The sequence below is a fragment of the Solea solea genome, chromosome 10 (genome assembly GCF_958295425.1).
Source record: "Solea solea chromosome 10, fSolSol10.1, whole genome shotgun sequence".
Taxonomy (NCBI): domain Eukaryota; kingdom Metazoa; phylum Chordata; class Actinopteri; order Pleuronectiformes; family Soleidae; genus Solea; species Solea solea.
The window spans coordinates 13,039,191-13,111,052 of record NC_081143.1 but is presented as its reverse complement, the minus strand read 5'-3'; the positions used below and the strand labels follow the sequence as shown (position 1 = coordinate 13,111,052).

General features: G+C 38.5%; 4 protein-coding genes across 9 annotated transcripts; 1 reads left to right on the top strand and 3 right to left on the bottom strand.

Annotated features, from left to right (window-relative positions):
- Window positions 1–16,001: 16,001 nt before the first annotated feature.
- Window positions 16,002–34,993, bottom strand: suclg1 (succinate-CoA ligase GDP/ADP-forming subunit alph). Its single transcript, XM_058641628.1, has 9 exons — window positions 34,837–34,993; window positions 32,891–32,991; window positions 30,106–30,222; window positions 29,683–29,895; window positions 29,163–29,220; window positions 28,584–28,667; window positions 24,439–24,590; window positions 20,135–20,323; window positions 16,002–16,440 (listed from the first exon to the last, which is right to left on the bottom strand). Exons 1-9 carry the CDS (start codon window positions 34,868–34,870, stop codon window positions 16,414–16,416), a joined length of 975 nt encoding a protein of 324 aa, XP_058497611.1. The 5' UTR covers window positions 34,871–34,993; the 3' UTR covers window positions 16,002–16,413.
- Window positions 34,994–36,085: 1,092 nt separating this feature from the next.
- On the top strand, window positions 36,086–41,888 carry cisd2 (CDGSH iron sulfur domain 2). The gene is made up of 3 exons (XM_058641011.1): window positions 36,086–36,346; window positions 39,414–39,628; window positions 39,711–41,888. Exons 1-3 carry the CDS (start codon window positions 36,244–36,246, stop codon window positions 39,798–39,800), a joined length of 408 nt encoding a protein of 135 aa, XP_058496994.1. The 5' UTR covers window positions 36,086–36,243; the 3' UTR covers window positions 39,801–41,888.
- Window positions 41,746–51,646, bottom strand: si:dkey-162b23.4 (sodium/hydrogen exchanger 9B2). Of its 5 annotated transcripts, none has more exons than XM_058641010.1 (13): window positions 51,376–51,638; window positions 49,520–49,789; window positions 48,512–48,713; window positions 48,034–48,204; window positions 46,818–46,960; window positions 46,483–46,610; window positions 45,249–45,424; window positions 44,579–44,685; window positions 43,608–43,757; window positions 43,192–43,300; window positions 42,634–42,770; window positions 42,257–42,440; window positions 41,746–41,886 (listed from the first exon to the last, which is right to left on the bottom strand). In XM_058641010.1, exons 2-13 carry the CDS (start codon window positions 49,664–49,666, stop codon window positions 41,822–41,824), a joined length of 1,719 nt encoding a protein of 572 aa, XP_058496993.1. In that variant the 5' UTR covers window positions 49,667–49,789; window positions 51,376–51,638; the 3' UTR covers window positions 41,746–41,821. The 5 variants fall into 5 exon arrangements, with proteins under 5 accessions (XP_058496993.1, XP_058496989.1, XP_058496988.1 ...); XM_058641006.1 differs by having other exon boundaries at window positions 41,749–41,886; window positions 42,218–42,440; window positions 49,520–49,798; window positions 51,376–51,646; XM_058641005.1 differs by having other exon boundaries at window positions 41,749–41,886; window positions 42,218–42,440; window positions 51,376–51,646.
- Window positions 51,647–52,109: 463 nt separating this feature from the next.
- Window positions 52,110–58,888, bottom strand: bdh2 (3-hydroxybutyrate dehydrogenase, type 2). 2 transcript variants are annotated; one of them, XM_058639654.1, is made up of 10 exons: window positions 58,781–58,888; window positions 56,711–56,795; window positions 55,462–55,540; window positions 54,734–54,830; window positions 53,876–53,984; window positions 53,449–53,509; window positions 53,172–53,285; window positions 52,581–52,639; window positions 52,379–52,471; window positions 52,110–52,224 (listed from the first exon to the last, which is right to left on the bottom strand). In XM_058639654.1, exons 2-10 carry the CDS (start codon window positions 56,780–56,782, stop codon window positions 52,171–52,173), a joined length of 738 nt encoding a protein of 245 aa, XP_058495637.1. In that variant the 5' UTR covers window positions 56,783–56,795; window positions 58,781–58,888; the 3' UTR covers window positions 52,110–52,170. The 2 variants fall into 2 exon arrangements, with proteins under 2 accessions (XP_058495637.1, XP_058495636.1); XM_058639653.1 differs by having other exon boundaries at window positions 58,777–58,885.
- Between the last annotated feature and the right edge of the window lie 12,974 nt (window positions 58,889–71,862).

The window sequence follows — 71,862 nt, the reverse complement described above, 5'->3', positions numbered from 1 at the left end:
CAGACCTCTCCGATCATCTGGTGGGGGTGAATCTCCGTTGTTCCTGGAATGAAATCAGAGTCTGGTAAAGCTGCTTTTAGTCACTCTGCGCTGCAACCGTGGAAACAGCCTGCCAGCTGACCTGAGATGTGCCCCTAATCTTATCATCTTAAAGAGGAGGCTCAAAACATTCCTCCTCTGCCAGGCCTTTTATTAGTTTTTATCCCAAGCCTTGTGGATGTGGTGTATAAGCGTGTGTGTGTGTGTGTTCCAGGTATTACTCATGTTGTGGGGACCTAAATGTGTTTATTTACACAGTCACATTATGGGGACTTGTCTTCCTGGTGGGGCCAGAAAGTACGTCCCCATAATGTGAATGATTACATTTTAAGGTGAAGACATGCTGAATGGTTTGAATGCAGTTAGGGTGAGATTAGGTTAGGTTTAGTGAAATTTTAGGTTATAAATCTAACCTAAACTGGTAGAATGGTGGTTTAATCCAGTGTCATGCATCGCAGGCTCAATGTTTTTGGCATCAGCAGTTGTATGAAGGAGAAGGCAACACACCAGGGAGATGATGCACACAACACTTTAGTTACCATATACACGGGAATCTTAAATAAAGTATATAAACTTTTGGTTTCTTCAGATCAGCAACATTGTCCAGCAGATCTCTAGAAACAAAAGCATTCATTTAGATACATTTTTTTCTCTCTAAATGATAAATCTAAAATCATTTTAGCTCAAATTGGAAGTAACCAAGGAAGTTTTCAGGGCTGAGCAGGAAATAAATATTTATTTATTTATTTAAATACTTTATTTATATGCAAAAACCCAAAATGTAATTCCATATGCCCAGTTCATTTATTCCTTTAGTTTTTTTTTTTAAATATAGGTTATTTATTTAACACATTATATGACGCATGTAACCAAAGACAATGAATGACCCCCCTCATTATTCATGTTCTTAGACCATGCGGGAAAGTTGTCAGATGATAAGGCTGCAGGTACAAAACCAGGCCAAAAATGTTTTATAAATAAATAGATCATCCCCTTCATCCATATCTGATTGATTTAAACAAAACTGTCAAACACATCCCTCTGGCCGGTTCTAATTCAAAACAGATGGCATCACCCTTTTTGGCAGGCACCTGGGGCAAGCCGAGCTCTTAAACAAGTCAAAGTATGTATACATTATGATGCTCTCCTGAGAATCCTTTTGTCCTTTCAAGGACTCATTGATTTCTTGTCAAATAACAGCAGAGGATATACTGTATATTAGCTATATAAAGGTCATCTAATGGGATGGAGCTTGCAGGTGAAGCGCTGATGTCTCCTGGAAATGTTAAATACAGCAAGAAACGATGACTGCACACTTGTTTACGATTCTTAATTCATAAATGGCATCGGACAAAAGCTACTAAATCATCTTTATACTTGGACAAATTGGCAGGTGCTTCAGGAAACACAACAAGCTCCCGATGACGAAGATAAAAGGGATGCAGAAACACTCACATGCAAAGTGGTTTCACAGAACCCGAGTTTTCAGTCACACCAAACCAAATAGAAGAGTTAGAGAGTTAGTCCAAGTTTCTCTGGCGTAATTATCACTAATTAAGTCATGGGGGGGGGGGGGGGGATCACTTTGAACATTATCTCTTTTTTAACATAAAAGTCTATGCAAGCACTACACCATCAGGAAATGCACAGATAAAGGCTCTTGAGCAGTCTTACAGAGTCTGCCAGTATCTCCCTCTGGGTGCAGGCTATCTTGTAGTGCTGCAGCCAAAGCGGTGTGATTGAGAAGGGCAGCTCAATGCATGCAGATATATTTACTCAGGAGTGTTGCTCTGGGAAACATCAATCCAGCAGACCTCGCTCCTCCAAAAGTTGGAAGATCATTGATCCACAAAACGCGCTAAATGATATCAAAAGTAAGCATTTCTCCCCTTTCCCACTTATGCAGCGGCCAAAGGGCAACAGTTTTTATCCAGTGATGTACCGTAAAAGAGACATGGAGTAGAACCCAAGACGTTTAATGGCAAACTTTTACCTTAAATCACCCTGCTGTGATCGTCTGCAATCACATTGTAGGTTAGGAATAATGTGACAAGATTTGCAACTTGAGGCTTAACTACCTCGGCCAATCTTGTGTGACCTTTTCTAGATGGTATTAGTGTGAGCTCAACATAATGTTAATTCATCTTTTCTCATGAAACGGAGTCATGCAGAGACTGTTTTTGCCTAAGAGATTATCAAATCCAACATTTGTTACTGCATGGACATGCAGTACTTAACCCTTTATCGCCTAACCCTCAAAATGTCCGTTTGCGCTTTTGCATATTTGAACCATAAAAGGGACTGAAAATTTTCCCGTAACTTTCCAGATTAACTTCCAATATCTGGCAGTTATTTACAATTTACTGCATGTCAAAATAGTGTATTAACAATTTAAAATGAGAAAGAAACACTGCAGATTTTGCAGTATAAATGTCTCAATGTGTAAAAACAGGCCCAAAAATTCAAACTGTCCACAGGCGGTTTTTCCAACTCTCTCCTCTCTGATGACCAAAACGCTAATTATCTGGCTTCTGGATGTGAAATTACCTTAATAAGAGTTTGAATTGTCCTGCTAACACAAACTGTCAATGCAAAGTTCACTTTGCACACGTGTCGTCAGAGATGCGCTGCGGTGTTTCAGGGTTTAAATGCAATATCCACCAGTATATCAACAAATACTGCAGACTGCACACAGAGTAAGCCCTGAAAATAATGCTTAACCCACAAAAAAAGGGTCGTTCTATGAGTCTTACAAATGTAGGGTGATGAGTTATTTGTCATGAAAATAACTACTCAGCTTGTGACAACACCTGTATAATATCTTCTGTGGTTTTGGAGGAACTTTTTTAATGAAAACATTTGCTTAAGCTGTGTCATCAGCCTGTCCTTGTCTTGGACAGCAAGATTAAACAGATTCATAACAGTGTAAGGTACAGGCAATTTATAATAAAAAAAAATGGATCTAATAGCTGCATGTCACATTTTCTGATGGAGCACGTGGCATTCAGTGTATTTCAAATCCAAACAAATGCCTTTATTGTCATTGCACAAAAAAAAACAACATAAAAATCAGCAAGAGTCAAATAAATTAAATAAATGAGCAGCAGTAGTAAAAAAAAAAAAGAACAGTGTATTGCACGACCCCAATATGCATTATTAGTCCAGCTTGGAGCGTTGCCCATACTGGAGAAGATAAATCAGGAGATCCCATTTTCTCATATGTTGACCATTCCTTTTTTTTTATTATTTAAATCTGTCTCTTATGACTTTCCCCACTGGGTCACTGAATAATACCTGAGAGAACACTGAGTTCTTACTCCTCATTAAAACAACTCAAGAGAGTGTTTTCCAGGTCCCTTCCTGGCTGAACTGCCGTGAACCTAAATTTAGCATGAGGAACATAGCCCCATTACCGCAGTGAAATATTGTAAACGCCAGCTCTTCAGACATCTCTCTGATATTGGTGTGTTTTGCGTATACTGTCAAGAGACGCCTTGGAAAAGGCACTGAAGACACTACAGAGGGCAGGACACTGTCAGTAAACCCCACCCATGATGAGTTACAGTGTATTGTCTTTTTTCTTCTTTTTTTTCCTGAAACCAGTGCAGTGTGATTATGCCAAAGGAATGATTTCATTTGAAGAATACAAAACGAAGACGTCGCTTCGCAGCTCGGCTTTATGTTTCACCCGTGCAGAGTAATGGAAAGCAGAAACAATAGCTCTTTTTTTAATGGCTAATTAGCAAGATGATGAAGTCTGTATGAAGTGACACTTAAGCATTGCAGTCAGCTGTTCCCCAGGATTTGTTCTCGTTTTCCCAAGATGCAGCTGAGCACAGGTAATCTGCTCAATCAGTTGAGTTAATTAGCCTCATAAAGTGAAAAAACAAAAAAAAAAGATAATAAAATGAGAGATTGTTTCTTATGTTCCAGTAAGAGGATGGTACTCCTGACAACATTGAATCATTTAGGAATAAGCGCAACGTGTAAACCATAATTATGCCGAGGACCTCTCATCCTTTAATCTGAACAAGACGACAAGATGTCTTGAAGACACCCAGTGCATTCTGCTCAGTTCCAGCAAGCCAGATTTCTCCCTCGGCAAACTTGTTATACAAGTGTTCAGCTTAGACACTTGCTTATTCACAATTCATGCTTATTGCTTGTACACCCACACACCAAAACCTCTCTGCCACGTCCCTTTTTTCCCTCTCCCCCGCGCTACCAAACTGTAATTTTAGAGTACGACAACACAAAATATGTCTTCATCATCCCATTTTGCACTCTGCTAATGGCTTGTGCCTCCTGATGTGTGTCAGGCTCCATGTCACTTCCTGGGAAGGCAGTGATTTATTCAGGAAGAGAGATTTTCTGTGCTCTTTGCATCATTCCCCATCTTGTCTTTTTTCTCCTCTGCTTGATGGGAAATAAGACAACATTAGGAACGCTGCTGTTCTAGTCGACTGCAAGTCAATATGTTATCGTCGACCGAATGGAGCAAATATTGGCAGAGTGATGTGTGTTGCAGTCCTTCATAGAGTGGAAGTGAGAGTTTGCTATTTATTGTCTGATCGCCTTCAGTCTCCAGCAGACTGTTGTGCAGAACACAGTGGATAGAGTTCTGATGCTATTACGGGATGCCTGTGCCCATGGTAACAAAAGTGATATCCTTATTAATGTGCCGATCTGATGTCAGCAGTTTAGCCTGTTCCCACACATTGACAGTCACCACACTGTGAAGTGAAACAGAACCTCCACGCTGTGGGAAGCAAATTAGAATGCAGCGTGCCCGGCACGGCCGTCCAAATGAGCCCATTTTGTCTAAGACGCCCAGAAACAATGCTTACATTATCTGCTGTGATTGTCCAGATGAGAAAGCACACAGAAAATAGTGCTCAGAGACCTGAGAGACATGTGCCGCAAGGATTTGAGTCATCTTTTGATGTTGGCGTGAAAAAAAAGGTGCAGAGATAATAATCCACTCAGGGACTTGAAAGTAGCTAAACATTTTTCTAAGACACCATTATGATAGTGTAGATGCCAGATGATGATGGGCAGAGTGGAGGCTGAAACATGAACATGTTGTTTCAGGTTCCTTTATACTTTATACTACAGAAAAGATGGAAATGTATTAATAAATAAATAAATACATAAATACAATCTGAAAACTTTGTATCAAAATGACTGTGAAAGCCACATCCTTCCTGATAACTGTATGCATATATATGTATAGGTCTAGGCATTTCACCATATACAGCAGATAGACTTATCTTTTATCTATTTGACTGATGTCTGATGGATTTACTCTCCTTTCCAAATGTGTAAAAATGCCCTTTAAATAATAAATATCACTTGCATATGTTAACATATCCAAAGCTGGATCTACTCCTAGTCTTTCAGTAATTCCCCAAAAGTTTATTTTCTGTGAGTAAAATTAAGCAATGTTTTGTATGTATTTTTGACGGTGTATGTGTGGCGATATTTATGATTATGATTAATGCACTGCTATTGTATGCTTTCTTGGGTCTTGTCCATATGTCTGTACATATATCATTGTTGACATGTTATGGTCCCATGAGCCATGTGCTTAATGTACAGGTTGCAGGAAAGTCACAGATGCAGAACATGCATATTTTACAGTTTATCCTGTATAACCCCCATCTATCTATCTATCTATCTATCTATCTATCTATCTATAGTTATCTCGAGTATCTCAATTTCATATATTTCTCATTAAAGGAGCAGTGAGTGGGATTTAGTGGTATCTATTTTCTGAGAAAGCGGTAGAAGTCTCGAAGATTGTGTTTACAAAAAGCTTTACCACCACATGTGGACAGAATCTCACTACGCCCCAAAGCGAACTACAGCCAAATTAAAACACTGATCATAAAACCTGCAGGGTTACAGGAGCAGAACTTTAATCCTTCTGTTCAACATGACCAGGAGTATCGTAACGGCCGGTCGTAGAGCTGCACGACAGCGCCCACACAAGCTCAGAGCACTTCCGTTATTGAATATGCTGGTGTTTTCTTTTTCTTGTCGTTTGTGTGTGTTTTCAGTTTTGCACCGTTGCCGCGTGTTTCGGTTGTTGCATGTGTTTTGGCTTTCTGCAGATCACTTTTATTTTGCAGCGCGTTACTCGCGTTGCATTTCTTTTCCTTTGGGCTTTTGAATCGGCGTCGTTTCTAAATGTGCAGCTCGTTTCTCATTGCCCCTGTCGGCCACCGTAGAAAACACAACTTCTTTTTCTTCTTATATTCCAGGTGTCATTCACAAAGAATTTACAAAAACATAATTAGGAAAACATTGTATTTAACGACTAATACTTTAGTAGTAGTACTTTAAGGGTGGATTTATCACCAATCCCCATTGCTCATTGTTAATTGGACACACACACACACACAGTGTACTCCTTGTGTCATGTCCAATAAGGAAGGGAACCCGGTGTAAAAATCTGTGCCAAATCAAATATGCAGAGTATAACATAAAGGAGTGATTATTTATTCCTGACAGTGTATAAACCCTTTAACACACACATTAAAGGCACCCCGTTGTTTCACACTACTCAGCTCCATTCTTCCATTTTCATTTGATTTGTTCAGAGTTGTCCCAAAGCAGCTATGGCTATATTGACTGATCCCCAGGCTGCAACCTTTAAGTCAGACCTGCAGCAGCACTAATTAATCTTAGCACAGTGATACATTCAGAGGTTTAACCAACCGACGACATCTCAGATGGATTCATTTCACCCCTGGTGGAAGCACAGAGGACCTGTGTGTACATATTCCTATACAGCAAATGTATCGAAAGCAATATTCCCTGAGCTAATGCTTTAAGGGGGAGGCTGAGCTGATAATAAAGATTCAAATAAATGTCGAGGAGAACCTGCGCTTTATCTCGGGGATATAATATCTTTGGGAACAGTGGGCATAGAGAATCATATGACAAATATTTGCAGCGAAAGATAAAAGTAAAGAGCCAAGGATTCAAGTCCCACACCTCGCTGAGCACTGCAGGTTTGCTATTTATTTCCCAGCTGGATGAAAGCAGAATTTTGTGGACACATGGATTATTCATCTTTGACTCCAGCACAACCACTTACAGCCTTATATCTCAACAACAGCCCGGAATGTAAAACTGACTACAACTAGCTCACTGATTGATGCTGAGCATAAGATATTTCAGAGGCAACGTGCTGTCCTAAAATGTGACGGCACATCTACGTCAAGCATGTATGCATTCCCTTCATCTGCTACTGATAAACACTGACTGGGTTTGAAGACAAAGCAGCGCCACTACTCCTCTCAGATAGAAAGGAGTCATATCTTATTTGGATGAATTACTTTTGACAACACAACTTGATTTCCCCCCCCCGCCCCTCGTTTTATTTATAGAGCAGAGTTAGGCAGGAAAAATTGCTTTCACCTTATCCCAGTGGGTGAGACTCATCAATGATGCACTAACAGTGTCCCTATTCAGTTGTGTTTGAGGGTGCAGAGTCGATCTCTAACATTAGATTTGCTCATAAAATATATTTAATGTGATTGCAGCATTCCTATCTAGGTCAAAATGTTTTGAAAACCGCATTACTTCAACTCTCAATCTCCCAAAATGTATATTACTTTTGAGGTATAATGTGTAGGATTTAGCAACATCTATTAATTGTTCATTTACAGTTGAATATTTCAAAGCATGTAGGACACAAATCTCAAGTGGGAGGCTGGTCAAGTAAAAAAAAGTCCACACTTATGAGGAAAAGACATCAAAATAATAATATGTATGATGATATTTCACATATTTCAAAATAAATGTGTTTTTATAAGGATTAATAAATGTATTTATGAAAAATGAGTCTATTCATTATTTAAAAAAAGATACAGAAACAACTCATTGTATTAAGTGGTTAGGAGAACCTATGACAGCCTTCAGGGTTAGGGTTAGAAAAAGGGCTTTAGTGTAGTGTCCATTGTGGGCTAGTGTAAAAACACAGTGGTGCCAGGCGGCTTCCGTGGAGAGGTCCTACTCCAGAAGTAAATATAAGTGGCCATTCTGTGGAAATGGAAACCAATAATTCCACCTAAATCTCAAACAGTGGTGAAAGAAAGCAGGTAGCCTGGGTGTTTAAATTGCCATTGAAAGCTGTACTTTTCAAAACAGATTCGAGATCAAGTTAGAGGGCAATAAAACCAGTGACCTCACAGTGAGAGGAGTATAGACTGAGAATGAGGGCATGGGAAGTCAATGTCTGCTGCCCACTGAGTCCAGTAGGTGACATCACCTTGGTTATGGGCAAACAGTCAGAGTGTTTTTGAGCTGCTTTATCTACTTGTTTAAAGTTTAGTGGCGACAAACTCCGATTGAACACACACACTACAGGATTCCAGTGTACAGTACTCGCCAGTAGGCTGCGGTGCTGTAAGTCTCTCTACAGGATCTAAGATGAATGAAACTGCTGATTTTCTTCCTGTGCAGGCTTAAAATCGGTGACCTTTAAGTAACAGGAGATTCCTCCTCAGCCTCCCCCCCCCCCCGTCAGCGTGTTACCCGGGAGCTTTTTCCTCTTTTGATTTTTTCTCCCACCTATCAACCTTCCCATGGAGCCAGTAAACTTTACCAACACATTGCCCCCGAATTTAGTAAAGCCACAACATAGAGAAAAGCTTAAACTGTGTTAAGTCTAACATAACTGGACGTGTCGTGTTTATTTTGGGTATGATTGGACAGGCAGCGGTGAGGAGATACTTTACAGCAGCGTGCCATCAGGTTCAGAAGGAGCTGCAGGAGGAGATCACTGTCTTTGTGATGAGACTCTGAGCAGTTATAGGAAGCCATTATGCGGCAAAAATACAACGTTGTACAATCTTCCTCTTATCAAAAGCACAAGTAAACTCACCCCTCTGCTGAGAGGAACTCCACATATGCGATCAATACATCAATCAGAAGATGTTTTCAGCTCGAGGCAGCTCTTGCCAGTAATCATCCACTTCACTCACTCTCATGGTGAAATAGGAGTTCCAATATCTCCATCATCAGTGGGACAGTGTTTATGAAGCCGACATGGGCTGTGAGGAGGACGGCTGCAGAATAAATGTTCACAAAATGGCAACAAGGGGATCGATAAAACCACGCCACAGTCAAAAAATCAGTTCAATGGAAGTCCTACAGATAATTCTCTGGGTACGGTTCTTCTTCTTCTTGTTTATGTCTTTAAAGTTGATGGATTATTGCACAATGAATCATGTCTCGTCTTTTATGGCACCTCAAATCCTCGGGCATCGCCTGGAGCTGCTAATCATGCTGTATAAAAAAAGTAAATCAGATTTAATGAAACACTACAAGTCAGGGGAACTCATAGAGTAAGTCCTCCTGCATCCTGTAGCTTTCAGAAACTCGGGGAATATCATGAATGAATGCTCAGGTGAAAGAACATCGTTGATAGACATTGTGATGGTTCTGTCAAAGCTCCACACTGCTTTGTATTTTGTCAGCTTTGTTTTCCTGTTCCTATTTTTTTGCAGACACCACCACAACAGGTTCATACCATGAAATAGAACCTGTGCATTTCAAACCCATCTCTCTCTGGGATTAGCCCACACCTCTGCAAGTCCCACTGAGGGGAATCTTGATGAGAAGCTGCTGCAATGACTGGTTGGGGAATGACAACTCACATTTCCGAGCAGTATATATATCCACCAGCGATGATACATATAAAGTATTTGCCTCTTTTTCACAAATCCACACCTTTCCTCTGGTGCAAGGCCAAAATACCATGACACTGTTACAAAAGTGTGTTTGTAACGGTGGAAAGTTGGATTTTGTGCTTTTTACATTATTGTTTAAGTATTTCGGCAACAAGGGAATTCAATAAAATATATACATATTATAAACTATGTTGAAATTACAGTATTAGCCCATTTTGTACACACAAAAATACAAACAAAAAAAGTATGAACATAATTCTCAAAACTTGAAGTTCAAGTATTGACAACATTACTCTATAATGATGAGAAGATGAGATGAGAAGAGAAGAACGTTGTTTTCAGTGACGTGTTTCATTTTGCATGTGGTGTTTCGACAAACTCGTTCTAGTTTGTGTTTAGATTTTTGCAAAGTTGAGTATTATAAGCATCAGCTTAAGTTTAGAGCAGCGTAATAGCATCATTACAGGCAGTGCATTGAAACACACATGTCATTTCTGTCCCTCAATCAAAACACTAACAAAAGACCTAGTTTGATGAGTGGTTTGACAGGGGAGCAACATGGGATCATGAGCTTCGGCTCACTCCCTGATGAAGTGACTGATCCTCTCTTATTATCCTGAAGTTGCTTTGTATTCCAGCGGTTTAGAAGTTGCATACGCCCCAAAACAATCAGCTTTTTTAAAAAGTGTGACACCAACCGACTCCCCCTCGCACTATTTCAAAGTAAAAGCACACTTTTATTGTGAAATAATAAAAGGGCCAACAGATGGGTGGCTTCACACTGAAGAGGCCTGGGATTTTACTAAGTACAGAGCAGCATTTAGAGGGTTTATATTGATGGTGATTGTCAAAGGCAATCCCTATGTAAGACGTAGTAGCAGCTCCAAAATGCAGATGGCATCATTAAAAGGAGACTGAATTGAATTAAATGGTCCATTGACTTCAATATAAATATGGATTTATGTGTATTTAAAGATTGTTTGACTCATTTTTGCGACTTGCATCTTTTTTTAACGTCATTTCTTTTCAATATTTTAACGCAGAAGTGATACGTATTATCTTTAAATGTTTTCTCTGCTGTTGAACAAGGCTGTTGCCTGAAGCTGGTGGCAGTCAGGGTCACTTGTTATAAGCCCCGAGCACAATCACCAGACAAGAGGTTATGATATGACCTGTGAGTGAACAGCACTGCTCCTTCAGGGCACATTTCAGGGTTCTAACATATATATTAAGTTGGTATTAAATGAAGTTCGGTCTCAGTGCAGGGCAGAGTTTTTCCAGATGTTAAAGCAGCATCCTGCTGACGATACCCTTTAAAAACACACTTGTGTCAAACTATTATACATTTCCTTTTTTTTCTGCTCGTCTCACTGGTTTGAGGTGGACGGGGCTTGGCTGAGAAAATGTGATGTAATGTATAAACATTGCAAACATGAATCTGTTGAAAGACGGTGACGTGTTCGGTCACTATCCGTCAATTCTGCTTGATGTCCCCTGACCCAGGACGACTGCAGCATGAGAGTCGACCTGGGCAGGAATCTTCTGTTCCCCTCTGAGATCACCAGCACAGGCCTGCGTCCAGATATCATGATGAGGTCGATTGCCGTGGTTTCGTGGGGACATCAGCTGTCCACCTCCTACGAGATCTGGGTGTGTCTGGGGGCGAGGCTTTCGGAAACGCCATCAAAGATCTGGCCGGCAGGAAGGAAGAGCAGCTTTTTGGCTTTGGCTTTGAGGAGGGATGCTGGAGGGGGTGACAGGGAGACGTCCCTGTTGCTGCCCCGCCACCAGGAGATGTTCGGGGTTCAAAGGGGCGAAACATCAACGAGGGGTGGTACCCAGCTGAACAAAATGTGTGTAGTAATAAACAAGTTTCCAGTCACTGTGCTAACTAAACCCTCAGTGTGTTTTTAATCCTCAACAAGTTTCGGCTATGACTTATGACAGATTTATAAAACAACGAGGTGCAGATTCAGTAACCATTCAAACTTTGGGCTGACTATTTTGAAACAATAAAAAGTAATTGCAATTCTGAATATTCTTCCATTAATTGTGTTAATTAAAAAAAACAAAAAAAACAAGACCACTCTATTTGGCCCCCATTGAATAGATGCTGACAATATGAATGAACTCATCTGAAACAACAGTAATGAAAAGGCAACAGCATACTCTTTGTATGCAACATTGTTTTGTGTCTTTCTATCATCGTATAAGGCCAATCCACAGCTGACTTGAAAAAGGAACGGGGCTTTCCTTTTCCCAATGCCTCCGCTCCTTTGTCCTCCTCATTCTTTCCCCTTTAATTCCCAAAGCAATCTCAAGTGAGTGGTTCTATTAAAACAATACTGCCTCATGCAAATGGCTACTGTCAAGCCCCTTGGTTTCCTTTCTAGTCGTCGTTGCTGTTTCTCAATGGGAACTGTGCCAGTCTGGCTTTTTGACATCCGATAGGATCAATGGCATCAATAAAACAATCTGACAATGATCGCTAACACTTTCAGGCTAAAGAGCACAATATGTGACATTGACTGGATGAGTGGTTTATTGAGAGCGGCTGCCAACAAACCAGGTAATTACAAACAAGGGGAACAAATCGAACTTGTGCCCCGTGCAGCTTTCCAGTTTGAACTTTTTTTTTTTTTGAGAGGGGAAACAGAAGCATAATTATTCTAAATGGCTGGTAGCAGCCTGTGTTTTGTTTTTTTACATTTTAGCAGCATTGTTAATGACCTGACACGTGCACCTCTGCTCGGGCCTGATCACAGGATGGAAATTACAAGAGAAAAAAGGCTGCTCACCTGTTAACACAAGATATAGCTTGTCTGTTGATTTAGCAACTTAATTAAATGACTAATTGACACGCTGGGCACTGTTCGTCTGCTTACATACATTAGTCATAAGGTGTTGCTGCGTGTGCAAGGGCACGTGCAGGGAACCCCGCTGAGTTCATTACGACCGCCGTCTGCTGCGGGAAATATTCCTGTTTCTTCGAATCAGGCGACTGACTCGGCTGTGGTTTACACTCAGGCCTGTGCTGTAGGTCTGTGGGCAGGTTCCAGGCAAGCTATTCATGGCTTTAGTTATAAAGTGAACTGTCTGTTCTGAGAGAATACATTGTGAGTTTAAAAGGCTGAAGCCAAGAGAACAACATCTAAATTCAACATGTCTGACATCAGCGCCGCATTGTTAGTTGAAGGTTACGGGAGCTTGTTCAAAAGTCAAAGAAAAATGTTGGATAAAAACCAACTGAAAGATCTGGATCCACTTGACAAAAGCACAAATTCCACTTTTTATTATTATTATTTTCTTTTTTATTTTGAGTTTGTTACATATGATAATTGTGCGGCCACATTTTTTAAAGCAGTTATGTTTTTATTTATTTATTTATTATGTATGCTTATATCCATCCATTTGTCATTGAAGGTAATTCAGTCCAAATGAAATTAAATTTAGAATGTCTGAAAATGTCCGCGGCTACATTTAGTGGACAGTAACAATAAATGAATATGGGCATTCGTTGAATGTAGTTTTTGTAGTTTACAAATCAATTAACTTTGACATTTTGTACTTAGACAATGGGGTCAACTGTCAGTTAAGTCAGTTTATTGCATAATGACTATTGTCATTTCCCCAAAAACTGTTCGGGCAGGGTGGTGCTGGACCCAAGAGCAGGTAGGCGAGGGCAGTAGGCAGTTTAGCAGTTTATTGAAGAATGGTTTAACAGATGAGATGAGCAAAGAATAGAATATATACTTTATATACGAGACTATATACTTATAAACAAAGCAGGAACTGGAGGTGAAGGCAGAGATCTGATCCAGACGGCAGACAAGGTAAGCGTCAATGTGAGAAGAAGCGAGCCGTGACGTTTGCCACACAGAGGTCTGTAACAATCTGCCGACGAGAGCCTGGAGGACCAGGAAATAAGTAGAGGCTTGATGATAAGAGTGGGCACAGGTGGATGCAGGAGAGAAAGGAGGAGACGCAGGCGGAGCGTGACAAAACCCCCCAATTTGATTGAATGCTAAGCAAATATGTGGAAATAATGTCAAAAATTGGAATAAAAGTACTTTTCTAAATTGTCAAGCTTTTCACTGAGCGGCGTCAAATTGTAAAAAATAACTTTAATCTTGAATCCTGTCAAATGTTGAAAGGGCATTTTGAATCAAAAAAATAAATATATATATATAAATAAATAAATAAAATAAAAGTAGACAAACTTTGGCCTCTTCGTGTCTGTCTTCAGACCAACCAAAGCAAAATGTGTGTTGGCAACTTTAATACAAGAGGGAACATCTGAGCCTTTAAACAAATAACCTCTCTGTTCCACTGACAGCGATTATGTTAATTCACTAATGCAGATTAAAAAGTAATTGCTAATAAAGTGTACACAGAATAATCTGCCTCGGCTGACTGCTGTGGAGCAGATAAGAATAGGCAAGTACAGATGTCCTGCGTATATGCTTCACTACACTCGTTTTGGTCCCACTGAGCTCATTTAAAAACACGATTCTGTGGCAGCAGAAGCAACTGTAACGTTATCTCCCCCGCCTTTATTTGCGTGCACTCTGGTTTCACTTAGTGTACAGTAATGAGCTGTCAATTTAAACTTAATCATAGAATTTGCATTCAATACATTTCAATCATCTGCCAATTATCATTTAATAGATTTCAATTGCTATGTGTTTCTGGATTGGCTGATTAGTGTGTAAAATAGTTCAAAAGGTCTCATCAAAGTTTAATTCACCCATTCTCATCAATCATTTGCAACAAGTTAATATTCAGTAATATTAAAAGGCTTTGTCAGTGTTTTTGAGTTCTTCCTTTGTCTAACCGTGTTTTTCCACGTACTAGAGATGTTGAATGGTTGTTTGTCTCTTAATATCCAGCTCCTCAGTGACCTGGGTGGATGGATCAATGAACTCCATTCAGAGTAACTTTTAGAACTTGTTAAGTTTCTGCACAATATTTTAAACAAAGAAAATATCTTGATGTTTTGTTGTTCTCACTGATTGTGTGACATCAGTTTACCAGATCCCCATGAGCCACTTGAGGCCTCTTTTATATTTATACTTTGCTCTCTTGACATGACTGAAATGACAAAAGGTGTAAAAGCAAGGCGTGTTGCCTTTTTGAACGTCAGTGTTTCTAGGTAAACAGAGTGCACTCTTTCGGATACATCATATTTGGAAGTGTCGTTAAAATTGATTGATTATGCCCATTTATCAAGTTCTCAATCTTGAACAAAACTTTATGTTCTGGGAGGACAGTGAATATTAGTTTTACTTCCACTCGCTGCCAGATCATCTCAGTGTCTCCTGCACGCTTTGGCTAAAAAAAGTGCACAGCACTCAATACATTTAGAGGTACACACCTCAAGGGATTATATATACCGAGGGAGAATAACACTCAATTCCCAACACCAGTGTAGCTGTCAAGTTAACCACTGACAGACGACCAAGCTGGGAATAATTGCTCTCTTCCCATCTTCCCAGGTTTTCTTGTCTACACATTGTGTTCTCAGGATTCCACATGATTTTATTCCATAACTAGAAGAACTGTCCCTTGGCTGTGCCAATCAAAGTTGCAATCTAACTCCATGTGTGTCGTCACTCGTAACCCTCGTGAAAAGCGCGGGTGTAAATAATTTAATGTCTGATGGCTGAATTCCATACAGGTTTGTGTATAAGGTCGTAAAAGTTTGAATTAAAATGCATCCTGCAACAGAGTTAACACGCTATGCCAATTCTTCTTGATGGGATTCAATGCATGTTGTGTTTGAGATCTTGATTCAGCTTGTGTAAAACACTGTATTTCTTTAATGTGATTTAATATGTACGTGTTAACAAATTTAGTAGCTTTTGGATTTTCGACTTGCATTTTAAGCCTGTTTAGCACTCAAGTCAAGTTTCCCAGGGTCAATACACTTGCCTATCTCGCAGAAGTCAACAATTGTTTTGATGTATAAAAGTCCAGAAAACCGGCACTTTCATTTTTGAGTTATACCGCTTGGACAAAGTCTGACAAACGTGGTCACAAACATTACCTCCTTGGTGGAGTAATATAGGTCGACTTGACAATAGCTTTCAACATCTCATATTTAGACTTTCCTGGTTTACTTTTATATCACTAGTGATAAGATGGCTATATATAAATCCTTCTGATTGACCAATCAAAATAATTTAACATAGAGGCATGTGTAGTGATTTTACACATCTTTCAATGTGAGAAACAAATGATGGACACCAGCAGCAAAGAAAATGGTATGAGAAATATCTCTTATTCAGGTGGACAGCCAGTCAAACAAGTAACGGAACATGTCTTACAGTCATAAAACAGAACTGAACAGGTCACAGAGTATACCATAGTAACTTTCCTTCAGCTGTCAACAATGTGGAGGGAGGATGGGGGAAAAAAAACACCGATAAAGTTTTTGAAACTGCCTACAATGAGTTCTTTAGGATATCACCATTAAGACGCTAAATTTTATTTTGTCATTATGTGCAAGTACATGGCAGAAATTACAATATAAACACTGTGTGTGTGTGCGCATTGTGTCTGCGGTAATCAGGGTATGAAGACACTGTAGGACACATCCACCTCCAGAATCAGGCTGTTCCTCTCAATTTTGGAGCAGGGAGTGAAAGGTTGGGTGCCTGCCTTCCTGCAGAAATTACAGCATCTTCCTCTTCTCAAACTCCTACAGAGAAGGACAAGAGAGAGGAGGGAACGACGTGAAATGAAGTGAATTTATTCACGCAGAATCATCCCGTGTGTGAGATCAGCTGCTGAAGGGAGGGGGGGGGCTGGGTGCGGGCAAGGGTAAAAGAGGCGACTGGAGTTTGGAGAGCTTGCTCCTGTTAAGTACAAATCAAGTCTTTCAGTTCAAGTTGTCAACATTAAGACAGCTCACTTTGTGTGACTGATACGGGCTATGTGACGTTATAACTGTTTTGTTTATCAGCACAGTCCAACCATGTGACTTTAAACGAGAAAGTATTATGTTTGCCATTATATATTCAATTTTGGAAATATAACAAAACCCTAAGGATGATAGAGTATGTTGCTCCTGAGAACTTCCAATTCCACAGGGGGGAGAGCAACTTAATGCAAATATCATTTATCATGTTTACAGAACACACAAGTGCTCATTAAATGCACATGTTGACTCATCTTTTGCTGCCTTGTGAATACCTGAGGGTCTGCTGCCCCCTTGAGGAGATTTTTTTTTTGTTTTCTTTCTGGAATCTGAAATGCTGGGGAGGCAACCTCGGCCTCTGTTTGCTTGATATTCTGTGAAGGACAAGATGAACGGGGAGGAATGCGGAGAGGTGGGTAGATCAGAGCACTGCGACCTAGTTCACTAGATTGGTAAGATAAAAGAGGGCTGCAGAGGAAATGTGGGAACAAAGAAGGGGTATAAATATAAAGGAGGAGGGTGGTGGTGTCATTAGAAGACCAATGCTTTGTTGGTTCATGGCAACAGAAAGCAACTCAAGAATACAAGACAGGAAAGGTAAGAGTAGAGCTGTTAGTGCCAGAGGGGGGGAAAAAAAAAACACTTTTGGTGTGAGACAGACTCCCGACACTTGACAAGACTAGGCAAGAGGAAGAGGGAGAGTGAAATGAGAAATGTAGAGGTTGCCACTCAAACAGGATGTGTGAAAATACATGTGGATTCCACTTGAGGAGAGCAGAGGAGAACATGACACGAATCGGCAACAAGACGTTTACGAGGCCGCAATGACAACAGCTTTGACACAGCTTTGAGGCCAAATGTGTGGAGTCAGTGCACGCATCAGTCACAGACTGCGAGTCAGGAAATCCTGCACACATCTGCATGCTGTTTGTGTGCATGCATGAATATTAAGCAGGACAGGATAATGCTATCTGCTGCTGTGATTATGTGTTCCAGATATTTTGTAAACACGAAAAAGGTCATAATTACTCTACCTTGAATATAAATGAGGTGCTTCTCAGAAAAAAGGCACACATTTTCCAATATCTTGTCCATGCACCAGTGGAACTGAAAATGACTTTGGATGCAACTGCATATTTAATTCTGTTTCAACATTCAGAATACACTTCTTTCTTTTAACTATTTAAGGCCCACAGCTGTTATTTTCTCAAAAGTGATCTCCTTTTTTCTATTATCTTCCTTTTCTGACCCTTTCAAACAGGACAGGGCAAATAACTTTGAATTAATGTATTATTATTATTAGTAGTAGCAATAGTAGTAATGCTTTTAGTATTACAACAATATTTTCATGTTAGATATCTCACATTACTTATAATTTGATTGTACGCCCTCTATCTGTAATTAAACGCCACTGTTGAAAAGCACATTTCAAAATTAATTTCAAATTAATTGTACCGACAATGGGAATTTTTTGTATCTGGCTACCAAATGTCCATTAGTGGGTTTAGGGGGGGAAAAAGAAACAAAAGCCGAAACAAACATCATTCCTCCCGACATATTTTGACTTTCACCAAACTGCCAAACAGCAAGAACTGAAAATGTTATATTTCTCGATGAGACAGTGGTAAAAAAAAAATATTGGCATGCGACATCCTGATTACACTACAACTGATTTGGCATTGTGTATGTGCAATTATTATGATGATGAATAGCGTGCTTATGTAACTCTGAGGACAAAAGCATCTTCAGCACTGTGTTTCATTAGAAAGGATGGAGCAATATTTCTGCCATCTGACATTTCATTTAAATGAAAACATTTTTAAAATGACCGCTTGCACATTTCGAAATTCACACATTTTGTGCACAACCTCGCCGTTGACAGAACGCACAGTCTAGACAACAAGGTCATATTGTATAGCTTATGTTTTTTGGCATAAAAACATCTGCTGCAGCAGTATATACATAATTCATCAACTTATAATTAAACATGATGATGCGTGCATTCGGTTTTGTGAATCCTTTTTTTTTTTTTTTTTCTTCCCAACACTCGTGTTGAGGCTCGTGCAGGTCAGTGGCGGCAGAGATGCTCTGCACCAACATGAACAGCTGCGACTGAGGTCGACATTATTTCCCACACCCGCAGCATTATGTCTCTTACATGTTATTGCTTTGATTACAGGGGTCAATGAGATTAACAAAGATGTATGAACACAATGAGCGGCGAAATGAGCGGCCGCTTAACAAGTTTTTCATCATTACACACAATGATTATGAATTAAACTTTGGAAGAAAAAAACCAACAACAACGTGTTAATCTATATTCGTGTGTAGTAGGGCCAGTGGTGGTAATGAAAGTATAACATGATGAATGGGTGTAATACCCACTTTCACTTTTTATACATCTTGTTAACAGTGCCTCCCTAGATAAATTCAAAATAAGAGGCACTGACGTCAACACGGCCAACGTCAGGTCATGTTTATCAATGTTTTGCTTTTCTCTTCTGCATTTCTTTACATTATACTAAAACTTCAAATCACAAAAAGAACATTTGTTATTGAAACTGTTATTGAAGTGTTATTGCAATGGGATTATATTTTACCCTTATGATCAGCGGTTATTAGTTTGCTTATTCTGTATAACTAAAACTTGACTTTGTTTGAGATTTTTTTTTTCAAAGCTAAAATAAACGCATTCAGTAATTTGACTCTCTCAAAGAAATATACGTTTGGAAAAGTGTTTGTTTCACAGCTCCGTTTCTTATTATCTCAAGCAACTTTTGTTATAGTAGCGTTTGGCAGAGGTGTCACTGAAAAGACTTGAAGCCATAAGTCATAAAAAAGTGACACACAGACATAGAGATGGATGAATATGTAGTAAAAACCACCATGGTGGGCGGGGCGGGGGGCTTCTGGATCCATCTGGGGTTATGTTTTTATAATGAGTTCAAATATTACTTTGAGAAAGTTAGCCAGTGCACGTCTCTAATGGTGACAATGTTAAATACACTGAATAATTCAGGTGTGACGCATGAATAATTCCAGTCTCTTAAAATCCTTTACAGACCGGGAAACTTTGCTGTCTTCATCTGCCTGTCAAAGTTATTTCATTCAGAGGTAAGAGTACCTTACATAAATGTAAGTTTTATAAAGACGTCACACAATTATTATGGAGACAGGACCTTTTACAGTACATTCATTTGGACTCTTATTCAGACTTGAAACCAATGTATAAATCTGAAAAGGGTGAGTGGGAAAATGTTATTTTTTTTTTGTGGAAATGCAATAGAGAAAACTCTTATAATTAATGTTTTGGTAAGTGTTTTACAAGGCTATATAGAATAACTACAGTAAGCCATAAACTTTAATATGTGGCGCTGTCCTTTTCCACAGCCCATTTAACACTACAATTATCACATTACCATAATTCCAATTACTGCTCTTGTCCGTGATATAATCTGGTTGGAAAAGGACTCACCTTAAACATAGTGCTGCCCAGCTGGGCAGGAGACATGCTGACCACGACTCCAGCAGACTGAAGGGCTGCAATCTTCTCTTTGGCTCCACCTTTCCCACCAGCGATGATGGCACCAGCATGGCCCATCCTACGGCCAGGAGGAGCAGTTAGCCCCGCGATGAAGGACACCACAGGCTTCGAATTAGCGCCCTGGATGCAAAAAGAGGAAGAAAAGCACAAGTGTAACGTGAGGTGAAATTGGATGAGGAAAAAGGAGAAGAGGCTTAAGGGAAAGTAAGGACCTGAGCACAGTTAGCAAAGCAACAACAAAGATGAAGAGGGGGAAGGACGGAATCAAGCAGAACGAGGGAGGTGGGTGTACAAAAACAGTGGGAATTTTCTGCAACAGCATTTCATTCATTCATTAGAAATTAAACATCCCACATCCATTCATTTCACAGCCCCCCGTGATAACAGGCTTGTCTAACAGCCATCTTTGCCTCGGTCTGCATTATTAAAACAAAGGGTCAATCAAGCCATTTAATTGCATGGGTTGGTGTAAGACCAGATAGGGACTCCTGCCATTTCATATCATCTCATTTCTGAGATGGTAATTAGTCATGCAGGCACTGATTAGCTCAGCCTGTCTATGCTGCTTGCTCATTGATGGATGCTATGTTCAACAGTTAAGATCATTTCCATGGTGAAGAGAGCTAATGTTTCACCGTCAGCAATAACATTATTACCAGCAAGAGGGATGGTGCGTGTCTGTGTGTGCATGTACAGCGGCTAATAATTCATAGTTAGGTAACGGACTGAACGCAGCATCCTCAACAGCCGACGCAAAACCATGAGGTCCTTCAAAGACACCCACGTCCCACACCGTTTTAGCTCTAAATTCAAATCTGACACTGACAGGAAAAAATACATCAGCCGAGGATATCGAGTGGAGATGACTTTTGATAATTAAAAAGTAGAAGGGCGTGTATCAACCAGGGAAATGTTGAGGACCTTGGCGAGAAATGAACCACTAATGAGATATTAACACTTTCACAGTTAACAAGAAAAAGGAGCGTGCGCGCGAGAGAGAAGTAATATCAGTTTTTAGTGCTTTAAATAATGTTACAAGCATCTGTTATTTGTCCTTAAAAATTGTGAGCACATAACAAATTAGCAACAAAACCAGACTTGGAAGTCCACTCACGTCCTGAATAATCAGACCACCCTCATGTGTATCAATTCTTAAATCTACCACAAAAAAAAGGGCTTTAATTACTCTTACAACCAGCCTCCCTGGATACCGAGGGGAGTCTTGACTACCATTCATTTCAAGTCAGACAATTATACCACTGGTACAAAACAGGCACCTGTGGATACACGTGGAGCCTCCTGACACTTTTCTAGTCTCAGCATTCTTCTCGACTACAACCCATTTTAGTTTTTAGTGTTGTTTTCACAGAATTACAAAGGACTTAGCTGAGCTCAATGGAGACAGGAATGCTAAAAGTCAAGAGGCTGAAACAAAAAAAAATACTTCATGGTAGCTTAGGTGCCAAAGACTCTGACCTACTTCATATGCATGAGGCAAATTATATGGTCTTTCATTGTAAAAACCAATTTCTGATTTGGGAAAGCCTGTGAAGCTCTGGTAATGACAGGCAAACCTTTGATTCAGGTGAGTTCTTAAGACCATATGATGTTGGCAAGCGGTGCAGACACTGATGAAGACTGAATTCTGAAATATGTCCTGCGTCATAAACTTTGACAGCAGAGCCTGGTAGGAAATATAAGCTTGTTTTCTTGAATTTTACAAAATTAAGGTGTCGGCATAATAAACAGTCTGCAGTAAATCAGCTGCAACACTGATGGATACTGAAATCAATACCTTCTCACCTTTCTACTATAATGTGTCTTTTTCTCAAACAGGAGTTCAATATATTTTATGTCGCATGACACAAATCAATCACGACACCAGACCTTTAATTTCACTGAGCATTCAATACATAATGTGCCTAGTGTGGCAGAATTTGTCAAGTTAATGTGAAGCACCAAGCAAGCATAAAAAAAAAATCTCAATTAACTTCATACAATGAGCGATGTGGTCCAACATTTTACTGCCAAGGTTAACATGGTTTTTTCTCTCCTTTCACACAAGATATTAATGTCTTTACCGACATTTCTGTGTTTTTAAGAGACAGTTCGATTATGGTGACGTGTTGAGTTGGCAGTTTATTAGAAATAGCTAGCTTAGACTCATGAAAGTCAAAGACAACGCATCTGCACTCAGTTTGGTTCTTTCGTTAGTTAGCTCAGGTTTTGTTGGAACCATTATAGAAAGGTTTTGATTTAACTGTGCGATTATTTTGGAGAATGTAATTCTAGGTGCTGTTTTGCATTACGAGGGAGGCCTATTGATATAAATGAAATAATAGAATTGCCCCTCATTATAGCAATATTTGAATCAATAGTTTTTGACAGTTGTTTGTCTCACAATCATAAAGTTATTTTGTTTCACTTAATTCAATTGGCCTAACTTTGAGTCTCTGTCTCATTGCTTAAGCAATGTTTCCATTCCACCAAGCACAGCTGACGTCTACTTATTGATTTTAGACATTTTAAATAGGCTGGTTTTCACTGTTATTTCTTGAGTCAGTTCACAGCAAACTTTCCAACTGCTGTAGCCTCACATTTGTGAGGACATTACTCATGGACGTTGCCACGTAGGCAGATACAGTAGTTATGCTATAGCATTTGTTTTATTTTTCAATATATTAGAAACAAAAACTAACCCCAGAAGAAACGACAAAAAGAACGATAGTGCTTTAGTTTACGTAGCTTGCCTTTTTTAACCCATCTTAAACAACCCCCTGCTCACTGTATGCACCTTTTTTTTTTTTTATCACTTGAGTTATGAACGAGATGGAGATGGGAAGGGGGTGTATGCTGCAAAGTAGAATGGTAATTATTGTGGCACGGACCTGAAACATAGTGCCACTGCAGGCGATGCAGACCTGCTCAAGCTTTGACGGGGGTGCCATTCAGCCTCATGTAAGATGATACAAGATCAAAATATTCTTGGAGACATCATTTGAAGGTTGAAATCCTACATTGTGTTCAGTTTCTTTCTGAATATCTGGTTTGTGGGCAAAACTAACATTTGAGAACATTAGTTTGAGGTTTGGGAAACAGACTGTTTTTCTTTTTTAACCATTTTATTGCATTTATTTGAGAAAACTACTTCTTGATTAATTGAGAAGATCCACAGGTAAATCAATAGTAAATATAATCAATAGATACAGCCCTACTGTTTTGTAATTTGTATTTATGTTGCGAGATACGTTGTAGGTTGACTGCTGCTCCCTTCCAGCAACACTGCTTCACATTAATACAATACTCACATATGGGAGCTGCCCTGGGTTAGTGTATTGCTGACTTGACTTCAAATTTCAAATATATCCCAATTAAGAAAAGTTAAGTTTTCTCCAAAGTAAAACAACGTCTCCAGACTTCTATTAAGCTTTCTCTATTTAGAATACCATCCAAGTACATTATGTTATGTATGATGTTCTACACACTTTCAACAGAAGATCTGCAGCTTAACCTCATGCACTGCTGGACTTTTTCTTACATAGGTTTCATTTGCGCTGTCCCTCACAGTAACCACCTGGGTGATTGGGTGGGTCGTGCGGTGGTGGTGTTTGTACTTTATTTTTGTCAAGTGAGATAAGTTATTCTCCTAAGACGCTAGCAGGAGATTTGCATGCATTAAAGCAGCCGAGGCAAATCAAATCCATTTCTCAGCACAAGAGCAATACAGGAATGTGCACGTACAGAGAAGCAAACACACAGATACACACTAAAAAAAAAAATAGCAGATTAAAAGTCATCTGCATGGAGTAAAATGCCATGTACTGGCCAACTGAAATCCATGGTTTTAAGTTCTCAGCCACTCCTTGGGTTTTCTTTATCACATGCTGGCAACAGTGAAGGTTCACTGCAGATTTCTGACAAAAAGCCCTGTGAATCATATGTACAGTCTATCTATTACTCCTCACCACACTAATCACACAGACACTGGAAACTAAGAGCGGAGAGCTGAGGCTGTGATCAAAAAGAAAGGGCACCTTCATATTTCTACTTTGTTCTCAATGGACGATGGTTTCACTACCACTGATAGATTTTAAAAGGAATGAATAAGAGCTAACTCAGTCAAGAATAAATGTTTTATACGAACAGATACATCTGCTGAGGTGAGGTGCTGTAGAAGAGATTAGTACAAAGAGAGTGAAGTGAAATAATGGGTGTCCCGTGTGTTATTTCCTTACAGAGTTGTGCTGTTTGAGGTATTCTGCTGCATTCTCCTCTGCATTGCCTCCGATTTCTCCAATAAGGATGATTCCCTCCGTCTTGGGATCCTGCAGGAACACCTCCAGACAGTCTATGAAGTCTGTGCCATTGAATGGATCCCCACCAATACCTAACAGGAGGACAAAGCAAACACTTGTTATATTCAAAAATCTCTAAGGATAATTCCGGTGAATATTTGATCATTGCTTGGTTGTTGAGCCTGAGGAATAAACAGCAACTTTATGCTGATGTGGTCGGATAATCAGCACTGAGATTGTTCACGGCTGTTCATCAGGGTCATGAATTATTTCATTAGAACACATAACTTTAATATATTCTATATCCCCACTCTCTTCTCTTATACAGATGGAAATAAGGACTTTCTTTACAACAGGCATGGAGTAAATGTGTTGTTTTTAATACAGCTTTTTTAAAACAAACATCTGATAGTGACTATTGGCTAATATGTGCATAATGAATTTTAAATAAACACTTCTTTGTCGAGTTTTTGATCAACTGGGAGCAGCAGAAAACTTTCAACAAGCAATTAAGTAACTATAAAATTATATAATTAACTAACAGAAGATATATACGGTAACATTCATTTTAAATAATGCTTATTTTTCGATTAATTGACTACTTGTTTGCTCCATAAAATGTTGAAAAATGTTGATCAGACCTTGAAATTATGACATTCTCAAAGACCTCTTAATTAGTCCACAAACCAAAATGAATTGGTTTTAATGATTTCTTTGTCATATGGAGCAAATAAACCAGAATATATTCACATTTAAGAAGCTGAAAAATCAGAAAGCTTGTTTTAATTATTTAAAAAAAAAAAAAAAAAACATTATTAAAATAGTTGAAAATTAATTAGTCATCAATTATTCAAATAATCCTAATTCAGGGTGGTGAGGCTTCTGGAGCCAGCCCCAACAACACAGGTCACCTTAAACAGGTCGCCAGTCCAGTGCAGGGCAAACACAGGCACCTACATTCAATTGCTCATGTTCAATTAAACCTCTGAAAGTACCTGAAGCCTCACACACAGGTGGAGAACATACAAACTCCCTACAGAAAGGACCTTGGTCAGACCAGGTTGAGAACAGTGGGTCTTTTAACAGTAAGGCAAGAGTGCTAGGCACTATGTCGCTGTGTGGCCAGGGCAACATTAGGGTTCATATTAATGTATGTTCCTAGTCGACTAATTACTACTTTTGCCTTCTCCACCTCCTGAGGGGAATATCTGGCTCCTTCGCCACTAAACGCTCCGCTCTGTTCACCAGCTAGTCTCCAGCTGCGAGTGTTTGCAGTTTTGTGCTGAGCAGGGAGAGCACAATTGTTTTTGTTGTTCTTTTTTTACTGTGTCAAAGCTGCACTGAAAAAAGGACAATGGGAGTGGTTGCTGCTTTAGATTTCATCTATAACACAACAAGAGAGATTGATGGACTTAACTAATGTCATTTTCCAAAGTCACCCTAGATGAACAGCATTTGTTAAATATATTAAAGTAACACTAGACTGAGGTTAAAGACACACCATCAGTCACTTTTACTTCAAAGTCACTTCAAAAGTTTGTTTAATGCTATAACTGTCCCAAACCACATTTATCTTTGCATGGTGGTTTAATGACACTGCTCCTTTCATACCCAGGGAAAATGACTTCCCCAGCCTATCCAAATCACAAGAGCCCAATAATTATTTTTTATTATAAATAATTTCCAAAGAAACTTATACAATGGTCTATAAAAGCATGGGCAAACATCCACAAAAGAAAACATCAAAGACAAAATGTCACCTAAATTGATATTCACACCATTAAAAAACCAAGAAAAAAAAATACATCAATAACAACCAAAGAGAGAACCATATTACCAGCATCAAAGTTGAGAGTGATATTAAATATTGTACTAACTTAATTCGCTGTAGACTTATACTAAGACGGTCTATTTAAAGTTAGACTTAAAACCTTTATTTTTGATGAAGGTTATATTATGTTTTGCCATAGAATTAGACTGCTGGGGGTCATTAACCTTGTTTTTTTCTATGGTACTGCATGGATAAATTATAAACATGTCATAACTGATTCAGAACTGTCCTGTCTAAACCTATGACTTCATACAACTGTTATATATCTGCTTCTGGTCTCTCTTCTGTCTCTTTACTTTCACCCCAACCAGTCGAGACAGATGGCTGCACATCTTTGAGTCTGGTTCAGTCAGTCTTGCTGTTAAAATGCAGTTTTTTTTTCTCTCCATTGATGCCTAGTGCTTGCTTATTGTGTGAACTCTTCTGCCTTACTATGCACAATGCCTTGAGAGAATCTATGTTGTGATTTGGCAATATACAAAGAAAATTGAATTAGAGCTGAAACAATTACTCGATGAATCGATTATTAATCGATTACTAAATTATTTAACAACTATTTTGATAATCGATTAATCGGTTTGAAGTTTTTTTCATGTTTAAAACAAGATTTCTGATTGTTTAAGCTTCTTAAATGTGAGTATTTTCTTCATTTCTTTGCTCTGGATAACAAAGAAATCATTAAAAGTTCATAATTTTGGTTTGTGGACAAAACAAGCCTGATTTGAGAACGTCATCATTTCCAGGTCCGACGAACACCGACCAACATTTTTTCTGATATTTTATGGACCAAACGATTAATCGATTAATCGAGAAAATAATCGACAGATTAATTGATCATGAAAATAATCTTTAGTTGCAGCTTTAAATTGAATCGAGTTGAATTGAATTACCAGAATCACAAATAAACCCTTTTAATGAACTCTACAATAGTTAATAATGTTGCAGGCCTGGCTGTGTGAAGTCTGGCTAAAAGGACATAATTAACATGTCGAAACAATTATGCCAAAGCCAAGCTGTTTGGTGTTTAATTCAAGTGGCCAACCAGCCCTTTAATATCGATTTTCTGGTGGCAAATAAGTTTTTCTTTGAGCAAAACAGTTAAGTCTTTCACAGTTTATATACTGTGTTGCCAAGAAATAAGGGAGTCAGGTAAATTGGTAAGGAAACAGTAGTCTATATGTTCTGAATATGCAATAAAACAAGTGAGGTTGATCCGTATAGAAACATAGATAAAACACTTGTGACTGGCAGATCGTTTCACTGAGAATAAAAATACAAGGCAGCACAAGTAAATGTAAATGTAAATAGTTTCTAATCTAAATCCAATATAGTTTGAATCATCAAAGAGTGTTTCATATAAATTCCCAGCCACATGATGTGCTGTGTACACGCGTTGCTAAACAACAGAAAAAATAAGTAAATGACCGAAAACAGGGCTGCGAGTGTGAGAACACCAGAGACATTTCTTATCATTATGCTTTGAGTCGTCCCCGGGACTATGATAAGTTGATTGTTACACTGCTATTGTCAATCTCACGAGTCATATAAAACATCTTTGTCTTTTTCTGCAGGCTCAGTTTTTATGTTGTTGCATATTTTAACTGCTTTTAGTGTTGACTGTCTGTCCAGGGACTCCAGATACAATTAAATTTGTCTTTCTAGACTAAATCATTCATAAAAGATTATTAGTATGCGCGCTGCATGACAAATATAGGAAAGTAAAATATGAAATTGTGAAACAGGAAGAAAAGATACAGATATTCATAAAAGATAATTGAATTAAGAATCCTATAGTTTTCAGTTTATTTTTACTTGCCTGATGTAAGCAGGAAAAAAATGCATGGTCAAGGATCAAGAGATGAGACTTGTTTTTCTGTCTTTTTTTTCTTGCATGTGTGCCATGCCTGAATATCAGATAGTCTTCAAAGAGAGCAGCAACTCCAGTGTTTAAGTCTGACATAACATTTATCAGAAAACAAGCCAAGTGCACTAACACAGTACATCACTTTCCTATTATCAATAAGTCCTTCTTTTTTTTTTTTTACATAAATTTGTGTCTCCAGAGAAATTATGTAAAATATTATGGAACTATTTTGATCTCACATTATGTTATTGATTATTCTAGTCTTTTTTCCTGTTTAATGCTTTTGTCGTCAAATGTTTTATTCATTCATTCATAATCTCTATTTTTAAAACTAAAAGCTAGGTGTACTTAATTTAAATTCAATATAACACTGGGTCATTGCAAGCTTACCAATGCAAAGAGACTGCCCCAAGCCGACTTGTGTAGATTGGTGTACAGCTTCATATGTCAGGGTCCCTGATCGAGACACAATGCCTGGAACACAAACAATAAAAAATATTTGTGATGTTATAATTATTTTGGTAATGACACTGCAAAAACACTGAAGGGTGATAAAGTGAGATGAAATGAGTTCAGCTGTGTAAAACTTGAACTGACAGAAATGTGGGGGGGAAAAAGACCATCATCATCACAGTTCCATAATAGCTGTTCAGTGTTTTGGGAACAATGGCAATCAATTTACTATAAAAACAGACTTCATGTTTTGTTTCACAAAGAAGCAGCAGCACACACAGCTTATCAAGCTGTTCCCAACAGAGTCAAGGATTTAAGTATAGAAGTAAAAAAAAAAACATTTGGAAGGAAAGTTCTTTTCCATTTTCTTTTGTAATAACACTTTTGTGGAAGACCCTCAATCGTCTTAGTAAAGACTGAAATAACCTTTATTTCAAGTATAAATGATTTAAATTGCATTAAGATATAAAACAAGATAATAAAATGTGTATTTTCAAGACAAATTATTAAACTTACCAATTCTTCCTTTCTTATGGATATGACCAGGCATGATCCCAATTTTGCATTCTCCAGGCTGCAAATAAAAAAAAGTAAAAGACAATTAACTGTCATTCAATTGTGTTTCTAACTTCCCTACGGCACTTATTCACCCCCAACTCTAACTTTTAGTTGAACAACTCATTCCTCAGCTATTTATTTCTTTGTTAACTTCTTTAATTGTTCTTTGACCAAAATGCAAATATGTGTTAATTTTTGATATCTAGAAATTGTGTTATTCAAACCAAACATCTGATACTATTAATGCTGCAGCCAAAGGAGAAACAAGCAAACATAAACATCGGTATAAACATCATGCTCCTTATGGGTTTCATTTGGACTGTGCAGAATATTAATGCAGTAAATCTGAATTACTGCTGGACCCTTGAGAGGGAGCTTAGGCTTCCAGCCCACTGAACAACAACAATAACACCAACAAAAATTAAAGAAAGAAAAAAGAAAAGGAAAGACGAATGTGTGTCAGTGTAAGTGAGCTTACATTGATGACTCCTGGACAGTTGGGGCCAATGAGGCGGGTAGTGCTCTGGCGGAGGAGCCTATGTTTGACTCTAACCATGTCTTGCTGGGGGATGCCCTCAGTGATGCAGACAGCCAGGGGTATCTCTGCATCAATGGCTTCAATGATGGCTGCTGCCGCAAATGGCGGAGGTACATATATCACAGTAGCATCTGCCCCTGTGCCTGCCTTTGCCTGAAGTAGGAAAGAAAAGTTATTTGTGGAGTATTACAAACAGAAATTCTAAAATTAGGAAACAGTGCCACCTAATGTTTCTTGAAGAAAGCATCAGTAACGCTTTAGACCGCATGACAAGGCATGAGCTGCATTTACACCATCACTATGCCAAATATTTTCATGTTAAAAGCCAAGCCCAAAGACGAATGAGGAACCATGCATTCATACCTCCTTGACTGAGTTGAAGACCGGCAGGCCGAGGTGTGTTTTACCGCCTTTACCAGGGGAAACACCTCCAACTAACTGGGAGCCATAGTCAAGAGCCTGCTGACTGTGAAACGTTCCCTAGAGGCAGAGAGAGGGAAAGAGGAGTCAGTGTGGGTGAATGTGCAGTGAAGTGGGGGACAGTCACTTCTGCGGCATCAACCTTGAAATATCATTACAGATGGAGTGGAGGGTGGAAATATGCTGCCACCCAGGATTAATCACCTATGCATGCAACTTAAGGGATGCATACAGGAGTGATGCTGGGTTCTCTTAGGGTTGCAACTGCCGGTAAATATATTTTCAGGGTTTCATCTATCCAGTGAGCATTTGAAGAACAAATCAAAAGTGACTTTATTCTCCAGTGATGGATTTTTGCAGCTAAGGCCAATAAATGACAATCTATCTGAAAGCCAACTGTATATATATATATATATATATATATATATATATATATATATATATATATATATATATATATATATATATATATATATATTTTCTTTTTTTTTTTTCAATATTCATTTACAATAATTAATAATTTTGACTAAGTACTAAGCAAAATTAATGTTCTCTGGACAGACAATGAAATGGCAACACGTTTTTATAAACTATATCTCATCTCATCTTATATCCTGACTTTTTTGTGGCAATTTCTTGTTGAACATCAAATACACATACATACTGTTATAGTTACATGCATTAACTGGGTTGTATTGCTAACAAACATATAATACATCTGTGAAGTTGGACAAATACTGTTGTAGTTCTGTCTGCTTTAGAAACATGACAGTGCAAGATGGCCCCTGCCCAAAGCACATGATAAAAAAATATTTATGTTATTTCAAAAAGGTATAGTGTGTACAATTTTACAACATTTATTGGTGCAGTTACATGTTGCAGCTGAATATCCCTCGCCTTAACTTTCACTTTCAAATGTGGTGTTGAACTTTTATAGCCTTCAGTTAGCATCAAAACTCGGCAGATATTTAGTTGTGCAAAAATGTGGTGGTCCACAATGGCTTTCCTTATAAATATAAAAGGCTCATTCTAGGGTATTTAGAAACTACAATTCATACAATTAGAGGATGGTACACGAACAAAAAAGTTAAATTAGTTATAGCGTAGCATAGATAATGTCTGTCAATAACGCCTTTTTAAAAAAAGTACACACTTGAATACATTTTGGGAGGTAAAAAAATGTTTGTTTGTTTTTTTTTCCTTGAGTAAATGTGTGAATAAAGGCTGTGCACACTGATCCTCAGCTGCACTGATCCTATCCCCCTGCAGTCAGTTCATTATTGTGGAATAGATGCTGAAACAATGTCAATAAAGTAGCCGAGGGTCATAAGTACGAGTGCAAATAAATGACCTTAATGTAAAAATTATAACTAGCCCATTAAGGGGAATTAGAAGCAATGCATCAGCATTTTCCCCAAGTGTATTATGCTCCTTCCCTGTGCTAACTTTGCTGTTTTCTCCAGTCATTATTATCGAAAATGTTGGGACAATAAATTTGAAAAATGGCTTGCTTATCAAGCCAGAAGGAAACGACAATGTGCACTCAACAGCACTTACTTCATTTCTCATCCTTTTCTAATTACCCAGAGTGTTCACTGGAACTGTATTTAACAACCTTTTATTATGTTGAAGAGAAAGTGGAAGATGAGAAATTGAAAGTGCACAAGGACAGAGGAAGAGATATAAATCTGTAAAGTCCATGTTTCTGGCTTGTTAAACACTTGCCGGGATTTATTTTCTCCAATTCTCCTTGACTGGACGCTGTTCAAAGTGAATCTGAGCTTTATTGTGCTCTTGAACAACAACTGTAAGGCTCTACAATCACACACAGGTTATTCATGTGTGAAACAATGATTTATGGATGTCAATGGGGAAAGTTTAATTAGGAAAAAAATGAAAAGTTACTTTCCACAACAAATGAAAAAAACAAAACAACAAGCTAGATCAATGAACCAATAATATCTTTTTTTTTACTGATCCAATGGCAGGTTTTAGAATTTAAACAGACCATATATATCACTCAAAATACAATAAACTGAGTATAAAGAAAGGAAGATTAAGTCATTTCTTTAACTCTTGACTTTACTTAAAACAATTTTACCCTTTGATTGAAACACTAAATTAGTCAGAGCAGTCCGAGTGCAAACCTCTTCCAAGGCCAGTGTTTCCCAATGTTAAAACCCTACCCTATCTCACAAGTTTAACTTTAAAGTTTAAACTTTTGACTTTATTTTATCTTAATTCCGTTTTCTCTATTGCAATTGAAACTTATGCATGTAAAGTATGACATTCATTACATGTTTTACAGCCTTCATTGACAGGAGTGACAAGGGAAATAAAGTCCCTCTGGATCTATTTCAGTCACGGAGGAATCCTGTTGGAATTGAGCAGGTGTTGTGCAGGAAAATGAAATGTCCTGTGGGACATATTTGTTGCTCTTCCTAAGGCAACAGAACATTTCTGAACTGAGGCTAAAAAAAAAGAGAGAATCATATTTTTCTCACAATTTAAAATGCTGTAAGACATAATGTCACTTGAATCGACATGATTACTGAGGTTGAGCGAACGAGCAAATGCAAAATTATTAAAGGTTGAAATAAATTGACCTCCTTTTGTGATTTTAAGTCATATAGAAAGAAAGAATGAGACTACAAACAAAATACAGAGGAAATGTGTTCATCTGTTTAAAGAACAGTGTGTTTGACGGTAAAAAGTTTTAATTACAAACCTGCTTCCCCGTGAATCCTTGGCAGATGACCTTTGTATTTTTGTTGATGTAGAGATTCTTTCTGGATCCTGTATAACAGTGCCTGACTCCACTCTGCTGCACTGATTGATAGACGAAGAAAGATCAAGATTAATCATCAAAACGTTTCTTTAAATCTTATCATTTCACAAACTATCAAATTGACAAAGGATAAGCAGACTGTGCTGTTACACATGTCTGTCACATCAATTAAGGTGGGAAAACACATTAAGACATGCTGTCATTATAAAATGGTTTATTGACAAATCAAAAAAATGATTTATTCAACAGTATTATTTTCATAATCCATATTATATGATTAAAATAACAGCAGACAATTAATCTTTCCAACAAAATTATCCCTTGTATTTTATACTTAGTGTTTTGGGAACACTCCCTTTGCTTCTGCAACTGTTATTTATTATTACTGAGCAACCATTTTGATTTTCAATCAGACTTTGCAGATAATGTTTACTGCATTTGGGACCAAAATGACAGGCATATTTGTTTTAATTAGACCAGAGTATCTCATGCTGACATTTGACATAGTATGTGAAAGGCAAACTGTGGAGAATAACCGGACACAATTCTCTGGACATTGTCCAGAGTTCAACCAAATCACAACACATGATTGTTGGTCAAAGTGCAACTGAAGAGGCTCCAGTATAAAGTTGTATGTCTACTCTTAAACAACTAATAAGACAAAGACTAACTGTTATACACATTATGTATAATAACATGCTGCATAACACTGCGGTCCATAATTAGACATAATGTTTCAGCTGTGCCTTTATTGTGGTATTATCGTTCATGTAGGTTTGTTTTGAGTGGTTTCGTTGTGAAGTGATTCTTTCACACCATCAGTTAAATTTTGTGTGTTGTGCTGTGTGTACGTATGCATTTGTTGCATTTATATAGTATAAAGCATCATGGCATAAATAAATACAATTGCAAATTGGGGATTAAAATTGTTTTAAAGTTAATGGATCAACAGCAGACAGACAATCAACCAAATGACCAATAAGGTATACTTTATTTAGAAAGTTCATCAATTTTTATACAGGGCCCTATGACATTTCTTAAATTGTCTCAACTCAGTCAAACAAAATTATTAGCTGCAAGTTTAGGTCCATGAAGCAAAGAGGAAAATAACCATTATGTTAATTAATATGACAAAATTACATACATATGCCCTTTAGTAAATGAGCGTGGGTGAGTTTGTTTTGAATGACCAACAGTATCTCCCCCTAAATGATTGAACCTTGATCTTCTTCCAGTGCCTGTAGGACAATTTACCAATCTCACTGAACAAAGTTCATCCCACTAAGCTCGGTGTCCCATCAGATCTACAGGTCCACTCCATAGATTGATTTAAAAGCCAGTGATGGGTGCTAAATAATTGTATTAAGTGTTTTCATTACACCAACTGTGTTCTTGTCAACCAACCATATCGAACAAACTCCTAAGTCAAAGCTGTTAGCAGAAAGGTTGCAGACAACTATCACTGGTCCATACATAGCAGTCGCAGCAGTTACTGAACACATTTAGTCCAGAGAACAAGGTTACATTACATTACATGTCATTTAGCAGACGCTAAAGATCAGGTTAAAGATCAAAACACACCCCAGGTTGACTGCCGACTGTCGGGAGGATATAAATAGTTCTCAACTGAACAACCTAGTTAGTTAGCTTGCTTGCTAACTGGTATAATCGGCTGGCAGGCTTACGTAGCTATTTAATGATGTAGGCTAACTGACAACCAGTCAACACTCAACCTAGGGGAACTTTGCTAGCCAACGCCAGACTAAATGAGTCTGCAACGCTGAGTTAATGTACACCACAACGTTAACGAATACATGTGTGTGATATAAACGACACCATCGAACATTCTAGGCGATTAAAATAGTAATTTGTTACAAAATACTTACAAAGCAGCCTGGCAAACAACCTGCAGTGAGACATCTTCGGTCATTCACCAATGACACCGGAGGTTGAGGGCCTGACGTTACCAATGTTAGTGGACCACAAACATCCCTGTGAAATTTTACAAATTAGCTTTAAATCCCGTTTGTCTCCTTATAAACTCCTGAATTTTCGTACTCCTGAGTGATACTTTTTTTTTTTTTTAGAAGGTGTGAATTGTGTCCAAAAGACAAACATAAGGTCAGAAGTTATTCCAGGCAATAAAATGTGCCGTATATAAATAAAATCAGGGACTTCTGGGTAATGTAGTTTTCTAGCGACTACTTGAAAGAAACATGTGTCAGCACCAGAGGGCGCATCTGAAGAAGGGATATGATATTTTATGAATGTGTAACTACATAGCACTATTATTGTTATTAGTAATAAGTATATACATATGTTTATATATATATATATATATATATATGTATATTTATATATATGTATATACATGTATATATATATATATATATGTCAATATGACTTGGCTTATTAATTTTTATTATTGTTAATAAGATAAGATAAGATAGTCCTTTATTTGTTATTATTAGTAGTAGTAGTATTACTATTATTAATCATTTTTCAAAGCCCTTATCTACATTTGTCCATGATGGATAGAATAAAGGAATATTTGCTTTATTGCATTTGTTAAATTTAACGACAATTTATTGATGATATTAAAGTCTGACTAGTCAAAGTGTCCTAATGGTAATTTTGCCAGAAACTGTCCCAATCCCCTTCTACATTTCGAAAATTATGTAAAATTATTGCTCAGGAAAGAAAAAAAAATGTTTATCTGAACATCAGAATCAGCTTTATTCGCCAAGTACAAAGGAACACACAAAGCATTCTTTGCCAGCAGGTGTTGTCTCTCTGGTGAACAAAACTTTTATATGTCTGTAATAAAAGGTTATTGATAGGGACAAAAAGGAAATTTCATGGCAAAATATACAATAATGAGTGCAAAATAATCCAAGGGATTATCTAATTTATACTCAAATGTTATCTGCAATTAATGCTCTTCCATCACAAACTAACTTTGTCAAAAGATAGTGTGGGTTTTTAATCGCTGATAGAGAAATTGAAATTTACGAGGAGCACCTGAAGTACGCATACACTACTTCCGCCACGCTGATTCAAGTTGTCCAATCAGAAGCCACCAACTCCTCCGGCGCTAATAGGTTGCATTCGCAGCCGTCATAGATTTGTGTTACGTGCATTCACGAAACTTTCTCCGCATTTTTACGGCCATTTCCCAGTTTTACGGGAGACGTGTACGTACCGGTGGGGCTCTACGCTCTGGAATCAACGCAATGACATAAACGAACCGCAGGAACTAAACAAGTCAAACCTGCCCATTTGAGCAACTCAAGATGGTTTTAGAAAGTATTTCTAAGATAATAAAAGTGCAGCTTCCAGCCTATCTGAAGAGGCTCCCACTGCCTGAGACCATCGGTGGATTTGCAAGGTTAACAGGTGAATTGGCCGCAACTGTGTTGTACTTCTGTCTGTCCTGAAAGATGATTTGAGAACTAATCGGGGACACTTTTCACCACAGGGCTCTTTACCCTTGCTAGCCTGTGAGCTAAATATTGTACTGCAAGTGTGTATGTACGTCTTGCTAACTTATGCTGTATGTGTCCAAACTGCTGCTTAGCCAATGATTAGCTCGTTTATTTTTTAGTTCTGTTTAGCAACATCAGTTCATTAATGGTGTGCTCAAGACAATACCTATTTACAAGTAAAGTTTAAATGTCGATACAGTAATGACTTTAACCATTCAGAGTGTGCCTCGCAGACGTTCACTGTGTCCTGTGATGCAAATGTGACACATGCAAACAAATGGAAAATAGAGTCCCTGAGTGGCTTCAGTATAATCAATGCAATGACCTCAATCTGTTGTATCTTAAAGTGAACTGAACAGGTGACACAGCACATCGTGTATTGATATGCAACTTGTAATTTTCTTTCTCAAAGATTAATACATGATAAATATGAAATGCTAACATTTCAAATGTCTAAATTAAATTGTCACAATAAGTAAGACATTTAAAGATCAGGCTGTAAGAAAGTACTATATTGTCCTGTTTTACAGAAATAAGTAATTAGATTAATGCATTGACACATTTTAGGAACAATGAACGATTATTTCAGATTATTAGATCAAAGTTTAATCTGATGCCATGGATCGATATTGTGAGCACTTTACAAAAAGGCTATTTTAATTTGACATGTTGCAGTGTGAAAAAAACACAATGGCCTCCTTAGTTTCAGGTTCCATGCTGGCTCACTGTCATATTGACCTGATTTACTCTAAATGTACATACTCTGTATTAATGTGATCACTAGCACCTGTGGTTTTCTTGTTGAAACGTGTCAAAATGTCTGCTGTGAAGAAGACCCTATAAATACTGTTAAAGTAGTAAAATCCAGTTACATTAGTTCAATGTATAGCTCACTGACCTTTTAGTGGCACAGCAGTCATTATGTTGCACTCAAATAATTCAGATGAGCTCTTTGCAGTGAGATCTATGTACTTACAGGCCTTTTTCACAGAATTAAAAACACAGGTGTCAATACTTGCAAGTGCATTAGAATTATAATTTCTCATATTTGCACAGACATTAGTCAGTGAATTCAACATTTGCATTTAACCCATCCTTATTACACACAAACCAGGGAGCTGCTCAGGAGCACCTCAGCCCCTGACCGGTCCTGGGATTTGAACCAGCTACCCTTCAGTTACAAGCCCAAGTCCCTTCCTTTTGGCATGCATGTTGACTGAGCCCATGCATCAGAATTGTCAGAATTTGGGTCAGTCAGTGCATCTCTAAACATTTTAGAAATCTTCTGAATTTATGGATTATTAATCAATTACTGAATTAATCTACTATTTTGATAATCGTTGAAGTGGTTTGACTGTTTTTTTTTCAATCATTAAAATATCTTTGTGATTTCTCAGCTTCAAAACAAGGCATTAGGGAACATCATCACTTCCCAGGTCTGGTCAACACAGATCAAAGGTTTCTGACATTTTACAGTCCAACCAAGTATTTAATTAATTGAGAAAAGGATAGACAGATTAAATGATGCAGCCCTAATCATGTCATATGCAATCTGCAACTATAAACACAAAATATGGCCTGCAAAAAAATTGAAAAGAATAACATAAAGTATAACCTATTATTTTTGGGACATCTGGTATGTGCTTCTCTGAGAAGTACATCAAACTGCAAAAACACAGAAATAAGAGATTTTAGTGACTGCAGCTATAACCAAAGTGCTCCAAGTGATTAAGATTTGTTGGCTCTCAACATGATGGGTTTGACTTTAACTGTCAATGATTTCAGATGCAGCCTGATGTTAAAACTCATTTCTGTCACAAATTGGCAAGTAAGTCAGTTCATGATAGCTGCTGAAAGATTTATGAAATGCCTCTACATGTGTAATAAACTTAATATCATTTATTAGGTTGGGGATTAGCAATGCCTCATTTGGCATCAAAATCCTTTTATTGAAAGTATTTTAATTGCAATAAGAGTATTATCAGAAGCTCCAGGAGCTGGGATTTAATTTGTAGCTAACTGTGGTTAATCCTCAATTGTCTTGTCTTCTCCATGTCTGGGGAAGTGTACGATGGGTTACTGTAAAGCCTGTGCACAACTGGACATTTCCCCTGGTTGGTGTCGGATGACACTTGGCATAAACAGAGTTGAAATACAGATAAGAGGTGAAATAGTTTCTCCGTAGCTATTCTAACTGGGATGGAGAGATAAGTGGAGTAGAGTATAGACTCCCTTATATGCTGTGCCTCCTCAGTGATTTCTCACCACTGGTGCTGTTGTCAGTGTCCATGAAGAAACCATGATTGCACGGCCCATATTCCCTCTAGTCAGAGGAGTTTTAAATTAAACAACCTAATTATCATTGTAGATTATTCATTTTTGGTATGTTGTTTCTTACTTTTCAGCTTTTGGTGCTCACTCCTGCATGTTTTGAGAGATAATCTTGATGGCAGTGTGATAAGTAGGGATGCACAATATTATCCACACAATATCTGTATAGGCAGACAATTGTCTTTAAAATGTATTATCTTATCGACAAACAAGGCCAAGATCAGTTGGGAATGACGATAATCGCAGGCTGAAAAAGCTGCTACCTCCTTGACCTCTATGCTAGCGCCCCCTACAGCTATTATTTTGCACAATAAAGAAAATAACTTTCGCAGTTGGGCAAAAGGAAATACGTATATATCGGTATTGGTGATCGGCCCAAGCACTCTGGTGGTGCAACGGAAGCACAAAATTCATATTATTATATTCAATAATCTCTTTACCACTGTCACCAGGAGTTAAGTTAGCACTTGCAAAGGGTTTGTATGCAATCACAGACACTCACACACAGTACTTTGTGTGTTGTTGATAATGTGTATGTTATGTGTGTGTGTGTGTGTGTGTGTGTGTGTGTGTGTGTGTGTGTGTGTGTGTGTGTGTGTGTGTGTGTGTGTGTGTGTGTGTGTGTGTGTGTGTGTGTGTGTGTGTAGTGTCTGAGTGGCTCCGGTTGCTGCCTCTCCTGGGTATCCTGGCCTTGCTGGGCTACTTGACCATTCGCCCATTCCTGCCCAAGAAGAAGAAGCAGAAGGACAGTCTGATCAACCTGAAGATCCAGAAAGAAAACCCCAAAGTGGTCAATGAGATAGACATCGAGGACCTGAACAGTGCAAACGTGTGTTACTGTCGCTGCTGGCGCTCCAAAACTGTAAGTCTACGTGTTGTTTTCTAAGCCGTTAATATTTCAGTGTCTCACTGATCAGCTCATTTTAATTTGTTTCCTCTTTCAGTTTCCTGTTTGTGACAAGTCACATTTAAAGCACAATGAGCTCACTGGAGACAACGTCGGACCACTGATACTCAAAAAGAAGATACTATAATCAACGGCTAACAGGACTTTTCCTCTCACCTCCCCAGCCTGTACTTTTCATTTCTTAACAGTCTGTCTAAAGGTTTTCTTCATCTCTGCTCGGTTTATGTCGGTGAGTCTTTATCTGAAGTGGTCCTAACACATACAAATGCGTACTTCTTTATGGCCACTGTTTACTATTGTTGGTTCACAAAACATCCTTTCTATGTGACTGTAACTTCAGTCTGTCAAAAAAACAATGGGACCACTGTGAGGTGGAAAACTTGAAACATCATTTCAGCCATGTTGTAATTAACTGCAGTCATTAGAACTCATCAGAGGAGATGTGTCTTTCTAGTTAAACTAGGTAAATGGCTATTTAAATGAAATGCTTACTAGTCCAACCTTTAACCAGCATTTTGCACAGAAAGTTTTCATATTCAATTCTCGTGTATTATTTAACAGACAGGCTTTTTTTTTGTTGTATGATTTCTTTCTTTTGCTGCAGATATTCTGTGTGCCAAATGTTAACTTAGCGTCAGGATGTGAAATACTCTCTTATAAGTTATTGTGTGTGTGGGAGGCTACTTATTAATCAAATATTTTGTGTCCATAGCCCTTAAGCATTCGAGTTTTCCATTTTGAAGTCAGCTGTTGCCTTAGAAACATTTCAAACCACTGCACTGTTGAGTAAAATCCAGTTAAACCAGTTTAAAACCTTCCTAACATAGTGAGGTTTTCAAGGTTCTTTTTTTTTAGTTATGATTTAAGTTGAAATCATGCTGGAGCCTTTTCCTTTGTAATTCATCAGTAATGTTTCATACGTGAAGGGTTTGTATTGTGAGATTGGTCTTTTCATCATGACGATGTTGTGTTGACTGTTGACTGTTAACTAATCTTTGTAATTTTTGGATTTATTCTGCATTTGAGGTGTAACTTGTGCAAAGGAATAGTCAAGATGTTTAACTTAACCGTTTTGGCACATACAACTGCAGCTTCAGTGTCTTACTATTACGACGAGATAACACTGCATGTAACCTGGAGTTGAATTAAGTATAAATGATTGGCAAGGAGTCAGATTGCACCTCCTTTTAAATGCATCCGTTTCCATCAAGATCGACCTCGACTTTTATCTTGTGTAATTTAAAGTGATATTTTACTCATGTTCATTGGAATAGATATTGAATAGTAGTAGAGTAGTATCACAGTCAAACACTCAATTAAGTGATTCAGCTGTCTAAATGACAGCCGAGATGATTTGATGATGTTATTACTCGACAAACTCAGTACAGTATGTTTCAAATTTACTATCATTTATTGTTTAAATAACATTTGGTAAAAAACAACAACACGACTTTAAAGTGATCCAATATTGCTATCATCCATAATATAATAAACAATACTTTAGATGTCAATCCAAATTTAAAAAAAAAAAACTTAAAAAGAATCAATATAACAAACATGAAAAACTACTTTGCTTCATGATGCTTCATGTTTACATAATTGTGAACATTACATTTAGAGTATTCATGACATTTACATCAGACAGTGTCATTTATAAGCTGCAGTGTTTTAACTACATAGGAAAGTATTTTCAGAATATTTCATTCTCTTCCTGAGTCATTGTAAACTACACAAACAAGACAATCAGCTAGTACACATTTCAATTAAAAAAAAACAGCAACACAAAATGTACCATGTACAAGACTAAAAACACCCTACAACTGGGTGTGGTCTAATTAAAAATGTAAATTCAAGCAAAAATATGGCTATGGTCAGTACATTCTGTGAAGTAGTAGAAACTGCTTAAATTCAAATACAGCTTAACAGTGCAGACACTTGCATGTAGGTCATTTGTTTGGAGCCTTAGGCCTGGAAACCACCAGTGGCTATAAATACAGGGTGATGCATGTCTTCCTTCAGTGAGCACCAGGAGCTGACGAGCAGATTTAGACAAAAAAAAAAAAAAAGGAAAGCTCAAATATCCTAGGCATGAAAGCACACCGGAAATGTTCTTGAATGTCCTTGCTTGCTGGGTGAAGACATGTCGTGTCAGAGTGTACTTTCGTAGGTGACGGGAGTTTCATTGTCGTCTTCTCCTGCTGCTGCTTCAGTCCCTGCAGGATGGAAGAGTTTGGAAAGTTTAACGAGAAAATCTGAGTAGAACTTGCTTCAGAAAGGTCAACGTTCATGAGTCGCACTTGCGCTCTTTAGCTATTCACAATGACATTGTTGAGAAGATGTAAAACATGTGAAATCAATGACTGCCAGGGTAAACAGCCAGCCGACAGCTATGCAAAATCCGGGTGGACACATCTATCACCAAGGAGAAGTAGGGAAATGATTTGCAGGGAAAGGATAGATTCACTACTCGAACACAACTACGAAGCTTGGCAGGATGGGGTTTGCTGAGCTGAGTTGAAGAGTTGAATGTAGACTTTTACCCACCTAAGAAAAAAGCTGATAAATTGTGTTTGACTCGCTCACCACAGGCTGAGTTCTTCGGTCTCTGTAATAGGTGAGGCCCAGAAAGTCCTATAATAATAGCTCCAACAGGAGCTGTGAGGAGGATGGACAGCACAGCCACTGTCAACACATCCAGGCCATACTTCTGCAGCTGTGTGTCATCCTTTTTTCTGGCCATGTCTAAGGCTGTGGAGCCTATGGCTGCCTAATGAGAAAGAAAGAAAAAAAGACAGCAACAATGTTTCCTCTCTGCTCATTTAAATGAAGACAATAACAATCAGTATTAAGGAAACTGTACAGTGGATGTTTTACTTCAGATGTTAAAGAAATAAGAATAATGCTGATGTGTTATAAAGTGGAAAAGAGACAGAAAGACCAATATCTCAGCAGTGACATACCTGCACTGTGGCTTTGGGCATCCATGCAAGGGCTATGAACACCCTTTCCTTCATGTTAAAGCCCGCACACAACACGCACGCGTAGGTGAACAGGATTCGTACCGTGAGGGCAATGAGTAGAGAGGCGATGCCCAGACCTAGACAGACCATAAGATGTCACACTGGATTTTTTTTTTCCCCCAGACAGATTTTTACATGAGCAACAGAGAAAGTTCAGGCATTGATCCAATGCACATTGGACATCATTCCCAAATAGAATTGATTAGAGTTAAAAAGTACAATACACCAGCATTACAAATATGTTCCAAGGTAAGATTACCTTACATTTATTTTTCTAGAAGGAATCTAAAAACTAAAAACTCTCATACTGGAACTACTGTAAAAGTACAGTTTATGAATGTTATGCTAACACAGGACTCATTATCGACTGAGGGAAGAAAAACTCTGCCTTGGATATTTTTTGAATATGCAAACATGTTTACAGTCACATTTGAATCCCTGACAGTGATAAGAGCCATCACATTGTGTGTTATTTTGAAGTGTGTGTATGTGTCTCACCAACTGTGTGTCCCTCCAGCTGAGACACTTGGATCTCTGCTCCTATGAGTCCAAAGAGCAGTGGCTCAAACACGTCCCACGCCCACCCCACCACTTCCTCCACACATGCCTTTAAACAAATGGAAAAGAAATGTTGTTATAGTGAAAGACATGTATTATAGCTCTACATTCTGACAGTTTCCACTGATCTTGGGAGATGTGTTTCTAGTATCCTACAACACTACAGTTGTAATAAACTCACTAAACACAATGACTGGAGTAACACGAGGAGGGGTATGTTAACAGGAGCAATAGATGTTTGGCAAAAACTGACATCACTAACAGCAGCTTTAAAAATGTATTGTTGTAGCTTGATGAATGTGAATAAAAGTCACAAAAACACACTGTGCGCAACAGTTGCTGTATGCAAATGTTACCTTTTCTGCGCCCCAGCCGATACCAGCCAGAAAGGCCAACACCAGAGTGCAGAGGCCGCCGGAGCCAGGAAAGCCTGCAACGTTGCTGCCAAACACGGCAAAGACGGACAGACCCAGCACCAAGAAGGAACGCTTCATCACTAAATGTTTCTAGCAGAAAGAAAAGGTTTGATTAAATTAGATAAATAGTATTTCACTTTAAGAAAATACAAAATATACCCTGACTAATAGTGATGACAGATAACATGCGTTATATAGTGAATAACTTCCTGTTATGAAAGAAAACCCTAAGCTAAACTGTAACACAACATAATACATTAACATAAAGTGCACTTATGACTTTTTTTTTCACAAGCACAAAAACACAGCATGTGTTACTAACTGCTGCCTACACACCATATCTGTAAACACAATTTTCATTTTTATCTATTTGATCTATTTTTTACACGGCACAAACTCGTACTGAGTCAAGTGCCAGAGACTTATCTGAAAGTGAAGGGATGAGTTTTTAAGAGAGACTTAAAAACAGGAAAGCGATGAGGCCTGCCTAATGGGAAGTGGCAAACCATTCCACAATTTGGGAGCTGCTGGGGGCGACCAAGAGCAACTGATCAGCTGATCTTAGGGACCGCGAAGGAGTGTAAAGCTGATGTAGGTCAGCGGAGTAAGGTGGAGCAAGTCTATTAAGACACTTACAATTACACAAACAATAGTAACTTAAAATTGATCCTGTGGTGTACTGGGAGCCAGTGGAGCGAAGCCAAAAGTTGGAGAGATATGCTCGTGTCTGAGTTCCTGTCAAAAGGTGTACAGCAGCATTCTGAACAAGTTGAAGGTGGGCAATGGTAGTCTGGCTAACCCCAACATCAAGAGCGTCACAATAATCCAGTCGAGTAGATGATGTCGTGTAAGAATGAATGAAACAGGCGTAACTGGTTGACATTCTGGTCATGCCGAGAGACCATGCTTACCTGGTCAACACTAGGAAAGTACTGGATGAGAAAGCCAAGGAGAATCCCAGCAACCATCCCACCAGCTACCTCCAGTACACCTCTCAGGAGGTTGTACCATGTAGAGCCTGAAAGGATCAGTAGAGAAAATATACAACAGACACATTTCATTCAAATCTTCATAAACACGACATGTGCATGTGCTGTGCAAAACAAACACACTGTGTGACAATAGCTCACTTACACCCCCTGCTGAGCTCCTATATGAAAGTGACTTACTGGGACGCAAGCACTGAGTGGAATAGACTTTGATTATGCAATGTAAACGGTATTGCCATAGTGGTGTGGTGAATTTCAAAGTTTCACAATTAAAAAAGGAAGTTCAGAGAACTCAAATACACATTGTCCAATCGACGCAGAACTTTACATATCCTAGTCTAAGGACACCAACAAGGTTGTGCCATACAGTACAGTAATTAGAGCACCACATACAGGACACAGGAAGTATATAATAAAAGCTTCATAACAAGTGACATTCAGAACTCTAGGCAATTCAGAGCCATGTCTGCGCCTGGTTTGTGGTTCTACCTGACATGCAAAGGGGGGGTGCAAAGCCCATCTAATGCTGCTTGCACAGGATTCAGTATTTGTCTTTTTATACAATCGAAACATACAGGTAGCCACAGGTTACCTGTAGCGAAGGCCATGCCCAAGCATGTGGTGAATCCAGTGATGGCAAGAATGTCGTCGAAGCTGCCCGCGGCCATCAGCAAAGTGGGGATGCCCTGCTCCACGCCATAACCATCCTTCTGCAGCAACAGCATGGAGGGAACCACCACTGCTGGAGACACAGCACCCAATACAAATCTACAGTGGGGAGGAAATTGAATGTTCATCAAATTACCAACACTTTTTAAATAGTTTTTGGTGAGATACAAAAGGGAGATGTTCAAGCAGAGTTGCAGATCTGAAATCAGGTGTAGGTTTTAAATTTGACCGCTTATGGTTCTTGAATGAAGCCTTGATCATGTGCTGCAAGTACAACTCTACGGTTCATTTTAACAGAATTAACAGAAAAAGGACTTCCCCATTTTATTATGACAGCAATATTCTTTCATGCTCAAAGGCTGAAAGCTGGCCTCAAAACTAAGTTTGAGTTGGGCAGTTGAACAATTATTAGTGTTGGCTCCAATCCACCCTCAAACCCCTGATAAGCAAAGCATTCAGAGGAAGAACAGCCTCCATATGGCAAGTTACTTAGGAAGAGGAAAGCAAATGTTGATAAGAAAGAAGTACAGAAACTTTCATTTGGTTTCATTATTGCACTGACAGCAAAAGTCCAGTGAACATAGACAAACAGGCAAATCTTTTTGTTGTGTCATGAATACTGAACAACATCCCTCAGCATTGAGCTGCATGCAAATATGAGGATGTAATGTGATGTGATGCCACAAAGGGAGCAGTGCATTTTACAGTATAAAAACATGTTTCATGTCTAATTACCAAAGCTCCACATGCTCCAAATGTTTCATGTCTAATTACCAAAGCTCCACATGCTCTATAGACTATCTGCACCCCAGAGAGCTGAACAGTCTGCTCACACAACTGATAAATGACGTATGGAACAAATACAAAGAAAGTTAATTAAAACAAAATACAAAAAAAATTGCCCCGTATAAGCCTGTAGAACATCTTTCTTCTGTGATTAGTTTTTTGGTTGTTTTTCATTTTTAGGCGCTCTTGGACATTTCCTGGAGCTACTGCATGCACGAAGGAAACTGGAAAAAGTCATATTAAAATTGAAAATGTAAATATGTTACATTCCTACAAAAAATAAACAGAATATGTGTGTGTGTGTGTCTCTCACACAATTATGAACAATGGTGCTGGGGACAGAACAGAAAATGCAGTAGTGTTATATTTACCCGAGGATGAAGCCCCACACCCAGGGCAAGCCCAAGAGGAAGTGAGAAACAAGAGCTACGGTGCATGCCTCGATTATGCAGGGTCCCACTGCCACACGTATACACACTGACTTAAGTTTCACCAGAGCCTGACAGCAGAGATACACAGAGATTCCTTTGTTAGGGTTAGGGTTAGGGCTTTGCCTACATACACTACTTCAAATAATAAGTAAACGTTGACTGTAACTTTAATTTGTTTAATACAACGTCAAGTGAGTTCAACAAATGTAATTCATACAACAAAAATTGTACCTGTACGTATATACTAAGCTACAGTTGTGGGGTGTGAGGCATACCGTGGAATCCAACCCAAGACCAGCTCTGGCAAGAATGACAGCCAGAGCAATGTTCCTCAGTGATGATGACCATCTGACGTTAATGTTCACTCCTGTTGTTATCACTGGGGTGTTCCTCAGCATGAAGCCCATAAGCAGCATACCTACAGCAGAGCAAAGAGTGTGAGAAGAAAATGATCCTTTGCAAAACTGTGTATTCTTCAGGACAGTTGCTTAGGGTACCTATGTAACAAGAGTTTCCTCCCTGTTGCTTTATGTACTTACAGTACTTCAACTGGACACCTGAGACAATGAAGCTCAGCATGGACTGAAAATACTAATATAAACAGTGACCATTCAAGTTTTAACAATATCCAAACCACCTTGTTCTGATTAAAAAGTAAAACTACAGGATACTGTATGGAGCAGACTCCCTACAGGCCAAGGCCCTCTGCACTGATAATGAAATAAGGCATAATTAACCATATCTATGTTTGTAGATGTACAGCATTTATCAAACTGTGGTGATTCTATTGTTCTCCAACAACAGAAAGAAAATATTTAAAACTGGTCACGGACAGATCAAATTACACACCACATACTGTATATATATATTTTATATGACTCTCTATGTCTTATCAAAAAACAATCTTGGTTTTGTAAACAAACATACTAAAACCGTCTTGAGAAATATTTTTCCTTTTAAAACAACTGTATAAAGATGAGGGTCACTGATATACATTTTCAAATGAATTAGACCATATTCATGAACTATGATTTGTACAATCTATAATACACTAAAGCCTAACGCAAAATAAAAAAAAGACAGCAATCCTTTGCATCACCACCTATGTGGTGCTGAAATAAAATGAACCAAATCACTCTGAAGAACTGATTTGCCTGTTTATGTGATTCTGGAGTCTACTGAGGCAGCAAATTCTAGCCGTGGGTGTACATATGTGATTTAAGAGAATATTATGTGGTTCATGTCATGACAGTGCAGTGCATCCATCTGCCTATTGCTGAGATACTATATGACTAATGAGCGCACTTTTAAACATAATTTTACACCGTTTATTTAAATACAGTGGTACATAATGACTACATTTGAAAGTTTTGATCTATCTCGTTGCTCTAATCAAAAACATACAGGTATTATCGTGAGGTATTATGTAAGTAAACATCCCACTCTGTTACTTTATATAAAACTGAATAGCAGTGAATTCTTTGTTTTTACCCAGGAGTGGTGGGAATGGTGGGAGTTTGGGAAGACGGATGAGAGCCACCAATTTGCCTCCGATGAGTGCACAGAGGAAGAGCACTGTTATGCCAAACAGGTTTCCCCCTGGAAGACATTCGTCCTCTGTGATTGACCAAACCACTCCAAAGAGTACAGCTGCCAAAAGGACTGTGGAGGACAGAGATGAATGACATTAAAGTCACATCACAGCATGTCAATAGCAATAATTATTGTTCATTTATATACATTACAAGAAGACAGTTGTTGACAAACTGGGTGAGGGACAAATTATAATAATAATAATGATGATGATGTTTTATGGGAAATTGAAGTAACTGCTTTGATTTACAGCTTGTACAGAACATTAAACAAAGTCATGTCTTTTGCCGTTTTATCTAGACCTTGGTGAAAGAAGGGATAGCTATGCAACAAATGTGCTGATAAGGCCACCACAAGACCGTCACTGCTTTGTTACCTTTGGTAATAAGAGAGGCCCAGAGGCCTCTTGGTGGACATGGACAAAATCTGCGGAGCAAGGGGCAGCAGACCACTGGTGGGTCTGTGTTTGTGCCAGTATCCACCACTGGGTTTCGAGGAAGAAAATAAGTTGTCTCCTCTGTCACATTTGGACTGGAGCAGCGCCGTACCACCACCTGGATCTGGTTCACATTTAGGTGCTGGAGAAGAAGAATCAGGACACGGATAGAGATAACATGTGTTACTAACTGCTGCCTACACACCATATCTGTAAACACAATTTTCATTTTTATCTATTTGATCTATTTTTTAGTATCCAGCTCCAATTATTGAATAGCCTACAGCTCTTATCATTTTCTGAAAGAATAAGTAGATAATAAAAAAAGAAACTAGACCATCAAGCTTGTCTAAATTAGGCATCCTACACAGAACATAATGCAGTGTTTTAGGGGGAAATGAGAACTCTAGTCCATGTCCATGTGAAACATTAATTCCAAAAATCCTTGGATTTTGCACTATCAATACTGTTGACACAAAGGAAATTCATATCAGCAGATTACCCACAGCTGTTTCTTGGCAAATAAAAGAGTGGAGATATGAATTTGCCCAGGAAACTGATATGCATTCATAAATCCCAGAACTCCCCATGTCATATTACTCAGGTGATTGCAGTGGCTAAAGGTTTTGACTTTGGCTCTGACTGCATCCAATCAATTTAATGAGGTAATATAACAGCATAATAAAACATGGTGATATTAAAACAACGAAATAACGTGCGAGACAAAGAAGTCGAGCCAGATTACAACCACTACATAATTTATCTGTGGCGTAAAATGTCTTCTTTACTGAGGACTAAAAAAAACACAAAAGGTATTGTTCAGGAAGTATAATATATAACCAACTATAACCACATTTTTTACCTATGATAACCACAGTTATGACTGAACTGAATTAGGATACACTTGAGCAAATAGTGTACAAGAATGTTATTAGTAAAATACTTTACCTCCACATGATTTCCTGCAGGTAAAGCAATTCTGTCCAGAAGTGGGCTGGGTACTGGACTGGGTGTCGGACTAGGAGCAGGACTGTGTGCAGGACTGGGCGCTGGACTGGGCTCAGTTGTAGCAATTGTGGGCTGAGTATCTTCCATGGTAGTATGCTTCAGTATTTCTGTGGTCCACTCACTTCTCTCTGTCACAGAGCATCCAGCTGAGGGGTTGGGTGAGCCATTTGAGGGGCAGTTCCTTCACTTGTGCTTTGTGATGTCAGGCTCCTATTCATACTGCAACATTTTTTAGTAGAAAAGCAAATGATTGTTAATGCGATGTGGATACAGGAGTGGAATTTAGCATATCATGACAGATAAAATCTCACACACTGGTCTGTCTCCTCACACAGAAAAAAGAATTTAGAGTAAAGATGTCCAAAATATTGGACACTTGCCACTTCATAAGGTACACCTGTTTAATTGCCTATAACGCAAATATGATATATATATATATATATATATATATATATATATATATATATATATATATATATACATCCTAAAGACAACTTGTGAAGGTTCAAATCAAGTATTAGAATGGGGAAGAAAGGTGACGTTGACATTACTTGTGATGGCATGGTCGTTAGTGAAAGACTAGACAGGGAGGACTGATTTTTTTTTAGAGAAACTATCCATCAACTGGAATTTTCATGCATAACCAACCTTTAGGGTTTACAAAGAATGGTCAGAGAAAGAGAAAATATACAATGAGGAACAGTTATCAAGGCACAAATGCCTTCTTGATGCCAGAGGAGAGGAATAACCACTTAGTACAACTAGGTTATGCAAAGAATATACTCTGAATGCACACCACTTGCTTGGAACCTTAAAGCACATGAGCTACAGCAGCAAAGACCACACTGGACCACAAGTTATGTGTACCTTAAGAAGTGGCCAATGGGTGATGAGCAAATAACCCTCAATTCAAGCCACATGACTAAAGTCTGAATGGGGATCTGTGTGGGAGACAGTATTGACCCTAATGATAATGATAGTTGTGTTTACATTCAATGTCAGCTAACCACAGCAAAGTTAACATTGATGAGAGTTAACTTCTTACTTTGGACAAATCAATTATCTGACTGACCTGTGGTCAAGCTATCCATATAAATATTAGTGTTCTCTAATCTGAGGTTACTACGATGTTTTGACAGTTGCTTGAGGTCACAGACGCTGGTTAATCCAATTTGGAACAGAACACACTAATCAATGTTTTCAGGTGCACCATATGGCGCATCGAGCTAGCGTTAGTTCAAGCAGGTTAGAATTAACTTACAACAGCAAACCTTGGGAAGCCATCAAGCTAGCAGGCAACTAGGTGTCTGAAGACGGACTGGGTTGAGTGGAGATGTATTTATAGTTAAGTTATATTTGTGGGACTGTGTACGGTACACGTGCCTGTGGGAACAGCCACAACTGAAGTCATTGCTCAGGTTATGTTATAACTAGCCGGTGAAGAAGCAGCCCCATCTCGTTTACCTAGCAGTAGATCTATTATCGGACAATGTCCTTTTAACTCACCGCCGTGAGCTGATGTTTTACATTAAATTCGATATGTATCCGAAATAGACAAAAACAGCAACGCTCAATTTGACTGTAGGCACAGCCACGTTAAGCAGTTATTGATATTCGAGTTACGCGAGGCAAAGCGGTGCCCAAAATCTAATGTACCGCCAGTAGCTGCCCATGCGCTTCCTGGTGCTCTCTCCACTCCCACTTGAAACACACAGCAACAGCTACTGCCTCCCGATGACGAGAATCCCAGAGACACGGGGCGTTGTGTGTAATTTAAAAAAAAAAAGGCAATTCACCTCACATCGTAGGCGCCGTCGTCTCCTGTGAACGAGAAGCGGCAACGTTTCTGGCTCCCCTCTCGATGCAGATTTACCGGCTGGGGAATCGGAATGAGGCGGATTAGTGGTGCCCAAGCGAGTATGAACTACCGATCACAGGCGCGCTTGTTGGGGGTGGTGAAGGGCGGGGAGGTGTTCATTAGCTGCCACTCTGAGATTCATAGAAAATGCTTTGTAAAGTCGGTGAACTTCGCAGTACAGTTACAATAAGGTAATAGTATAACGTGTGAAGGTTCTCAGTCACCCAGGTCATATCATCTTTCACCTGTATGTACTTGGGCTCAAGCAAGTCCAGTTGCTAGCTAGCTAACTAACTACTGAAGATGCTATTTGCATGTTGTTACTGTACTATAATGTAAAGTTGCATTTTAAACTCTTGCAATGGATGTTACAGGTTGTTATACTTTAATATACAGTTTATCACAAAGGCTTGCCATCATTTCTTAGTAATATAAGTCATTTGTCCACTAAGGTTCTCAGTCATAGATTGTATCCTAGTGTACATGAAGGAATCTGGAACTAGTCAGGCAACTTATCAGTTTTAAATGTAGGTCAGTATTTCTGATTCACTGGGTCTATTTTTTCATCAACGTCCATACATCTTTTGAGCTATGCTGCTCACTGAAAACAGACAAAAACACAACCAAAAACATATGCCTGCTTGCAGATTCAAAAATGATCACATTGTGCACTTGTGTTTCAAGATTTATTTCATGAAGCAAACAAGTGTTTCCACCAATATCATGATGTTTCTCACAGTCTCCATCCTCCATCGATGATTTGCTCCGTCCCTGTCACATAGGCTGACTGTGGAGGATCCAACACATTAATCAGGTTAATTCTCTCACTAATGACAAATTAGCAGCAACTTCTTTGAAACATTTAGGTTTTAAATGGGTTTTAAGTTTACATACTGTTCAGACTACTGGTTATGACATACACAAACTCTGCGAGCACTCACCTCATCTGAAGCCAGGTATACACACAGGTACGCCACCTCTTCAGCTGTGCACATCCTGCCAGTTTTCTGCCTTGCCATGAAATCCTTATAAGCCTGTAGAGAGGCAGTACAGGTGAAGATGTACCTTTAACATGACTCAGCAGGCATTACAGTTCAGATTAACAATGGAGGACCTATTATATCACATCAGATCCTACATTACCTGTTCTGGGTCAGGTTGGGCCTGGATCCTGCCTCTCAGTGATGGAGTATCAACCGTCCCTTCAGAAATACAAAAGAGTAACCTAAACTCTCTTTAAAACTGTCAGTAAAGAACTTTATTGGATATAGATATGTTGACTAATTAGGGGATTGCAAGGTTGACAATTGATTTAACAATAACAAAAAATCCATCCTCTAAATTATACTGGGAAATTATACAGACTCAAGGCTTTCATAACATGACAACCCTTTCAGTTTTTCTCTTTAACATTAATTTAATCTACACTTGATTTTGGCATTTGGATTGGAATGACGTGAATGAATATTTGTCATATTAGCAAGCTGTCAATGAGTTTAACTCATAAAATGTGTGAATGTAATGCTCAAGCATGTCGTGTATAAAACTGCTGTAATAGACCTTTTTCACAGCTGACATTTGTCAACATCAAATAGGAAAAACACATGTTTTTACCAGTGACATTAATTAGGGCTCCACTCCAGGTTTATGAGAGCCAGGGTCGTGCTATTGTTCAAACGTAAAACAACAAATCTAATGGTGGCTCAAGACTTTTGCACAACACTTTATACTTACCAGGACAAACACAATTACAGCGAATGCCTTGATCAATGAAATCAGCCGCGATAGATTTGGTGAGCCCGATTACTGCAGCCTTAGAGGTACTGTAGACACACCGGTTAACAACACCTGTGTCAAGGAAACACATGTCACACACACACACACACGCTAAGCAATAATCTAAGATAAGAGGATTACACTGATCTTGGTCATACTTAAGTGTTCCTCAAATTGGGCATAATATTTGTTCTCCATTCATCTACACTGAAAAGATGTGTGGAATATCTTTTACCTTTTATGCTTGATGCAACAGAGGCCATGTTGATAATGTTTCCTGATTTCTTTGCCAACATCTACAATGACAAGACAAATCATAAAGTGGGCATACAGATTATTAATTGATTTTTAACTATGAATTGAAAAAAACTAGGATAATAATTAAAAATAATTCAAATTAAACAAACTTTAGTCGATATTTTTATGTAACAAAGTTAAATCATCCATAGTGCCAGTTTGGTGAGTTTGTAGCTAAAGCTGGATTAGTGATTGGGCAGTCACTGCCCAATCATGTCATAGGCTCAGAGTAATGCAGGTAATCCCAGCGAACAAAGGATGAGAAAAAAATATATGAACATATGTCACTCAATTTCCAACCTATTTCAGTTGCTCAACTACAGGATCAACTGTGTTAAGCATGCGATGAAGTGGGCAAAGGTCACCTTGGGCAGGAAAGCCTTGCACATAAGATACATGCTCCTAACATTCACGTCCATCGTGAAGTCCCAGTCGGCCTCTTCACAGTCCAAGATGGAGCCATGGTGCACAAACCTGTGTGCAGTGCATGACAGAGGAGAAAGCAAACTGGTCTATAAATCATCGAAGGAGTAAGGCAAAATAAGCTAAGATAATGGACCTAATTTAACTTATCTCAAGACCTTATGATGACTGACATTAGGTTAAGTGAAGGTTAAACAGTAAAGTGTGGGGAACTCTCAGCTTTATAGTTTCAGTTTCTACAAAACGGGCCCTTTGCATTTTAGTTGGAAAAACACTGATCAAATTAACGATGGCTGTGTTCAGTACAGTTAGGACAATGTGACAGTTGAGCCAGCCTGAAACCATTACTTTATTAAAGAGTTCACTAGTTTTGGGTCTGCTTCAATGGAACATGGTCATTTTTGTAAAAAATGTTCCCATTTAGAAGGAAACAGATGATAAAGCACGGCACATATGAGTGTACACTAGTGTCATGCCGGTGTGACCCCTCTGAACTTTCAACATGGTCACAGTCTGATCACAAAGAAGTCAGATTCTTATGGGGGTCTTCATGAGAGGCTGCCACTTGCCAGAAACGGAGTAAGTAAAATTGAACTCAGCAATTTGAATTTTATTGTTTACACCTGTGACTGAATGTAACCTGTTAAAATGACTGCTGTGCAAAACTGCCCATTCCTCTTTGTTTGCACAATCTTCCATTTCATGTACATGGAGATATATTTACCTTTTTTTGTGAAGCACTATGTTTATACTGCTTTAGTAATTTGGGGGGGGGGGGGGGGGAAGAATGGATAAAGTACCCAGCTATATTGAACAGCACATCTACATGGTTATGCTCCTTGGCCAGGGCTTCCACTTGGTCCCTCTTGGTCACATCCACCACCTTGGTCTTGATCCCTGTTAATGACCAGGAAAAGAGATTATCATGACATGAATTATAGTATTATTATTAGATTAATTTAGACTTGGCAGATAACATTTATTGAATTTCCAGCTGCTTTCCTATTTTCAGTAGCCTCAAGTCAATTATCTGTTGGTCAGAACTGAGTAACTGCTACAACCTCTGTGTTTTTCTACTGGCCACTTATCAGCTCTACAAGAGCAGTTGGAAGTGACATGACTTTCCGCTGACTTGCCTGAAAGGAGGTGTTGAGAGGAAAGAGTGTTGACTTTGAATTTATTCAAACCTGTTCCAGCAGAGACTGGAAGATATTGTTTTGCTCTTTTTTTTTCTCCCATACATAAACATCCTCCAAATTACTGATCACTGTTTACATATATTGTCTACCAGGATATTTGTATATGAGTGTATTATGTCCTAATAATTAAATATGTATAGAACCTCAATTAAACAGTCTATTAGTTTTGAAATGAATCGTCACTTGGCTTAGATTTCTTTTCCATTTCTCTTATAGCAAAAGGTTATAGGGTTTTTGTAAAGCTATTTACAGATATTTCTTGCTCAGTCACTTTGGCAGCATAACACTGGTTAACCAGCAGATGGCAGCTGCAGACCAAGAGAAATTACCTGGAATACCATCCAGTTCCTTCAGCTTCTCTCCATTGATGTCTGTGGCTGTGACGTGAGCTCCCTCCTTTGCAAACGCCTACAGATGAAAAGTATGAGTCAAAGAAGTGCTTGATGATAGAAAATGATTAGGAGTGTTATTTTTCCGACCCATCAAATGTGAATTACTAGCCTGAACACACACGGCCCCTTCTTGTGATTTGAGGTGATAATTCAGGTTTCTACTTCTATTGCCATGTATCCATAGATACAACTCTCACTGTCAATCCATTTCTCCCGGTCAGTTGACAGCAGATGGAGTGGCTGCATCATTAACCACAGAGCAGGGCACATCGACGCAACATCAATTTTAAGGTTGAAATGGAAAATGCTCAAAAGACTTATCGCCATATGCAACCGGTAATGCTATGTCATTTGAAAGTAATGGACTGAGACAGAGTAAACAGACAGCACATCTCTATAGTTGAATTCCACCACATGACATGAAGCCGTGTTATATACGAACCACAGCATTACAGTTAAAGACATCACTTGAAGGGAATGGAAGTGATGATGACCCCATCGTTACAAGCATGGTTGTTAGATTTTCAAGTGTTTTGTTTGCCATCTCGCTGGAAAGAGGATTGTGTATGAGGAGTGTCCTGACAATGGTTTTGAGTCAACTCAAGAAATCACTATTACTGCAGTTATTTACAGCATATCTATAGCGAGTGACAGTATATCGTTAAAAAAATAGAAATACTTTATTCAAAACGAAAACCAAATGTATAAAACAATGACTTTTATAATAACAGTTTTCTCTATTTCTGTGTTGATTTTAGTGTTGTGCCTTGCCTTATTATAAAGATGGGGTGTCTTTGAAACAATAATTTGAAAGAAAAATGCATGAAAACCCTCAGGTTGCTTGCACATATTCAACCACTGTCTACCACTTTATCTTCCACATGAGGGTTTGTGGGAAGCTGGAGCCAATCCCAGCTGACATACAGTGAAAGGTGGGGTACAACCTGGACAGTTGGACAGTTTATGGTCCAATTATCCTCGGCGTGTTTTTGGACATGTGAGAAGAAACTGAAGAAATGCACACACACAGGGAGAACATGTATGGCCCTGCGTGCAGATGCATTGTTTAAAATACTCAATTAATTCAAAAATATACATTCATTTCAGTGTGAATACCACAATCAAATGGACAAACATGATATCATTGGAATATTATCTGTGAGAAGTACTTATTGAAGCTCATTACTATTGCAGAGGCACGTCCAATTCCCTGCGCTGCGGCTGACAGCACAATAACTTTCCCGTCCAGGCGTCCCATAGTGATCCTTTCTCTGCAATCAAAACATGAAAAATAACAAGTTTCATTTTGTTTAAAGAAATGTTTCCTACTGCAAACTCAGAGGGTATGTTTTGTTTAAGCAGGTTTATTTTAGCGGAAAGTAATAAGAAATAATCCCAAACAATTAATTAATTCAAAACACAAAAGAATACATGACATGCAATCATGTGATAAATATGTTAAATAAGACAGCAAAGCTAAGGCAAAACGAAATGAGATATCAGGGCCATGAAAGGTTTACAAGGACAGTACATACTGCATATCAATGTACATAATGTATGCGAGCAACCAAAGCCACTACCGTTAGAAATGAAAAACAAAAAAAAACAGCACCGCCTTCAACCTTACAAGCCAAGATGTAATAATTGACAGGCTGTCTCAACAGATGCTGCAGAGACCTATAATGATTTGACAGTAGACCGAGGCCTTACAGCTCCAGAGAAAAATCACAAGTGACCACCCATACATTACTGTAGATTATTATTCCTCTAATGGAGATTAGATTGTGCCAGAGCTTATGAATCCATATTCATAAGGCAGTGGTCCGATATTTAATAAACCAAAACTGACATTTGCCATGGTACATTAATATAATTTTAAAAAGAAAAGAGTGTTGGCTTTCAGTCAGAACCTTTAGGACATTCCCATTTTTCTAATATTTACTGAAATGAGAGCAGCAATTTATGGGAACCTGTGCGTGCGGGCACTTGTATTCGTTACCTTTAAGACATTTTCTGGAATAAACACTGACCAAGTCAGGACCAGTAGTCCCCATGGAGACCAAAACCTGGTCCTACAGACGCAGCACCTAATTTCTAAGAAACTGGATAAGGTTAGGGCTAAGCATTACCTAGTTGGGATGGGATAACACTTTGTTTAGGAATATTTACACAAACCTTTATGTGCATGTATTTCAGTTGGTGATTGATGATCTTAGTGTCTGTGTCTTAATTTCGAAAATAAAACAAACAGTTAATTATTATGCATGCTGCAAGACGTGCAGGGTTATAAACAACAGTCACTTATGCCATGAGGTCACAGTAGAAACCCCTTTGACACATGTTGCAGTATTTTAGAGTTTCAGGAGCTAGAATAAAATTCAAAAGAGACATCCAATAAAAATGTATATAATAGGTTTACTGGTAGGCTATAACGTGTTTTTTGAGGATATTAAAGCTTATAAAAGCTTAAGTTAAGATATTTATAATGTATTCTTACTCTTCCTTAAGGGATGTTAAAAGTCTTCCTTGTGCTTTCAGTTATAGAGATGTAAAGAAAAACACAAAGCTTCAATCACAGTTATACAAGTCAAGTTTTCTGTGCTGAGAGATTAATTCATATCCATTTTATTTTATTAAGTAGTCTAAACCAATCCAGCATATATTTTTGAATATTCAGATTACGATTCCTTCGGTTAAGATCCTTTCTGTGTCTGCAAAAATGGTGGTGTTTTATTTGTTTATTTTCTGGGGGGGGGTTGTCTTGGCAGCCTCCCGCCACAAGGCGGAGTGTCACTCTTGATCCCAAAGTGCTTCATGAAAAAGAGGGTAGCGGGTTTTAGGTGTTGCTGTTTGGAGAGGTAAATAGTTTTGTACCGTGAGGTAAGAGCATGTCATTTACGTTTCTTTATGGTTTTTGGACGAAATTGGACTCGATAGAGGGAGCGTTTTGTCTTTGTGTCCTACACGAATCCACATATTAATTATCCAACCTAACATTTAGCTTGTTTGTTTTTGTTTGGGGCTGTATAATTTGGGATCATATTAAAAACAGAATCTCATGCTCGTGATTCAAAAAAAGTTTAGCACAAGCAAGAACAGCAGACACGCAGCTCATTTTTACGTAACACTGGTGAATATGCACGTCACAGAGTGTCATTATAAACAGTCTCATATATACTTTAGAACTTGTACATGTACCCACAGGCTGTTGTTCAAAACCCACGTTCAAAAAAGCGACAGAAAAGCACTCACCCACCCGTCACGTCGACACTGTGAACGTCGTAGAGCAGAAGAGCTTAACACGTGACCTTGTGTTTACACCGTCATTGGTTCCTAACCAGGAAGTGTAGTAACTGCAGCGAAATAAAGTGGAGAGCGTCAAATTATAGATTAGTAATTTCCCAAACTATACATTTAGTTTTGCATTAAATGTTTAGTTTAATGCAGAACTATTAAAAGTTTATTTTGTTTTCGTGACAGAGGCGATTACTGTGATTTAAAAGCAGGCGTCACGTGGTTCTTCACTCTGGTGTGAGGGAACTGTCTTTATAATGATGAGGATGATGATGACGAAGTCCTCTATCTTTGGACATTGGCCTTTAGAATCGGCACAAAGTTCAGCATGAACTTGGTTTTATTATAACCGAGGGTTAATGTTTTGTGAAAAGAATATAATAGTAAAACTTCAGAGGGAAGAAGTTTTTTTAATTATTTATAAATGTATGAAGGTATAAAAACTAAATGTGGGAAAGACACTGTCGGATTCATGGCTCTATGTGTCATTGCACTGTGACATATTTTAATCTGAATGTCACAATGACAATAACATTTGATTTATAAATGTTTTACTGGTTGGGGCTGAATGTAATGGGCCTGCAATAAATCCTACCTCCATGGTTAGAAAGTTCAGCTTGAGTTCAAACTTTTACTTGCTATGTAAATGTAACTTTATGGAGATTTTGGAGGCTGAAGTCTGTGATGTTTTATTGTGTTATACTATTCTATCACAGTTTGCAGGAATGTTCTGTTTAACATCAGTAGTTATAGCTGGGACCCTTGTTTTTAAACTCAAATAACATGTTCAGCTATTACATCTAAGCTTATTGTAATCAAATAATAATGAAAATCATCATAAATTTAATTTATGTGGTTGTTGAAACCCAATTCAAAACAGACCAGACAAAGATTGGGAATGTGGCTTTTGAATAATAAAGTAGCTACATCTATTTCTATATGTCTAGTTCCTTTTGATACACTTATGGTAAACACTCAGCAAATCTTGAATGAAATGACCCGTTGAAAGACAGCATGTGTCAGTTGAATCTTAAAATATGCATAAACAATTTTACATTTGTCACAGGCTTGTCCAGCGCCAGCGGCTGTTCTTGAATGAGGCCATGAGGGAGTGAAGTCACCATTATTATCCTCATCACAGCAGATAAGTGGACTGAAAGCCTCACTGGTACAGACTAGTGAGAGATATACTTCAATCAATAGACAATAACATGGAGTGTCAGAGTACGCTGTGCACATTGCAGCATGGTCACCTCTGAGACGGGTCACATGGTGGTACATTACATTTTCAAACAGCTGTTGGTGTCTTGTAATACTCTGAGGCATGACCTTGTGTGGTACATAGTGTGTCTTCCTGTTTTGTAGCCAAGTAGCCAGATGTATGTGTATATTTTTTTGGCTCTTTGCTGGAAATATCCAACAAGGTCTCTCAGGATGACTGAAAACTTCATGCATTTTTTTCAAAACAAATTTGACTTTATTAAATATTCGGACCAGCCCATCTGGCAACAAGAACCATGCCACAATTTCACATTTCTTCCGCATTCTGATTCTTGGTTTTAACTTCAGAAGGTCATCTTGCCCTGGTCTGCATTCCTTGATGCATTCAGTCAATGCCATGTGACTGGCAAATTAGATATTTATGTTACCAAGCAGCTGACCATAACAAGTGTAAATTTCCACATTTCGAGAGTCAGCCAGCGAAAATATTTGTGATAAAACAGAGATTTCAACTCAGAGATAATAACTTAAAAATGTAAATATGTAAATAAGCATGGGCAAGTACTGTATTTTGTTAATTGTGTTCCTTGTCTGTAAAATGGAAAAAATATATATTGTTCAGTACCAAATGTAATGCATTGCCACAGCCAAAGGTAGAGAAGGAACTGATATTGGGTAAGGGTTAGAGAGCTTTCACCTCATCCTCAGTCTTGTATGAATTCAAAAACACTAATGCAACAGAGACATAATAGCTTTGAATTTGTAGCAATTGTGACTTTTTTTTATGTGGAGAAGGATTCCCAAATCTGCAGAAGCCGACTGGTAGTGACTTGTTCAAAGCCTATAATGACTTATTGATTGAGCATGGGGGAGAAAATTGAAAACACTTTTCTCCTCAAGGCTATGTATCCATTTAATCCAAAACACTTTGTCAGGAGTCTGAAAGATTTCAATTGTTTATTTAAACCAAACGAGACAATAAATGAAGAGCCACACCATACATTAAGAATATTTAAACGACAGTGTTCGACTCAATAGAACACTTGAGTTAATGTATCTAAACAATGGGATTGAGGGTAATTTGGTGTGTCCCTGAGAATACACAGTTGTATATGAAAAATGTATATGCATGAACACTCAAAGCATTACCAGAGGGTCTAGGTTAATAGCATTGTTTAATAGTGTGTAAAAAGTAGCTACAGAGGTTATTGACTGCTGGTGCCAGTGTTAAAAGCTACTGACACAGAAGTGGGTTAGTTATGTTTTACCCAACCTTTTCGTTGAGTTACTGGTTTTTATGGTGAACTATGACAATATACTTATATCTTAATATAAGATATAATATAACTTAATATACTTACATATTTTTGACAAATTTGGTGTTGACCCCCCCCCAAGGAGCTTTGGTGCCCCCCAGTGGCGGTTTGCCCCCAGTTAGGAAGCTCCGAGTTATATATCTCACAGTTGCAGTCGTCATGTTTCCCATTTCCTACATTTTGAATTACCTCAAACAGCATGGAAGGGGGTACATTTATTTATCTCCGTTGGGTATGGAAGCCTGAGAGAATATGTAAATCAAAATTTGTGACATATTTCATTCAGATATTAAACTTGGATTAAGTTGATTCTAAGTGAGCTGCGAGTCATACACTTTTTAGGGAGTGTTTTTCTCTTTCTGCCTCATACTGTACAATTATTTAAGAGATTATATGTTTATCTCCCACTGACTCGCTTTCATGCTGTGAATTGCTCCGATTTGATCATGTCAACAAGGGGGCTGTAAAAGAAAAGTTTCTTAAAACATACACACAACATTTGAGGGTTTTCTGTGGGCTCCAGCTTCATGGAAATGTACAGCTTAAAAAAAATGGAAACTAAACTGGTGGATCTCCCTGAGGAAATGGACAGTATGGATAATGGGACTTTGATGCAGCCTGTTTTGTCTCTGAGAATTAAACAAAATAGGTTTCATTTCACAGAGTAATAGGAGGAAGGCTATTAAGATTTAGCCGCGTATGAAAAGTTGAGCATTGCTTCTGAAGTAGAAGGAAATAATGTAAACAGCTTCCAGCACAATCACTTTTCTTATTATAAATAACACAGGCAATTTCCTTCCTAATGAAATGCAATTACAACTATAATTTGAACAGACACTGATTACAAATGTCACATAGGCCCAATGTGGTTGGCTTCTTTCTCAGGTCAGGGCGGCATGAGGGAAGTCTAATTGCACCACAAATTTTCAGTCATTTGTTATATTAAAAAAAAAAGAAAAAAGAAATCATAGTCAGGACTGAGGCTTTGGTTCTACGTCATCTAAGGATTTGTTGCATTGTGTGCTTCTGTACTGACGTTTTTATTATGCCATTCTCTCTTGATATGAGACATAAGACCTTTGAAAGCAATGGAAATTCCACTGGGGCTTTTATCTGACAATGGTTTGACTCTAACAGACGTTTATATTTAAAAGTTGCGCTCTAAAGATTTAAGTTGTTGGTACATTTGCTCTGTAAGACACTGTGTGGATCTCTATCTGAGGCACTTTGGATAAAGGCAGAGGCAAGTCCAGCAGAGAGTGTAACTCCTGCTGAGTTGTGTCTTTGAAAAATTGTATTTGAAAGTGTTTGAACTGTGAAGTGAAAGCAAACGCTGTCATTCTTGACGGGGAAAAAACTAATGGAAAACAGTTGCAAGCAGACTAAGATTTACATACTTCTGTCTCTCAGGACGTCTATTAAAAAAAAAGGTCAGTGTCCTCTAAACAGTTGTCTATTGATCACACTTCTGACATACTCTGATCCAAATGTGGAAATCAGACCCAGATCACATGTTTAGTGTTTCACATTTCAGTAAGTTTGCTTTGCAATGCATTAAAAAAACAGGATTTGTTGTCCTATAGTTAACTCAACATTTGCATAAGGTCATATGTGGTTATAGTTGTTTTCAAGTTGAAATAAAATGTACGGTTTCACAACTATATGAACTTACCACAAGATAAAGGTTAAACACAGATCAACCACAATGTTAAATACAAATTAAAACTTTATATGGAACTACTGATGAAAGCTAGGTGTAATAGCTAAATCTGGTATATTTAAGTAAATCCACAAAATTATATTGATATTGGGGACATTAACGGCCATTCTTAATGCTTAAGTCACAATAGCAGTATGGTTTGACATAAATAAATTGTAATTTAAACTATCAACAAATACAATTTGATGATGTACAAATAGTGACTTGATGTGAATGTAAAAGGTATGAAAATCATTTTATGTTTGTGATTCTTGGACATGAAATCTTTTGGAACCCACAAATAACATGAGTAACCATTCAGATAATTGTTCTGTCTTAGAATATTTCACCATGGAACAGGTCAGCTTCAGTTATTTGTGGCATGGTAAGGTGCAGACAGAACAAGACAAGACGGACACTTTTTATTATTAATATTATTAGCGAGAAATAAGTTATGTTTCTGAAGTAAAAGTAAGTAACATCAATGCTGAGAGAATGAGGCTGATGCTCCACACAAAAAATAGTGCAAACCACAAGAAAGACTTATACCACTTTTTTTATCCTCTGGCGATCTCTCTGCAAGATTGAACACCTCAGTATCTTCTTGTCTTTAAGTGCTAGCTGTATTATTTGAGAGCAAATGTTGCTGAGGCTGTAAGGTTGGAAGGGTGTCAAATGAAAAAACAATCAGAGAAACTGGAAAGAAAAACATTCAAAAATACAGGTGACTAAAACTTCAGCCTTGCATGTGCCTATAAAATAATGAATCATGTTTTTATTTCTTACAAACAGGAAATTCTATTTGATTCTGTAATTTTGCGATTATGTAATTTTCCATGAGCACAACATGTGTCATTTTAAATTTAGTGCCGTGGGCAAATTGTCAATAATAAAACTATATGAAAGGTGAGCATTGCAAAGAATTATCCTTCCACAATTTCAATTGCAGAATGTCACGTATTGTTTTACCTGTGGAAAAGACACATTAAACTTCATACTACTTGAATTATACAGTGCATCCGGAAAGTATTCACACTCAGCAGGACAACAACCCTAAGCACACAGCCAAGATATCAAAGGAGTGGCTTCAGGACAACTCTGTGAATGTCCTCGAGTGGCTCAGCCAGAGCCCAGACTTGAATCCAATTCTCTGGAGAGATCTTTAAATGGCCGTGCACAGACGCGTCCCATCCAACCTGAGGGAGCTTGAGAGGTGCTGCAAAGAGGAACGGGCGAAACTGCCCAAAGATAGGTGTGCCAAGCTTGTGGCATCATATTCAAAAGGACTTGAGGCTGTAATTGCTGCCAAAGGTGCATCAACAAAGTATTGAGCAAAGGCTGTAAATACTTACGTACATGTGATTTCTCAGTTTTTTTTATTTTTCATGAATTTGCAAAAATGTCAAAAATGGGGGTTGTGGGGTGTTGTGTGTAGAATTGTGTAGAATTTTGAGGAAAAAAATTAATTGAATCCATTTTGGAATAAGGCTGTAACATAACAAAATGTGGAAAAAGTGAAGCGCTGTGAATACTATGTGGATGCACTGTAGGTGGTTAGAGGTTTCTCATATGTACCTGTATGCTACTGAATAGAAAGGGACAAGGGGAGGACGGGAAAAAAGTGAGAAGGGATGAGGCTTTGAGGTGGAAGGAGAAAGTAAATCCAAAGAGAGTGTCAAATAGGTGATGGCTTGAGTAGTTACAGTATATACAGGCTTTACAGGTGACAAGACATGTGGCCACACTCCTTAACCCAACTTAATGGAACCCAAGAGCAGCACAATCTCACAGAAAAGCAATTTGTAATGACCTTTAATGAAAAAGCCATGTGTTGCAGGTTATTACACAATTCACTGTCTTTAGGCAGAAGAGTCTTCTCAGTCCCAAGCTCAACAGGATGCAGGGCACGGAGAGTAGACAGACTGGCAAGTGCTTCATGAAGGTCAGTAACACACTTAGAGCAACGAGCAGAAGGTAGAGACTCCATTGGGTAGCAGACATAAGGCTGTTGCGTTTGCCAGACAGGGATGACGAGTGGATGACACTGAGACAATGTGGCAAAGGGGTGAGTGCTGCAGAGCTGCTTATAGGCTGCCGGGGTAATCAGCCGCAGCTGGGAGCAACAGGTGGAGCTAGTTCAGCTGATGAGGGGGCGTGGCAGGGGGAGGGAAGAATTTCACAAGCAGGAGCAGCAGAACAGACTGTGACTTATAAACAGTATTTATAGTTTTTTTACACATATGATCATAGAAAAAAGATGGTAAGTGAGTGGGAGGCACATTAAAAATGGTAATAATTTCACAACTTTTCCATTTCACAGTTTCCCCAGAAACAGTTATTTCACTTATAGATACTATAAGATAATGGATGCAGTGAGGCTTTCACCTGGTTAAATAAAGGGGATATTAGGGTATGTATGTGTATATATACATATATATATATATATATATATATATGTATATACATCCCCTTTATTTAAAAGTCTTGTCACTTCTTTACCTTGTTACTGATCACCTTTCACTGTCACAACTGATATTGTAAAGCGTATAGAAATCAACTTACGTAAAACCATGGGACATTTTTGACCTACATTTAATGTAGCATATGTATATATATATATATATATATATATATGTGTGTATATATATATATATGTATGTATATATGTGTCCATATACATTAACTAGCTCATTAAATTTAATGAGCTTCTATTAACAATTTAAGATACTCCTGACCTGTGCCAGCTCCTTGACTCGTTGTTTTCCTCCTCCCCGATGTGTCAGGACCCCTTGGTCCTGACACATCGTTCACCTCTTCTCTGACCTTCATTGGCCGCGTTGAGCACAATCTACACTGCAGACTCTGTGAATAATGAACGTGACAGAATGTGAGAGGAGCTCTCCTTTGCTCAGGCAGGCGAGACTGATAAGGTCAATGAGGTAACCCAAAAAAAACGTTTTCCTCAGCTCGAAAACGACTTGCACCACAAGTGCAGACAAAGTTGCTCTGAAACCAGCACCAAACATTTCTGCTGCAGTAAAGCTCTTGACTTCATGAATGAGGTTCATTCGTGAAACTTCACACAAACTAAGTCTAAATTCATCAAACGTCCTATATTTATAATGAGCGCTGTTGAGGCTCCTTGAGAGGATTGGGCTGAGCTTTAACATGTTTTCTAGAGCTACAACCAATTAACAGATAGGTTTACATCACATCACAAGGAGAAGTTTCAGCTTCCCTTCAGTTTTTACTTAGGCTTTACCTTGTTACTGATCACCTTTCGCTGTCAAAACTGATGAGCTGTCGTCATAAAATACATGAAGCATACAGAAATGAACTTGCGCGGACCATTTTTAACCTACATTTATTGTAACCTTCAACAAGAAAAGCTTGTAGGATTCAATAAAATGTATTTACTTAAAAACAATATTTCAGATTGGGAGTTGAAGCATCAGAAATTAATAAGTGCAGTAGGGAAAAAAATAAAATAAAGCAATGTAAACCAAAAAAAACACCAAATTATGTTACTCGCATTGAACGGCTGTGATAAAAACTGTTTTGCCCATTGATGAAAATATGTTTAGCTATATTAATCACTACCATTAAATGACTTAATGTTATTTGTGTTAACTGAAATACCTACATTTAGTGTTACCATAAAAGTCAGCGGTGACAGCAATAAAAAATTTTCTGTGGAGGAACAGGGAAGCAGTAAACAATTTTAACCACCAAGTGTATATTTCGACATGACCAGTGCGCAGCAATTTGACAGATTTATGCTATTTTCTTGTCTACCGTCACGGTTGGTAAGCGGCTGCACTAAAAATGACAGACCTGTCGAGTGGTCTGACGAAGAGCAGCAGACCAGCACTCTAAAGCATGAAGTATGAACTGCTGTGTAACAACTGCCTTATTTAGTGCTGCAGACCCATGCCTGCTCATAGTATAAAATAGAACCATTCAGGAGTCACTGCTATTTAGTTTTTTGCAGGACATTGTTGTCATAAGTACAAGGGTGACTTTTTATTTCTTATAGATTTACCCTCCCCCAACATAGACGTTCAAATAATATGATAAAAAAAAACAACCTATCCTCTGCTTTTATTCTATCACTGACATGGCGCTGCACTAATGAGCTAAACATGAAGGGATATGAGATGTGAAGAAGTGGCAGCACAGATTCAGATTTGCATCTAATATTATCTGCTACGGTGACAGACATTCATAATTGTATATTTAAAACAATTTCACTGAGCAACAAGAAGCTTCATATACAGCAACAATCTGCAGCACATATTGCCCTAATCAGTGGTGCTCACTGTAGGGTAAAATAGTAGTTGAATCAAACCATGATAAATAATTCATCATCCTTGGGTTATACATGAGCTAGTAAAATGAATGTTCCTGCTCTATATGCTGAAATTGTCTTCGTTTAATCCATTAGAAGCTGAAAGGATGGTGTCTGATTATCCGCTCTTTGTTGGATTCACAAATTTTAAACTTTCCATGGCTCCCTGCTGGTCTTTCATGTCATCGTGTATCTGTGTGCTATAAATTGGTATTGACATTGATAATGAATGCATGTCAGCCTGTGACACATACTTATCTTTTGACCTTTTGTTGTATTCACTCTCTCCCTCTCAGTGTCAGTCTGCCGTTTCTTTAATTTCCCACAGGATTATACCGATCCTCCAGTAATTAAACCATGTTTTTCTAATAACAAAAAATAGTGCAACCAACAGAGCTGATTGTGTGTGACGTCAGCCACCCTGCACACGATCTCTTCTGCCTCCTGCCCTCTGGGAGGAGATACGGAAGCATCCGTGCCCACTCCACCAGACTTGATTCTCCAGGCCATCAGGAAGCTGAACCTCTCTCCCATCCACCCCTCTCTGCTCCCCCAAAAAACTCTGGTCTCCGAAGTTGCTGCTATTTTATTTAATTTTTTTTTATTAACATAACATGTCTTGCTGCTCTTTTTATAACTTCTCTCTGCTCTATGACAGACATCTCTGCACAGTTACTTTTCGCACATCTTTTTGTACTGTCACAATAGATGTAGGACTTTGCCCCCTGTGTTCATCATCATTGTCATATGGATGCTGAAACACAATCATTAACTGAAGCAGAGACACCTGCGTAAGAGGCTAAATGACACTTTTATGTCACCATGGCGAGACTGAGTACAGCAACAAGTCACAAGCTCTTTTGCAGAAGCACAAAGAAACGAGCAACGTTGAGGACCGGGATGCTTACTGTCTTTCGAAAATTGGATGTGGCCATATCAGCAATGTAGAAACAAGGCCTATGCACAAAAACACAAGAACTGCGGTAAATGGCAGCAGGTGCTCTGGACTGATGAGTCAAAATTTAAAATATTTGGCTGTAGCAGAAGGCAGTTTGTTTGGAGATGGAGAGCAGTTCAATTGCGGTTCCTGACGAGATTGGGGCTGCATTTCTGCAAATAGGGGATTTGGTCAGAATAAATGGTGTCCTTAATGTTGACCAGCTGATGCTTATCCATCATGCTTAACCATCAGGGAGGCGTCTGACTGGCCCCAAATTGATTCTGCACATACAGCCGTTGCCATTAAGATCAGTCTTCAGCATTAAAGGCGACATAGAATGCTTGTATCACACATATATGTTAGTTATGGAGGTCTACTTACATATATTAACTTGTTTTCATGGTTAAAAACCTCCTAATCGCTGCAAACGAGCCGATCAAAATATCTCCTCACTGACGCTCTTGTCAGCCGCGCTGTTTCAGACCAAAATCACACCCCCAGAACGTGGACTGTGTTGTGATTGGCCAGCCAACGATAGCTTTCCCACTGTCCTGTGATTGGCCAGATACCTGGAAGTGACGTAGGCCAGCTCTCAGATACACAGCTCCCCCTCTGGCACGGTGGATGCTCTGCATCTCAGCAGCTACAACGAGAGTAGTTCTTCTTCTTCTGCGGTTGAATGTACGCAACTGGATGTGCCCGGACTAGTGCCCGCACCAGGAGGCGCTACGGTGGAGAGGAGTGGTGAGGATTTCTGATGACATCATCAGCATAGGGTGCATAAGTGCCGATCCGCTTCGCAGAGCCCAGGAAAACAATACAAAACTATTTTCTCAGCAGTGGCTGAACTGTTTGTTCTGAAACTTTAGGGTTTCATAAACGAGGTAATGACGCAGATACACACACAAACGCAGCGTTAAATGGAGTTTCCGGTCTATGTCGCCTTTAAGTAAACATAAAATCCACACAGAGCCATGATCTCAAAATCATCAGGTTTATCTGGAATTGCATGCCTCCACAGAATATCTGTGCTTAGTTCTCCAAGAGGTTTGGAGCATCCTACTTGCCAAGCACAACTGTGTGCTAGTGTGCCTAGAATAACTGAGGCTGTTTTGAAGACACAGCATATTTTTCTTCTGTTAGCTCACTCTGCATTTTGTAGATTGATACAGCAATAATGTGGAGATGGGCGTGGTTGGCAGTCAGCTGCACGAGGAAGTGGAGTTGGCTCATGAAAGCAGTCACAGGTGAGCTAATTGGCACAGCTGACGCTGCTTTGTAATCGCGCTCTGGCTTTATATGCGGTGTCTCGCTGGAGCTGCAGCTGCACAAAGGAGGGAGAGTTTGCTGAACGTTTGAGTTGGGGTGAGTACAGTCATTTGTCAAAGTTTACTTATGTTGTGAACAGCCAACTCTGTTACAACAACGGTCCAGATGTGCTCAGACATATTGGTAACTGCAAAATGAGTGATTCATATGCCTCCATGTCGGGGAGATGTTGAAAAGTTCTAGATTGATACATTAGTCTGCATTGTTTCAGACAAACATCGCTAAACAAATCACTTTTCCTTGGTGTTTTCCCTTTTTTAAAATGTCACTGCATTTGCAACAAGTCACGTTTACATTACTCGTATTAGCTCGTATCATTTGTAAAGCTACATCAAGCAAATACATCAGCACTGACCGCTGCAGAGCGATAACACACCTTTTATAGTCACTACATATTGTCAATGAGAGATACATTCTCGAATATCCAAAACAACTGTCAATCATATTCATATTGAATCATATTTATTTTATATTATTTATCTGACATTTCCAGTTATTTTCAACTTGAGCCCTGTTTTCGAAAGAGATCAACAAATAACACTTCATATAATTTAAAAAGAAACCCAGTGGATTGCAAGATATCAACAATAAAGAAATGTGGCTCAGGTTGAAATTAACTCATTTTAAGATATACAACAAATACCGGTAATTTAGTCATCACGTGACAAAACAAGGCACACTTTGTACTATACATTCATAGCAAACGGACACTTATACAGAGAACTGCTAAACACAGAAAATATTTCAACAGTGACACTCTAATGCAAAACAACTTTTTTTTTCTCTTCACATTCTTTAGTAAAATACTTTCATGATGTCTCCTAACAAATATTTGAAAGACTAAGAACATTTACACTGAGTTTGGTTGAAATTTCAAGTCTATTTACATGTAGAGGATTTAAACTTTGCTTTTCTTCTTGATATGACAATATAAATGCTTTTGGCAAATGTTTTGTTTTTTTGACATTTGGTAATTAACGTACAGTATATAATAATAACACAACTTCAGCTTTTACTGCTGAGTGACAATGCTCAAAACATACAGTACATATTTTGCAGTATTACAGTGCCTTGTGAAAGTATCCGGCCCCCTTGAACTTTTCAACCTTTTGCCACATTTGAGGCTTCAAACATAAAGATATAAAATTGACATTTTTTGTCAAGAATCAACAACAAGTGGGACACAATCGTGAAGTGGAACCAAATTTATTGGATAATTTAAACTTTTTTAACAAATAAAAAACTGAAAAGTGGGGCGTGCAATATTATTCGGCCCCCTTGCGTTAATACTTTGTAGCGCCACCTTTTGCTGCAATTACAGCTGCAAGTCGCTTGGGATATGTCTCTATCAGTTTTGCACATCGAGAGACTGGAATTCTTGCCCATTCTTCCTTGCAAAACAGCTCGAGCTCAGTGAGGTTGGATGGAGAGCGTTTGTGAACAGCAGTCTTCAGCTCTTTCCACAGATTCTCGATTGGATTCAGGTCTGGACTTTGACTGGGCCATTCTAACACCTGGATACGTTTATTTGTGAACCATTCCATTGTAGATTTGGCTTTATGTTTAGGATCATTGTCCTGTTGGAAGATAAATCTCCGTCCCAGTCTCAGGTCTTTTGCAGACTCCAACAGGTTTTCTTCCAGAATGGTCCTGTATTTGGCTCCATCCATCTTCCCATCAATTTTAACCATCTTCCCTGTCCCTGCTGAAGAAAAGCAGGCCCAAACCATGATGCTGCCGCCACCATGTTTGACAGTGGGGATGGTGTGTTCAGGGTGATGAGCTGTGTTGCTTTTACGCCAAACATATCGTTTTGCATTGTGGCCAAAAAGTTCAATTTTGGTTTCATCTGACAAGAGCCCCTTCTTCCACATGTTTGGTGTGTCTCCCAGGTGGCTTGTGGCAAACTTTAAACCAGACTTTTTTATGGATTTCTTTGAGAAATGGCTTTCTTCTTGCCACTCTTCCATAAAGGCCAGATTTGTGCAGTGTACGACTGATTGTTGTCCTATGGACAGACTCTCCCACCTCAGCTGTAGATCTCTGCAGTTCATCCAGACTGATCATGGGCCTCTTGGCTGCATCTCTGATCAGTCTTCTCCTTGTTCGAGATGAAAGTTTGGAGGGACGGCCGGGTCTTGGTAGATTTGCAGTGGTCTGATACTCCTTCCATTTCAATATGATTGCTTGC

What these genes read in the sequence shown, in the direction of transcription:
- suclg1 (XM_058641628.1), bottom strand. Translation starts at nt 34,870, where the DNA reads ATGTCTCACTGCAGGTTGTTTGCCAGGCTGCTTT. An exon ending in AAGGATTCACGGGGAAGCAG is followed by an intron (nt 30,223 to 32,890) that starts GTTTGTAATTAA and finishes CTCTGCCTCTAG; the next exon opens with GGAACGTTTCACAGTCAGCA. An exon ending in ACTGTCCAGGAGTCATCAAT is followed by an intron (nt 29,221 to 29,682) that starts GTAAGCTCACTT and finishes TTTTATTTGCAG; the next exon opens with CCTGGAGAATGCAAAATTGG.
- cisd2 (XM_058641011.1), top strand. Translation starts at nt 36,244, where the DNA reads ATGGTTTTAGAAAGTATTTCTAAGATAATAAAAGTGCAGCTTCCAGCC. An exon ending in TGGATTTGCAAGGTTAACAG is followed by an intron (nt 36,347 to 39,413) that starts GTGAATTGGCCG and finishes GTGTGTGTGTAG; the next exon opens with TGTCTGAGTGGCTCCGGTTG. An exon ending in GCTGCTGGCGCTCCAAAACT is followed by an intron (nt 39,629 to 39,710) that starts GTAAGTCTACGT and finishes TTCCTCTTTCAG; the next exon opens with TTTCCTGTTTGTGACAAGTC.
- si:dkey-162b23.4 (XM_058641006.1), bottom strand. Translation starts at nt 49,666, where the DNA reads ATGGAAGATACTCAGCCCACAATTGCTACAACTGAGCCCAGTCCAGCG. An exon ending in GGCCTCTCTTATTACCAAAG is followed by an intron (nt 48,205 to 48,511) that starts GTAACAAAGCAG and finishes TGTCCTCCACAG; the next exon opens with TCCTTTTGGCAGCTGTACTC. An exon ending in TCGGCTGGGGCGCAGAAAAG is followed by an intron (nt 43,301 to 43,607) that starts GTAACATTTGCA and finishes ATTTGTTTAAAG; the next exon opens with GCATGTGTGGAGGAAGTGGT.
- bdh2 (XM_058639654.1), bottom strand. Translation starts at nt 56,782, where the DNA reads ATGGGACGCCTGGACGGGAAAGTTATTGTGCTGTCAGCCGCAGCGCAG. An exon ending in GGAACTGGATGGTATTCCAG is followed by an intron (nt 54,831 to 55,461) that starts GTAATTTCTCTT and finishes GGTCATTAACAG; the next exon opens with GGATCAAGACCAAGGTGGTG. An exon ending in GTGCTGTTCAATATAGCTGG is followed by an intron (nt 53,985 to 54,733) that starts GTACTTTATCCA and finishes CACTGCACACAG; the next exon opens with GTTTGTGCACCATGGCTCCA.